The 72089-nt window shown below is 45.3% G+C and overlaps 1 protein-coding gene and 1 pseudogene across 1 annotated transcript; both read right to left on the bottom strand.

Annotated features, from left to right (window-relative positions):
* Window positions 1–11666: 11666 nt before the first annotated feature.
* LOC133923749 (uncharacterized) lies at window positions 11667–32942 on the bottom strand (annotated as a pseudogene).
* An 18948-nt stretch (window positions 32943–51890) lies between these two features.
* Window positions 51891–57137, bottom strand: LOC133923841 (L-type lectin-domain containing receptor kinase IX.1-like). Its single transcript, XM_062369116.1, has 2 exons — window positions 55550–57137; window positions 51891–52963 (listed from the first exon to the last, which is right to left on the bottom strand). Exons 1-2 carry the CDS (start codon window positions 56962–56964, stop codon window positions 52201–52203), a joined length of 2178 nt encoding a protein of 725 aa, XP_062225100.1. The 5' UTR covers window positions 56965–57137; the 3' UTR covers window positions 51891–52200.
* Window positions 57138–72089: the final 14952 nt, after the last annotated feature.

Genomic DNA, 72089 nt, shown 5'->3' on the forward strand with positions numbered 1-72089 from the left:
ATGTGTATATTAAGGTTCAGCCGATATGATCTTTTGTGTATAGTCGGGAGTCAACATGTCCTACTAGGGACCGCTATTGATTTCGGTTTGGAAAGGGTTTCCGAGTGGTAACCGTTTGTACATGAATCTAACAGGTCATACATTTAATGGGTTGGAACAAAACATACGAATTGGATTCGTATATGTGTTTGATTGGATCGTGATCCATGAGGAGTTAGAGTCCTCAAGGGCTTCCAACGTGGAAGCCCATTAGCGAGCTCTATATAAGGAGAGGCATGGGTAGGGCGTGCAGAGATTGAGCCACTCCGAAACCCTAGCTGTAGGCTTCCACACGATCTCCCAAAACCCTAATCGCGTGCGGTGCTAGCACATCGGCGCTCGGTGTTTCTGCCCAGTACGTGTGGATATCGTAGAGGCATTGCTGTTATTGCGGCCCTGATCTTCTCAGCGAGTTGATCGCGACGCGTTCGGGACTGGTCACCGATCGTGAAGAACTGGTCAACATACCTACTCATCTGGTTGCGGAGCACTACCTACTCGTCTGGTCGCGGAGCACAATGCGATCTCTCGGATCTGGTCAGACAGCACAACACGACCACTCAGAACTGGTTGAGGATGTGACAGACATGATCGGGAGCTGGTTGAGGAACTGGTCAAGGAGCACGACCACCTGCTCGGAGTTGGTCTAGGAGCATGACCACCTGCGCAAGGCTAGTCACGAATCTGATCAAGAAGCTGCTCGAGGAGTTTGACACGCATGATGTTGGATCGGTCTACTCCAACTCTTCTTTCGCTACACTGCGCGTCAAGCGGTAATGATCTATGATCTCCTACTACCATGGTTTCCTTGGTGAATGCGGTAGAAATTTTTTGTTTTAAGCTAGCGTAGCCTGCCCGTTTCCCAACAGCTCGATCACCGACTGACATGTGTAGAAGAACCGAAAAAGTTCTAGGCGCGGTTTGACCCCAATGAAGTTCTCACACATATGAGCATTGCTCAGCATGAGAATTGAATTGGGGTTGAGATGGAGGTGGCAGATGTCATAGAAGGAGATGACGGTGGTGAAGAACTCAGAGAAGGGTGGCATGAGGCCGGCCAAGAAGAAAAGACGAACATCACAATCTCCCCCAGGCAGGGAGTAGGCGCCCTCTCCTCAGAGTGGTACCTAGAGGACATGCGGCGAGTGAGCTGGTTGATGTCGTGCATTTGCTTCAGCCTCGCCGCATCACACCTGGATTTGGGGAAGGCAGGCTCACTGCCGGTGCGCGCCATCAGACGACGGCAAAAGATGCTTCAGTGGCAAGAATGGAGGTGGAGATGAAGGGCTCTGGGCGCGGAGGCTTGAAGGCTAAGGGAGATGACATAAAGCTTCATGAGGGACCTCGACGTTCCAATTTAAACTGTTGTCGCTGTATCTCAACCACCGCAGGGTCCGGTCCTTTCGAATTTTGAGAGGTCGTGCTTGGGGAATCGAAATTCCCTCGGGCCTGGCACTGTTCTCTCTCTCTCTCTTTCTCTCTCTCTCTCTCTCTCTCTCTCTCTCCGAACGTTTAACCTCCCATCAAGATACGGTTTCCTGAGTCGACCACGAAAGGAGCTGTGGGGAACCGTCTAAATAATATTCTAATTAATCATTAAGTCGATCATTTGCCTAATCACGATTGCAATTATTAACCAAAATATCATCCCGGTAGTCCCGTATGTGTTTTGTGCCCAAGATCGGAACACACGCCTTTCCAACGTAAGCCATCACAACAAAGCTTAAGAAAGAGCGAGTAATTAAAATATATTACAAGTTCTTAGAGGATTACAAATTCTAACAATTTACAGCCAAAGAGAGGTATGAGACTACAAGAACCAGTTTCACTCCTAGTTACTAGAGAACTACGTAGCGGAAACAAAAGCTATTAGCAACAAGAGGAGGGCAACGTCATATGCCCTTAGGCACCACCCCAAAAGACATGCCATAGAGTATGCACTATTCTTGCCCGTCGCTAGCGTCGATGGGCGTGAAGTAGCCGAATATTACCTCTTCCTCGACGGTAGCACCTGAAAGAGTAGCGTGAGTACGAAGGTACTCGCAAAACTTAATCCATAATTGGTAAATATAAATAATCCGACTCCAAGGATTATGCATTTAGATGTTAGCAAGAAACGACCACAAGGTTAAGTAGATTTATATGCAAAATACAATTTTGACATCAATGTGTGAGCATCTACACTTAACCAGGCATATCATACTATCCTGACGACAACATCATGAACATATCCATAAAAGAACCATAATCCCTCAACAATAGACATCACCAACTATCCCAACACCACATACCATCATCCCACATCGAAACTTTATGACTGCTGCAAATGGACAAAAGCATGCTCATGACCGAGAGCGTGCCAATTCGAATTATTCTTACACCCTGCAGGGGGTACATCTTTACCTACATGACTCGAGGACCATTCAGCTCACGTGTCCACACATGCCCACGCAAGGGGTACTCGTGTCAACCTTTCCCAATAAGCCCCAACTGTTTGATCATACGCCAATAGGTGCAAGGGTCATCCAGAACTACTTCCGGAGCAAACTGGATATCCCTACAAGCCTATTATGCCAACAACACCATCGACTTGCAAGCCAAAGGGTCACAGCTACAAAGGTATTCGGCTTATCATTCTCATATGCGAAATGTAATAAGTACAAAAACGCTAGAGCCAACTGCAACAACGGTCGGTGCTTAAACGATGCAAGTGGTCTATGGCATTTGGGTTCCTCTCCCGACCTACCCCTAGTACCGCCCACATCTCGCCTCATCCTCACCACTCGTACCTCCCAATATCATCATTATCATTGTGAATAATAAATAAGCCCTACGCTCACGAACAATGGTTGAACCATTGCTCGACTTCTACCGAGGACCTATGTATTGCTAAGCATTTCGGTTAACCTTTTAAGTTAGACATCAACAATATTGAACCCAGGTTACAAGGATACGGATCATCATCAATTCAAGGTAGAGGGAATGCATCAACATAGGTTCTACCCATATAAGCCCGACATCGACTCACTAATCATGCAAAACATACATAAAGCGATAACTTATCAATTAGACTCCACATGATCCAAAGTAATAGGTAGAGTATGCTTAGATGCTTGCATTGCTGCTCCGGTGCTTGCTTGATGCTACCTGCACAACGCTCGCAGAACTCCGGTATCTTGGTGTTGCTTTTCACTCACATGAATTGTCGGCATTTCACTCTCCAAACAAGTCAAGAGTGCATCGCATAAATGAACAAACAACAAAAAAATGTGCACATGATGCATGCTCGAACAATAGTAAAGCGACGCGTTTCGAAAACATTTGCATAAGATCGGCAAAAGACCCGGGATGGAAAAGGTTTGAACCTCAAATAAGGTAACCTAAGTGCATAGAGCTTTGAGTGACTGGTGGTCATACCGCAGGTCTGGCGGCAGTCAGACCGCGAGTGTGCAGAGAGTCTAGGGCCTTGGCGGTCACACCGAAGGCATGACGGCGATCAGACCATCGACCAATGGTCAGACCGGCCCTAATTGGCGGTCTGACTCCTGACCATGGAGTTTAATTCGGATGTTCCGGCCCTAACTGGCGGTCAGACCGGCCCTATCGGCGATCAGACCACCAGACCTTATCGGCAGCACCTTTGTGGGGTTGCCGGTGAGGACTCCGGTGAAACCTTCGACTATGAAGGGTATCAAAATGCTCTAGGAGACAAATGAAGTACTTCTAGGGTGGTTTGGACAATATTTACCGAGCCAAACTTGGGAAACTCCATGAATGTGATCTAATCTAGGGTTGAGTTTGGGCCCAAACGACATAAAGGTCAAATTGAGCTCGAAAACAACAGGAAAATGGTAGGGGATTCCTCAACTTAGTGTATGGAAGCTTGCTAGCAGATCAATCGACTCCGGAGAAGCTCTAATTTAGAGATCGGGCTCTGGGGTGGCATATGGGCTTGAGGTGGATGCACGTGTCTCCGACGAGGGAGAAGAGGGGAGGAGCTCAGGGAAGTTCTCCGGAAGCTTGGGGAGGTCTCCTCCATCGATCTCTATTTCCCAAACGCGTCGAGTGGAGCTCTCCTTCTCTCTCTAGGGTGGAGTGGAAGAGAGTGAGAGAGAGGAAAAGAGTGAGAGTGAGAGAGAAAGAGAGTGATCGATTGCCATTAAGTCGAACCTCTGTGCTCTGGCAATCAAACCGCTGAGGCTTCCGGCTAGAACGCGGGAAACCATGTGGCAAGCCTACATAGCTGCCACTGGCGGTTAGACCGTGGGTGACCCCAGTCAGATCGCGGGGGCAATGTTTTCCCCTTTTTCTTCCTTCTTTCTTTGTTTCATCTCTCCAAGTACTTAGGGTCTTCCTAAGGAGGTCTAAGCCAATTCCAAGTATTTTGAATACGTTTAAAACTCAAATTCTTAAACGAATACGTATTAACATAATGTCATGATGATTATGAATGCTTAATTACGTAATTAACATTTTGGGACATTACACGGGCTGCGTCGACGACCACTCCCAAGGGCGAACATGCTCTTACCTAGGGCCTAAGTGGCGCAACCGGACGTGATCACGACCACAAGACGCACAACGACCACAAGACGCACAACGACCACATGCCACTATGATGAACCACTCAGTCCACCACATCTGCGATGGAGCATGGGGGCTACTGTTGGTGTAATAAGTAAAGGGGCACCCCACCAAGCGGCCCCACATTGCCAAATATTAGTCAACGGTTGATATCCTCGAGACCATGGCTTCACCCCACGACCAGGGCAGTGCTCAGTTGACCAACCCCCTGGTCGCAGGGCAGATACTCACCTAACCAGTCAAATCATATTAAATGCCGTCCACTCAAGTTTTTTCCTTCCCCAGGCACCTCCTTTCAGTAGGCATGGTCATGGGCAGATGTAAAGTTGGAGTGACTTGTCCCATAGCATTTAATGCTACGGGACGGCCTCACAGGGGAACATGATAACTCTCGGCGGACGTGATAGGGCTTACAGGGTGACCAGAGCAGGATAGGCATGCATGCCCCCCGTAATGATAAGCTAGGAGTAGTTGGCTTCGTCAGGAGTAGATCTATTGCAGGGCTTGGCTCAGTTTGTTTGTTTGTTCTCCTTTTCCCCTGTTATATGGGGGAGGGGGGGGGAGGACCCGACTTGTAAGGGGAGAGAACGAGTTCATCCATTCCATAAGAAAATACACAAGACGTAGAGCTATTATCCCACGGGAGGCCTGAACCTGGATAAAATCCATATATTTTTGAGTCCATTCGATCCAACCACAAGAAACGTAGATCAATGCACCCACCGTTCGGTACACCCCGGATTCATTGTCAGGGATCATCCCCCGATAGGTTCGTTCTCCTCCGTGGGGTGCCATGCTTTGGCTTGCGTGTCAAGGGCAGGGCTGCGCTCACCACTGCTGCCAGGTTGCGCGCCGTGCCGCCGCTACTGTCGTCGCCTTGGTGGATTGGCGGCGCACGCGTTGCTCTGTGTGGGTTCTGATTGGGTTCCATCGCTTAGTGTGTCGCCCCGTTTGGCAGTGTAGTGGTTGGTTGCTTGACCTTTGGTGATCCAGCGTGGCTGCTCTGGTGTGGGCCGTCTGGTGCACGTCGACCGGAGCTCATGTTGTCACCCTGGTGGTTTGTGTGCTCGTGCCTTCATGCACGATCTGCAGGTGGTTTGGCGGTGTGCATGTTGCTCTATGTGGGTTCCGCCCAGCCAGTCGTCATGCTATTCTTAAAGTTTTGCAGCGCGGCGGGCGTGGCGTGGTTGTCCACAGTCCCCTTGTGCCATGGCGGCTCCTTCCCTTGTTGGATTGCTTCATTCTCTCCGATCCAGCCCGCTGGGAGCCTCGTGGTGTGGGGCGGCTTTGGGGTGATGCATGCTCGTGCTAGCTATGGTATTGGGTGGGGGTTGGGTGCCCTGGGTGAAAGCCTTGCCAGGCGTTTGGCTGGGTTGACAATGGCGACACCCTTAGGCACCGCTTCCTCATTGGCGGCATTATCGAAGGTGCTCCCCCTCTTCTTCGCTGTGGGATCATTCGGGTGAAAACCTTATCCGTTCCTGGACGGGCGACGTCGGCGCTTAGGGCATTGTATCCTCCCTGGAGGCATCGCTTTAGAGGATCATACACCGTGTTCTGGTGGCCGACATCTTAGTCGTGGCGGGACCCTTCTTCGGCAATGTTTGTGAACACTCTGGGCCTCTAAAGGAGCAAGTTGTCGGTGAGGCCTATGCTCTTTTGGTGCTACGCCGTTCTGTCCATAGGTGGGCTATGGTGGAGTCAGAGCTGCTGCGTTGGGTCGTCCGACGAGCTTGACAACGATGACACGTGGTGGTCGTGGGCGGGGACATGAGGACATCAAGACAGAAGCTGAGGTCTATTTTTTGGGAAGTCAGAGCTGCTTGGTCGCAGCGTGCCACGAGCTTGGCATCGAAGACCTGTTGGCGGACTCCGCGTGTATTGTTTCCGAAGTGCAGTGTTGTTTGCCTTTTGTTTATCGGGCATTTGTTAAGATGTTTTGGTCTAGTTTTTCTCATAAATAGGACTAGCTCTCTTCTTCTATAATAACATCGGTATCACTGGTATTGTCCTTTCAGAAAAAAAATTCCCTCTTCTGGATCTAGACGGGGGGAACTTTTTTCCGTAGATTAGACGAGGCACCTTGTTTACACCGACCATTCAAGATAACACTTCCTGCATTCATCCAGGATGTATTCATCCACCCACATGTTAACAAAACCGATATAAACTTATAAGACCTGCTGTAGAGCTCCCTGTTGCTTCGTGGACTTAAAGAGTGATGAAGAGAGAGATGCTTAGAGCAGGCATAATTTTGGTTAGTGTCATCCAAACATGCCAAATCCAGTACATCAAAACATGACAATGAGAGATTATACAGTGCATGGGAACCACACTTAGAAACCCAGAGTCTTCTTGTTTTATTACTTTCTCCAGTAGTACTGCGACACACGAAAAACTACCTTAATGTTATCCAGATGTATCAAAAATCGGTTGCTTCCCTAACAATAATAAATCTAAACCAAAACAAGCAAAAGAAAAGCAAGGGTTACATAAAACCCGATGTCACAAGGTATATAAAGGGACATAACACAGGCTGCAAGACACCAAGAACCAGTCAAACCAGCTACAACTAAAAACAGAAGGAAAAACTGACCCAACCCGCATGATGAACCCCCATAACAAACTCCAGTTCTTCAAGTCTATAATTCCAGCAGTAATCGATACCCATTGATTAGCAGGTACCACAAAACTTGCAGCATTCACACAATTGACTGTGTGCCAGGGCAACAAGAGTAAGAGATATGCCACGCTTAATTGCCATTTTGATACACCGCTTTCAGCTGCAGGTTGGGAGGTGTTCGCCGCTTCCCCAGCAAGAGTGCCTTCCTTGCTCAATGCCTGTTTCTTCACCCCATTAATTGCATCCTTGTCCTTCTCATGAGAAACATCACCCCCTGGTCGATGTGAAGAGCAAGAAGGCATCAGAATCTATTACAACAATCGAATCCGAAAGCTCCAGTCTCTTGCAGGTTTAACCACGGAAGAGACTAATGATGACAATTTGGTAGCACTTGCCTGGCCTTGAAGTGGTTGCTGCTTTTCTCTCTTTTCCTGCATCAACTTTTGACGGTTCTCGTAAGAGCCAAAATCATTAAAAATTGAGGTCTTGCTAGCATGTTCTTTGAAGATCTTCAACATTTCAAGACCTTGCTCAAGTTTAACCTGCAGCATTATGGAAAACATGGGGCACTATCGTAAGTAGGTTGCTCAAAAGATCAATTATATTGCCAATAATTAACAATGGTATAAAATTCGTCAACCAAACTCTTCAATCTAATGGTCTAACAGTCAATTTTTGAATGACTAGACAACATTATGGACTCTGATGCAGGAGCCTAGCTTATATAACGGATGTAAGTTCCTCAGGTCATGGCATTGTCGTAAGTGACCGTAAACAAGATTAGGAAATAAATAGTTCATCCCATTACCTAATGTTACCCATGATAAACCGGATCAAAATGTTAATGGAGCAAAACATGGGGAGAAATAGACAACACGTACTTGATGACTCAGCAGAGGGCGCCCATGGCTGACTAGGCACATCAGCTCAGGTACTAGTTTGACTCAAAAGAGAAAGTTGGAGGACTCAAGTGACCAGTTTGATAGTTTAGGGACAAAATCGAACATTGGGGGGAAATTGAAGGACGGAATCGCCTATTCCGCCTAATGAAAATGGTGCCAGCATGAATTTCTGGCATCAATAGTTTCTTAATACATGGTGTGGTATATAGTGTCACTTCAATCCTTTGTGTGTACATGATCAGAAAGTGATCTGTGATGATCCATTGTATGCACATGAACAGAAATTGTACTACTCATCATATGAAATTCAATCCAGAACCCTTCTAGAAGTGAAAACAAATGGATTGTTGCATATATAAATTAAACATGTGGAACCAGCTTCACACAACAAGTTTGAAAAATTGCAATGTTCAACACATAGTCACCAGAAATTCAAGTTGACTGAGCCGTGGAACGGGGTCACAGGACGCGGGTTAACACTTGACAAAAGAGAGGTACAAAGGGGGTATACCTCCTAGGGACGACAAGTTTTCAACATGGTATGCGACCCTAATGAGTCCGGGTCGATAACCCCAGGACGAAGCACGAGACCTAGGTTCAGGACTTAACCTAATGAAAAAACAAAAGAGGAAAATAAGAAAAGAAAAGGGGAACAATGGATTAGATGGGGTGCATTTGCTGGCCCATAGAGCCCATCCCCAAGTTAACATGCCCTAACACTTCCAGAAGCTCACGTACGGAAGCTGCACGCAGTAGGCAGTCGTTGTTTCTTATCCCCTCGCTGCCTCTCTCCTAAAGCCACCGGCACAATGCAATGCAGCCATTGTCATCGTCCCTGGAAGGCGCCGCCACTCTCTGGTCAATCCTCCGCTGTAGCACCTCCCCCATCACCCTTCCAAGCCACCGCCGCCCAGCCCTGTTAGATCTCCTCTGTAGCATCCCTTTCCGCCTCCCGTCGCCCCCTTCACCTCCTGTCACTGGGAGAACCTTGATCCGAGCTCATGACCCTACGGTGATCCTACGGTGATGGAGTGGTGACCTAGCCTATAATGGGACATCGACCCTGTTAGACTCCAACCCTCGAACTAGGACGACGTCCTGGATCGTGGAACGTGCATCGACTCCGTTTCCTATGACTATGATACAGGCACAGAAAATAATGTTTGCTTGATTATAGTTATATATATGAAAGATTCCTCTATGTGTCAGATGGTTTCGACTTTGAGGAAACCACGGAGTAACCTTGACATAAACAATAGAAGTGAAAGAAAAAGCTCAGTGATGTAGATTTGCAATCAATCATCAATTTAGTTCAATATTGAATGCAACAGTGAGTGAATGAATCTAAGATAACGTCGAAGAGCATAGAATAGGAAAATATGGAGGCAAAAGAAAGGGAGAAATAAATTGATCACAATATAAGCGTACCAATGTTGTTGCCTACCAAATTTGGTGGAAGAAAGGGGAGAAAATAATTTGTTCACATAGAGCTCAGAAGACATCAGATGTAGGTGGTATGTACTATCGAATGAAGATAACATATGTGCTCAATTCAGGAATAGGTTACAGTAATAATTCAGGTTAGGAGAAACTATAGAGTATTATAGAGGCAATACTGTAAAATGTGAGCATATTCATGCTATGTGAAGAGTAGTACCTGCAGGTTGCAGCTTGTCCCAAGAACCTAAGCAAAAAGAGCATGTCTACAATACTGGAATTTTTTTTTTTCTTTTTGAAGGAAACATGGTCACATGGGGCTAGAAACTTCATTGCTCAAGATGGCACAATAGCCAAGTTACATGAAGACCTGACAAGATTTAGGAAATGCACAAAGGCCCGTCCAGAAGGCTAGGAGGGCATACAAAATAAATAAGAATTACAAACAGGTCCTCCTGGGAAAACAGACGCCGACGCTGAGGAAGAAGAATCCCGCATATTACATTGTTGAAAATTCAAGTTGGCTGGAATATTACAAATACAATATAGCTGATTCTGTTTTAGTTTGAAATTTCAAGTTGGCTGGATCATATTACATTGTTGAAGTGAAGGTCCATAGTATTTCAGTCTTGTCCACAGGCTATTTGAGACAATGTCTACCTCAGCACGCTAAACATCATTAAGATCTTTTCAATTTGCTTTTACATTCCAATGACAGGCTATGCTGTCAATGAACTGCCAATCATTTATACTAGCCATATACACATTGAGTTTTTGTGTGATAGGTGAGTCCATGGTGGTGTACTGAACTTCAGTTGATTGGAATAGCTTTGATCCAAAAAGATCCAAGTAACAATATATGCATAATTTAGTCTCTTGCTTAAGCATAACTCAACAGAAATTGAGTGCAAGCAGCCACTGCATGTCTAACTCTCCATACTTATAAACAAAACTGCTCTCTAAACAGCACGGCACATGCAATATCACAAGACAGCTAAATAACATCAACATGGCGTCACAGAAACAACTGAGGATCTTGTACGGTGGATGCAAATAAGCTTTGACCAAAAGATTAATTCCAGTACTAGGTTCAGCCAAAAACTACAGTAGCATGACCGTTTCTCTTTACTTCATAGAGATTAGAGAGTGACCCATTCTCCATATTTTACACCAAAACGCCAGGGAACATCTAGCTAAAGACCGTGCAGGTTTTTCATGCCAGGGAACATTAGCAGTAATCGATGGTCCTGAGCAAACTAAAGAGGCTTTTCATGGCTTCTCTTCCTCTGCAGCAGCTCCTACTGGGGCTTCCTCCCCATTCCTCTCCTATGCCCATCTGCATTGTTTCAGAAAATATGATCAGTTCAGTCATGAAATGATCTATCCCTAGAATTCACAAAAGATAAACTGGTAGGATGTATAGCAAAAATGGATGGAGCCAGTCGAGGTTGAAATGGTTTTCAAGGGCAAAACAACTTGTTGGACTCAGGACTCTTCACAACATTGTATGCAAATCAACTTAGACCGTGACTTAGACTATCCACCACCGTGTAGAAATCAATACTTAAGACTGGCAAAAACAGCCCAGCTTAAGAATCAGCAAAAGACTGAGTCTGGCAATTCCAAGTGTGGCACGTCCAAAACTGATAACAGCACATTTAAGGATATTGCTGTCAAATTTTTCAGCAGCCAAGCATGAAAGCAAAGATAAATCTAGTTGCCGTCTTGGTTCATTGTCAGGGTGACATGCAAGCTATTGAGCTATTATGGGTTATTCTTAATGTCACTTGAAACAATCATATAACTATTTATAGACTCAAAATTCATACTATTTCTTCTTAATACAATATGCGCAGTTCTCCTGCGTAATCGCAAAAAAAATTGGAAGAACTGGCAAAACATGCCACTAAAACAAATGCAACTAAAGGGCTAAAAGGAAAGGTCTCTGAGACTGAGACCTTCTAGGCTACTCTGCCATAGGCTCTTCATAAAGCTTCAAGATACAAGTATGCTATTAACAGGATTCCAATAGTTAGATCACCCACATACTAGAATGTCTGTTACTGTATGGTAGCGCTAATCTATGGCCATCTTGAAGCATGAATCCAGGAGCACGCTTCCTCCCCAACTAGTGAATCACTTAGAGATGAGAAGGAGAATGGTGTACCTTTGTTCGCTTCTTTCACCACATTCTCTTCATCATTCTCAACATCATCAGCAGCAGCTCCCATGTCCAGTTTCTGCAAACACAAAACACCATGAGAATCTTCCTCGCTTGCTTGGATCACCAAAGAATGCTTTCATCAGACACTTACCGAGTCGATCTTCAAGAACACAGGTGGGTTGCTCTCCTTCTTCTGCAGCCTCGGCCACCACTTGCTCTCAGCCTTCTTCATAAGGTAGCATATGGTCCTTGGGCCAACAACTGCCTTGCTCTCCTGCAAACAGCAAAACCAATATAATCAACATGTACTATAATAGTGCACCCAGAAGGCAGAACCTGTCAACAATTACACCAACCTCCACATTAATGGCATCAAATAGCTCAAGGTCAAGCTCTTAAGGCATGTCATCAGCGCCCTTAGCAGAGAAGTTGAAATGCCCTCATGCTTCAAGTTCAGCTTGACATCCTTTGCGTAGGGCAGCTCAATCGCCAAGAGCACCTTGTCGGACCTATGTGCCCACTTAGTGCTCGGATGGGGACTGCAATGATAATAGATTCAAAGATTTTACTCAAACATTACTAAAGCACATTTCCCAGCCTGCAACTATAAGCAAGTGCTACATAGTCACAGGTTGTACACAGGCTATTCCAATTATTGAATACAAGAACATGCAGGTTATGGACATAACTATCGCGTAATTCCCTTCGATTGCTCAAGAACTAAGCTAGCACATCAAGCATAATCACTGAAGCTGGCTAAAAAGTTTGCATTGGCAAACAGAGCATCCATTTTGAAGAAACCTATGATTGCAGCAAGTATTAAGAGCTCGTGTATTTGTATACCGTGTCCTGCACTCCTGCTTCCTCTCTTTATTTGCACCGAAGGGCCGTCTTTTGGGCTAGTTTCTACAGAAGAAGCAAAAATCAGAAAACGTAATATCATTTGGATCAGAAAACAGCACTAAATATACATCACTTACTATCATGAAATGAGACATAGCTGACCAGGCTCAGCTCTGGAATCTCGGATGCTATATCTACCTCACTTGGTGTTCTTTGAAACACCGTTAACGAATCTTTGTTTTGGAACACTTTTTCTGGAATGGATGCATCAAAACTGATCCATAAATCTTTTATGGAAGTTTTATATTTAACATTCAAGGAAACCAAGCAACAATTTCCCTTGGTCTCTATAATCTTACAGTCACAGTCATCATACTATTGGCAATAATAATTCATTTCCTTGTTTAGAGATATTTTCAGAAGGTCTGTAGAAGCAGCTCGACAGTAGAAGCATCTAGAGTCATATCTAAGCTTATGTATGTTAAAAAAATCAGTGAAGGTCGGTTAGTGACCTATCATTCAGTTGTACGCATGTATGAAAAATAAGAAAGAAAAGTTGAGCTAAAACTCTGTTTTTAGAGAGTGCTGAAAAACTCTAACAGCAACTCTGGTTCTCCTCTATTCTTCACTACTTCTTTGTTCTCCCATGTTCTAGCTCATTTTAAACGTGAGTTTTGTGATTATAAACTCCATCAATGGGTATCAGAGCCTGGTTCAATTGAATTGGGTGTTTTTTTGCAGCAGTTTAGTGCATCAGCTTAGCACATCAACACCAAGAACATGGCTGCAGGTTCTGCTGCTGGTGTTGCATAAACTAGTGTGCCGATTTTTGCAGGTGAGAAGTATGATGTTTGGAGTATCAAAATACGCACTCTACTACTATCTCAAGGTTTGTGGAGTGTTGTGGAGGAGGGTTACATGACATATGAAGAAGGAGAGGTCCTTACCAATGAGCAAAAGAAGGCTCTATCTAAGGATCAGCAAACTGATGCCAAAGCTTTATTCTTAATCCAATAAGGTGCTGCGGATAGTCTATTTTCACGAATTATTGGCGCCAAGACATCGAAGGAGGCATGGGACAAGTTGAAGGAGGAGTTTCAATGATCTACAAAATTTCTTGCCGTGAAGTTGCAAACTCTGAGATGGTAGTTTCATAATTTGCAGATGAAAGATTCAAAAAAGGTTACTGATGTGGTGAATCAGATTACTTCTCAAGGGTTATTGATGTGGTGAATCAGATTAGAACTTATGGTGAGGATATATCTGATCAAAAGATAGTTGAGAAAATCCTGATCAGCTTGCCTAAGAAATATGAATACATAGTTGAATCAATTGAGGAGTCAAAGGATTTATCAACTCTCTGAGTTCAGCAACTCATGAGTTCTTTGGAATCTCATGAAGAAAGAAAGTTGCAGCGCCAATAAAACTCAGTTGAGAATGCATTTCAATCAAAATTGAGCTTTAAATCTCAAAGCCCAAGATTTCATGGGAATTTTCAGGAGAAGAGAAATTTAAGCTGGGATATTCAGAAGGTGTCGGCTCAAGACAAAACAAATCAAGGTACATCTAGTTCAAACTTAAATTTGTGGTGTGATATTTGTAAGAAATCAAATCACTCAACATATAGATGTTGGAAGAAGAAAATATGCAACAAATGCAAGAGGAAAGGTCATATTGCAAGGTTTGTAGAACACGAGATGATAATCAAGCTAATATTTCAGAAGAGAAGGAAAATTCAGAAGAGTTAGTTTATTCTTGTCATACTGCACTAGAATATGATGATGATGTTTGGGTTATTGATAGTGGTTGCACTAATCACATAGCTTTTGATCCAAAACTATTTAAGGATGTGTATTTATCAAATCAAGCAAAAATACGTATGGGAAATGATGCCTTAGCTCAATGAGAAGGTAAATGTTATGTTGCTGTCCAAACACAAGATGGTCCAAAGTTTATTAAAGATGTATCGCTAGTACCTAAATTGAAACAAAATTTATTAAGTGTTGGGCAATTGCTTGAACATGGATATGCTGTTTATTTTGAGGATTTCTCTTGCAAAATTTTGGACCACAAAAATTGCAATCATTTGATTGCAAAAGTGAATATGGAGAAGAAGAAATTTTCTATTCAAAATGAATCATCCAACTAAGTTGGCTTTGAGAAGTGAGGCCAACAACAATTCTAAATTATGGCACAAGAGATTTGGCCATCTCAATCATAGAGCTTTGAAGTTGGTTAGAACAAAAGGTATGGTTCATGGCTTACCCTTCATTTATTTGAAATCTAATCCTTGTGAAGGATGTATTTTTGGTAAACAAATCCGAGCATCATTTCCTCAAAGTGGTGCTTGGAGAGATGCACCCTTAGAATTGATGCGTAGTGATATAGTTGGTAAAGTGCCAATAATGTCTGGAGGAAATCACTGGTATTTTATCACTTTTATTGATAATTATACAAGAATGACCTGGGTATATTTTCTAAAAGAGAGATCTGAAGCACTTGATGTCTTTAAGAAATATAAAGCTATGGTGGAAATTCAAAGCAATAAGAAAATCAAGGTGCTTCGTAGTGATCGAGGTGGAGAATATATTTCTCATGAATTTGAAAGGTATTGTGCAAATGTTGGAATTCAAAGGCAATTAATAGCATCCTATAGTGCTCAGCAAAATGGAGTTGCTGAGAGAAAAAATAGAATGATTGATGATATGGCTAATTCTATGCTTCAAGAAAAAGGTATGCCTAAGACCAACTCCAGCAGAGGCCGTATCCACCGCTACAGTGAAGGAACAGGTTGGATGCCGCTTGATGTCACCCCGCAAAGCGCTCCAGCAGAGGTCATATCGATTGCTATAGTGAAGTAGTGAGGAGAGAGACGACCACAACTTTGCGGGCGAAAAGAGGCGGTCGTAATACTATTCATAGAGGATGAATGTAGATCCGTGGGAGAGGAAGAGTAATAGAAGATAGAAAATATGATAGCTATTGGAGATGAAAAAAATAAAGAGTATTGTAATAGTATTAGGGGATGCTATAATAATGTTATAGGGGATGCTATAATAGTGTTATAGGGGACAGATTTTTAGAGTATTTGCTGGAGATAGCCTAAATCCTTTTGGGTTGAAGCTGATAATATTGCTGTTTATATTTTGAATAGAAGTCCAACAAAGGCAGTACCAAAGCGTACTCCTTTTGAAGCTTGGTATGGCCAAAAGCCTGTCATTAGTCATATGAAAGTGTTTGGTTGCATATGTTATGCACAAGTCCCAATTTAGAAGAGAACAAAATTTGATAACAAAAGTGAGAAATGCATATTTGTTGGCTATGCTGATGGTACAAAAGGCTATAGACTTTATAATTTGGAGAAAAAGAAAATGATTATTAGTAGAGGTGTTATTTTTTAGGAAAAAGCTTTCTGAAATTGGAACTCTCCCAAGGAGCAAAAGGATCATCTATTACCAACAAGTACCATCACCTTAGGCTAACTAGATGTTCATGTTAAAAATCAGGAGCAAACTGATATCTCGAGTCAAGGAAGTTCGGATTTAGATTCTAGCCCAAATGCTAGTGATAAATCAACTCCGGTAAGAATGAAATGTTTATCTGAAATTTATGAGTCATGCAATTTTTCAGTAGTTGAACAACAATCATTTGAAGAAGCTGAGAAACATGAAAATTAGATTAAAGCCATAGAAGAAGAAATTCATATGATTGAGAAGAATGATACTTGGGAATTGGTTGATCATCCCAAGGATTGTGAAGTAATTGGAGTTAAATGGGTCTATAAAACCAAACTAAAACCAGATGGTTTAGTTCAAAAATTTAAAGCAAGACATATGGCTAAAGGGTTCAAACAAAAGCCTGAAGTTGATTATTTTGAGGCATATGCTCCTGTGTCAAGGCTTGAAACAATTCGTACTGCTCAAAAGAGTTCTAAGATATGTTAAAGGAACTATGGATTATGGCATTTGGTATAAACCGGTTGGGAATTCAGAATTGATTAGTTATATAGATAGTGATTGGGCCGGGTGCCTTGATGATACGAAGAGCACATTTGGTTATGCTTTTTCGCTTGGATCTGGTATGTGTTCTTGGTCCATAGAGAAGCAAAATATTGTGGCTTTATCTTCAGCAGAAGCTGAATATGTATCAGCTGCAAGGGCTATTTCACAAGCTGTGTGGATGAGAAGAATATTAGAAGATCTTGGCAAAAAAATTGATGAACCAACTGCAATCTATTGTGACAGCAAATTTGCAATTGCTATAAGTGAAAATCCAGTTAGTCATGAGAAAACTAAGCATATTGCAATCAAATATCATTATGTTAGAGAAGCAGTGGAGCGCCATGAAGTTAAACTAGAATTTTGTCGAGCTAATCATCAGCTGGCTAATATCTTCACTAAAGCTTTACCAAGAGACAAGTTCATTCATAATAGGGAGATCATCAGAGTTACAAGAAAATGAATTAAGGGGGAGTTTGTTGGCAATAATAATTAATTTCCTTGTTTAGAGATATTTTCAGAAGGTCTGTAGAAGCAACTAGACAATAGAAGTATCTAGAGTCATATCTAAGCTTATGTATGTTAAAAAAATCAGTGAAGGTTGGTTAGTGACCTATAAATAGAGCTGTAACTCAGTTGTACGCATGTATGAAAAATGAGAAAGAAAAGTTGAGCTAAAACTCTATTTCTAAAGAGTGCTGAAAAACTCTAATAAAAGCTCTGGTTCTCCTTTGTTCTTCTCTACTCCTCCTTTGTTCTCCCGTGTTCTAGCTCATTTACTCCACCAAAATGTGAGTTTTGTGATCATAAACTCCATCGCATACAAGTTCAAGATCTGTTTTCTAGCTTCGAATTGAGACTCTTTCATTACCACAAATACTTTTGATGGTCTCAATGTGATAATAATGTGCCACAAAACATCAATTTTTTTTTCTCCTCCACAACTTGTGGGTGGCATGCTTGATGTAATTCTAGAGGGCTTGGTTCTTTCCAAACTGCAAGAAGAATAATGGTTAGTTAAAAAAAAACAACGCTGCTAAGAAAACGAGGAAATAGATTTTCTCAAGTCTTATTTAGATTATTGATGAAACTTGACTTTTGGGCGAACTTGAATATCGGATTTCCACTGAAATAGTATTTCATTATTGATAAAAGGTGCCGAATGTTCATAGCATCGTCACATGGTTGTATCCTCATTATCCTCATCACCCCCATCCACCCAAAACATTTTTTCTATTGGCTCCCATTTTGGCATCAGGTTTCTATAATACCTCATGTATTTCAACAATTTGAAGAGTTCAGCATTTTCACCTTCTGAATCAATGTGATATGTCCCCATAATATCGAGTACACTAGTTGGCTATCAGTGCACACTTGGAATGGATGTTCATTTTAACCCAATTTAAGCTAGAATTGGAACTCAAAAGTCAGATAGAGTAGGCCAGTGGCTTTTCCTATTAAAGTATGTCCTGCATTTTCTTGTCCATTTGGAGTTTTGGACTTTTGATTTGAATTAAGGATAACTTTTTTTTGTTGTACCCATTAGCAGGATCCTAATTTTGTTTCTACCATTACCTTTTACTATCACTTTTCATTTTTCCCATCGTTCCTACAATTTGTTGTTTGTTTTTACCATTTCCATCCAGTCAAACGCCATTTGACCGACTAAAAAGATCACTACGCCCTCAACATTTTCCTTGCCTCCTCCCTCGACAGCATATCTGAAAGGGCACTCTTTTATGACTTGAGGAGAAGAAGTTTGCTGCTGGTGATAGTGGCGACAAGTGAGGGGTGAGGGTGTGCACAGTGGCCGGAATTGGCTACCGGAATGTGAGAAAGGCAGGGTTTGGTAATGAGGAGGAGAAGCGTATGAAAGCTAAGGGCACAAGTGAAAAGGACGCGTTTTTTTTTAAACCTATCAATGCAAATCTGCAAGGGGTCAGCCAACTCTCAAGTACTTCGGCCTCCCCTATTTGATTCACACATCCACCCTTATGGTGAAATGACTATATAGTCCCTGATGTATATACGAATGTTTTTTTACGAAGTCAACCAACTCTCAAGTACTTTGGCCTCCCTACATCATGTACTGTTGGATCTGCACTAAGATTCATGCAAAGCAGGAGATAGACAAAGGTTGTCTGATCGATTCCTGATCTGTGTGAATCTCGATGCAGATCCAATAGTGTTGAGTGTAGGGGAGTGTCCTCTTAGGAGGAGAAAAACCGTGTCCCCTCTCCGTATTCAATTCACAAATCTACCCTTGTATGGCGAAATGACTGTATGGTCCATAATGTATATAATTTGTTTTACGGAGCCTCCAAAATCCAGCGAAGGTGCAAGTAAAGATGTCCAAGTGGGCCAGGTCAAATGGGCCGGCACGAGGCACGACCATTTTGGCCCGGCCCAAGCACGGCACGACGACTTAGGCCGTGCCTGAGTCGGAACCGCGGCACGACCCGTTTAACTGTTTATATTTTTGTAGTATTTTATATAATTTATTTAGATCTAATACCATATAGGATATGTGGTGCAATGGTAGTGTGTTTGACTCCCAAGTAGAAGTTCAGGTGTTCAATTCCGAGTGAAAGCAAGTTTTTATAATTTTTTTTAATTTTCCGCAGGTTGACAGGCAAAAAAAAAATCATCAGGCCTACCCTGCCGTGAGCCGGCACGGCACGATCCGATCTTAAATAGATTGTGTCTGGACTGAAATCGCGATACATGGGTCAGCACGGCAAGACTTATTTAACTAACAGGACTAAACGGATGGTACCTCAATAAATCCGTACCGTACCGGACTGAATCACCCATTTGATATCTCTGGATGCAAGCTGGCGGTTATTCATATCTCCGGCTAAGACATTATAATTAATCTGGCCATCAACGTTACGTTGCTACATGTTCTCTGTGCTGCTAGTATATACGCAAGAAGCAAAAGAGCTGTCTTTTCGATCGGTAGGCTTGTTTGTTTATTACCATCTGTCAGTGCGGGATCGGGGGAAAAGATACTGTATTACAACGGATGCTTGGGGCTTCCATGAAAAGAGAGAAAGGGATATACGAAGGCGTACATGACGTGACGAGGGGCTGCATGCATATGCATGGGCGTTTGCCCTGCTGACTCACATGCAAGCTACCTGATTGGCCGCCTAAGATGCATGGTGCATGCAAACACATAAGCATATGTTTTCTTCAACTGCTATATACGTGTATGTGTAAAAATACGTCATGCATCTCCCCAATATTAATTAGATTATTTTCCCTCTCTCCCCTATATATTAAAACGACACTATGTAGAGTTGCCCTGCGCGTTAGACATACCAGCAAAATCACGCCACTACCGTGATTAGTTACTCCCTCCGGTCAAGAATGTTTGACGTTAGGACATAAATTATGGCTTGCATGACTAGAGGGAGTACTAGTTAGATCCCATGTCTGATCAGTGAGCATAGGCATATAAGCCCATGTGGCCGTATGTGATTGGATAACATATTAGATAACATATTATTAGCAGGTTTGAACTTTTGAAGATGAAAACGGATGGGAGAACGTGGTCGGAAAAAACCCTCTAAACATTTTCATTTCCACATTTTCTTAATTGGTGGAAACTACAAAGACGAGAAAGCTAGAAACGAAAACGAACTCAGGATCGGTCATTCGAGTACTACGCTGTATGCCTCTATTCGATGTACGATCATTACATCGCTTCTGCATTACGCGCCTAGCCAACGCCACGTCTTCTCATTATCGAGCTGAGGTTAGTTTATATATATGAAGTCTAATATCTCTCATCCTCTCTGGATCTCTGCATTATGACGGCATAGCAAGTTCATGGAGAGACGACGTTCAGCGGTCACGTCGGCCTATTCTCGGCCAGCTACGACATCAAGGCATGCATGGCGCTTTAAATCGCTTGCGCCATGCCCCCTGGAGATGGAGGAAAAGGGACACATGCATATCCTCGATCAGCTAGCGTTTTCCGGGCCGCAGGATCAAGCCGGAGGAGATTTCGTTAGCGCAGATCATCACACGCCAAATTGCCAGTGCTCTCTGTTGTTCTACGCCGCGTGCATGCACGCACGGCCTGCACATGCACAGACGTTCTCATTCTCTAGGACGTGATCATGATGCCGAACAAGTGCTGTAATTCGTTCGCAAAAGAAAAATAAAGAAAAAGAAATGCTGTATATGGAGCCAGGCAAAGAAGGTTGGCGGGAGAAAAAGCAGCGCGAATATAATCCAGATACGTGAACGGTGGCGATCGACCAAACAGGCGCTCGCGGAAGCGGCTTTTGTAGTTTCCGTGAGCGGCTCTCTTGAACCGCTTTCCTAGCCAAGCATGCAACTCAATGTGCGCGCCTTCAGCCTCACACCATTACGTATAACAGTACTAGTGACATGCAGCTACATGCATCACGTCCAGAATGTCACCCGTCGGCCGACGGCTCTACTACAACATGCAACAGTAAAACTAATGAGTTAATTTGCAGTATTGCTAGAGGAATAGTAACAAAAGTATTGCCATCATTTTCACCCTTCTGACCTTGTTCATATGCGTTCTTCTTTCTTGCCCACAGCCTTTTCTTTTTCATCGGAATCTGTTTGGGATTGCACTGGCATGCCACACTTCTCGAGTATAAATATTTTCGCACATAATATATATATTACTATGTAAAAAAAGCTCAAAAGTGACGAGTCATAATTGTATTAATAACAGGTCCATTACCCGTTACCTCGAACGCGTCATTGATTACTAGTCATAAATGACAGGTAAAGATCCGTCACAATAACCATTGGTGATGGGTCAAAACTTAACCCGTCACTATGAAAATCATAAGTGACAGTTATAATTATAACCTGTCAAGCAACAAGTGACGGGTCACAGTTATAACCTGTCACTTATGACTTGATGAACTTTTTTCACGTTTTTAAAAACGAAAAAAGTCTAAAAAAATATTTTTTTACCCAACTCAAGTCCATCACATATGCCCCACAAGCCACGCCCTTTTTCAAAGCATTTTCAATACTTGTGTTCCGCAGGAATCGAACTCGCCACCTCTCTCGTATGTGAACACCCTCACCAACTCAGCTATCACATTGTTGTGATATGAAGTGGATATTTTATCCGTTTAAGCTTCGTTGCTGAAGGTTATTAGGTGACGGGTCTGTTACCCGTTATTCCGAACGCGTTACTGATGACCAGTCATAAGTGACGGGTAAGAATTCGTCACTAATTAGATAATTGGTGACGGGTCAAAATTTAACCCGTCATTATGAATGTCATAAGTGACGGGTCATAACTGTAATCCGTCACTTATAACTTATGACTTGATGAACTTTTTTCACATTTTTAAAAACGAAAAGTCTAAAAAAATATTTTTTTACCCGACTTGAGTCCATCGCATATGCCCCACAAGCCACGCCTTTTTTCAAAGCATTTTCAATACTTGCGTTCTGCGGGAATCGAACTTGCCACCTCTCTCGCGTGTGAACACCCTCACCAACTCAGCTATCACGTTGTTGTAATATGAAGCGGATATTTTATCCTTTTAAGCTTCGTTGCCGAAGGTTATAACCCGTCACCTATGTCTATGTTACCAATTTGAATTATAAATTGCTTTAGAGCTTAACCGCAAAGGGAATAAAAACACTTTTAATGGTTCGATTTAAAGTTTTGGAATCAGAGAGTGGATTAAAGTTCAAATGAGTTGTTTACATCGACCAAAAGTAGTTGTAGAATTGAAATAAGCAATATAACTAATGTTTCAAATAAGTGATTCGGAACGCTCTTAGTAAAACGGGCATAACTTTTGCATACGGACTCCGAATTAGATGTTTTTTTTATTCTACAGACCTCTACAGAAAAAGTTACATCCGTTTCTCCCCCACTTTGTTAGGTTTGACAAATTCTTTGAGACCAAAAATAGCTTAGAAGATTGAGTTCTCGCCCTTTGAAGTTTCTACATTATTTTTGGAACACGTCTTTGTGTCCATAGCTATCACACCTTACATTAAACTTGAGCAGACATGTACAATAGTTTCTATTCTAGTGCTACTGATGTGAGAAAAAATAAGAGAAAAAAAATAATAAAAAAAAATTATAGCATCATGCTATGTACATATTTACTATATAAACAAATTATTAAATGTGCATTATTTCTTTTACTACACATTTTATGGTCTGCAAATAAATACAACTAGTTATTATTTTTAATTAATAACTAGTTATTATTTTTAATTAATAGTAGCTAGGTTTATAATTGATATAAATTATGAAGGATAAATTATTTTTTCTCACAACTACATAAAAAATTGATGAGTTGATGGGCTAATGCATATAATGTTCCATCAAATTGATTGACTAATACATCTAATGACCGAGTAATTAAAATTCCTTCTTCTACTCTGTTGCATCAAACTAATCATTAGTGACGGATCGAAACTTGACCTGTCACTAATGACTCTCTAGGACGACCCGTCACTGATGAGTTATTTATTGGTGACGGGTCATAAATTGACCCGTCACTTATGACTTGCCTAGAATGATCCGTCATTGATAACGAGTTATAAGTGACGGGTTATAACTTGGCCCGTCACTTATATTTGGCCTAGAATGACCCGTCACTGATGACGAGTTATCAGTGATGGGTCATAACTACGACCCATCACTAATTTCGTATTTCCTTTGCCTATTTTTCACGTAATATATATATATATATATATATATATAGCTGCATATTTTCACTATAAAAATATCGTGGCTGCATAGTTTGCTGGAAAGAAATTCTGTGAGACCGGGTCTCACAGAAAGACCCTTATCTTTGTGTGACACGTGTCATGTACTTCTCTCACATATATTCAATCAGACCGTTGGATCCAGAACGAACGGCGTAGATCAGGGTCTCACGAAGGCCTTTCTGCAGAGGATCTCATATAATTTTCTTCCTAATTTGCTTGGCATGTAGTAAGGAACAAGGCCAAGATAACTTGTACTGAAAAGCCATTGCATCTCTTTGTATGCCTCGGTCATGTTGTTCCCTGCGACGAGCAGATCATCCACACATACACAACCTGATCCATTGCGTAGTTTGCAAACCCAAGTGACACAAGTCTTGTCAAGTTCTGCATTCCAACGCCATTCCGAGCTTGCCGCATCCTGTACAGTGCCCTTCTTACTTATCGTCAATTTTTTTAGTCCACCGTCGATCTCTAATGTCTCTTTTCTCTTAAGTTTCTTTTTAATCTCATGTGTATCACCTAGAGTTTAATAATTTTGATGTATCTCTTCCAATCTTATAGTATTTTTCAATGAATTCATACTTTATCACTTATGCATCACATATAGAACAACCTACTAACAATTTTTAATATAATTATCAGTGCATATATATTAATATTAATTATCTGAGCATCACTTAGAGCTCATTCATCTTGATACATCTCTTTTGATCATATAACATTCTTCAATGAATCCATACTCTATTATCCATATATCACCTATGGAATCAATCTACAAATAATTCTCAACATAATTGTTAGTCTATAAGTATTATTATTAATTATTAAAATCACACTTAGAGATTAGATGCACCTTCAAAGTCTTACTCCACTCTCCAATACTTCCTCCTGTTCTCCCATACCCTCTTAAGCCAATAAAGTATTCTATTTGGTGTCTTTAAAATGATAAATATGTCACGATACACCTTTTTAATAAAAAGTTGAGTAGCATAGTAGTGTTTATCACTCCTTCAGCTCCAACCTCAATAACTAAATCCATCAGTTGAGCTATCTCCTCTCTAACATGATCAACCATTGTAGAAGTTGCAGAATTTTTACTGCTTTCAACCTTCTTATGCATCCACCAGCCGCTTTACACATTGATTTCTAAAAGTTTTATTTGGCTTCTTTACCTTGGGAGGATCATTAGGAGCTCTTTTATCCTTGCCATGCTTGTCAACAATGGGTGAGACCATGGGCGCCTCACTCCTGTCCTCATCTCCATTATCATTGTCTCTACAGGGGCTGCTCTATGAGCCTCTGGAACAACTGAACTCTCGGTTGTACAACTAATAGTTTCAAATATGATTCGTAGTTCTTCCTCATGCTCAAGTGGTGCAATTTTAAATTGGATACAGCGTGGCACAGCCTGAAAATAGAGACACCACATACATTAGATCAATAAAAAAATGTTTAGGTTTATAAAGACAATATATTAATTACAACTCATCGCATTTTGCTCTAACCACCGCTCTTCACTAACTGCAATGCATCCAGCCATTGGATCTCTTCCCAAACTGGAGGTTCATATGTTCAAAGTCTTCCAATGTATATATATTTTCTTTAATACATCCCACCTATTCTTAAATTGGTCATAGCTGTATGATCCCTTGGTGCGTTCGTGGAACTGCCTTATCAGATTAGCATAGTCTAAATTATTCAAGCTTTGCTGCGGTCTGTTGTTGGCACCAATCTCTTGCACACAAATGTCTATGAACATCTTTAGCAAATGAACCCTGCTTTGCAATGGTATCTGGTGTTTTTTCCATCTATTAATTGCATCGGAATCCAAGATAAAATTAGCAAAAAAAAAAGGACATGTTTAACAGTACTAGTGCAAGAAAGTGAGCATCCATGACATGTGTGCAACAGCTAATTCACACAAAACTGAGTAAACATGAGCCATTCAATCATACCAATTGGCATCTAATTAACACATATACATGGCAGATAATTACTGAAATTCATCAAACCATCCTATAACAACATCTAATTCGCATTTCCATACAGTAATCATCCATTACCAATTTCACACACACAGATACACAATGAGCATCCGATTTTGCCAAATTCACATACACATACACATACACATACACACAGATCTGGAGGGAGCATCCAATAACACAATGAGCATCCAATTTTTAACACAAGCAAGCCATTGTAGGGAGGAGAAGAGGAATAAAAGGAGCATGCCATTGTAGGGAGGAGAAGAGGAATAAAAGGAGCATACCATGGTATCACTTTGAGAAGCGTGTGGAGGGTTTCACGGTTTAGCCGCAAAACCGTGGGAGGTCCGGAGGGTCACGTGGCATCATCGCGAAGCTTGCGTCGAGACGAAGCAAAGTTGTGGAGAAGCCGTGGCCGTGCGATGGATGGAACTCAAAACGGACGAAAATGCCCCTGTAGTTGGTGGGAGGACATTGTCTGGTGGTAGGTAGGAGGGGTATTTTGGGAACAAGGAAACTTAGCTTCCAAGTTACCTCCTTAGGCTATAAATAGAGGGGTATGGCTGATTAGGAAGGGGGTCTTGAGGATTTTAAGAGCCTTGTGATAGGTTTTAGAGAAGAGGAGAGGGTAGGCTTAGCCTTGTAATAGGTTAGAGCTTTTGGTGTAAGAAAATCTTGTAATCTGTTTAAAATAGGGCTGACCTATGTGTGTAATGAAGAAGATTTTCTTGCATTCGTTTGTGCTCACCTCCTTCTAGTTTCCTTCTATTGGATCCTTTGCTTGTTGTTCGGTGTTTTCCTTGTGATTTTCGTTTTTGTTTTTGGGCTGCAGTTTTTGAAGTCTTGTTGAGTGATTCTTCAAGTTGCTAGGGGCATAAAATGCACGTACAATAGTACAGTTTTGTGTGTTCCCTTCCCTTGCCTCCTATTCATCAACTTGAAGAGTTTCTTGCCTTAGAGTTCCTATTTCTTGTTTTCTTTGGTAGTTTCTTGTCTTGTGACGATGACTAGTGTTTTTGTGCCTAATGGAACATGATGTTTACCCTCACATGCACTAGAGTCACTTTCTCTTTGAGTTCTGTTTGGTTTCTTTCAGTTCTTTGTGTTTGCTTCCGCAAATTTTCCTTAGATGTGTGTTGGGTGAAAGGAGTAGGCCATCTATTTCGAAAGAAATTGTTGAGGTGCCTATTCACCCCCCTCTAGTCGCTGATCTCGGTCCTTCAAAGACTCTGCTCAATATGGCGCAGATCCAATGTGCTCGAGTAAACAACCCTAGCGACTCTAGGCACCCCAGCCGGCAAGGCGCTAGTTCGAGGAGCCACGGACGTGGACACCCCCGAGTCGAAGGGTCACAAATGGGAAGCTCGGGTGGTCAAACTCGAGCATAGCCTTGCAGGTCGAACTGCAATTGCTCCCTCCATAGGCACAAGAACCAGCAAGACCTAAGGAACTACATCCCTCACGATAGGAGCAGCTTATGGGAAGTGATCAACAATCGCCGTGAGGAGCGCCGTGAAGACGATCCTCATTATAATGACAGTAGATCTCCAGGACAGGATGGTCAATATGACTCCCCTGTCCAAAGGAGCAGGCATGATAGTCCTCCCCCATCACCTCCTGAAGAAGTTTCGGTCAATACGATGGCCCGAGAAGTTCAAAGAGGGTCCGATCCAGAAGTATGACGGGAATCTCAACCCCAACAAGTGGTTACAGATTTACACCACTGTTATTTGAGAAGCTGTCGGTGACAACAAGGTAATGGTCAATTACCTTCTAACCGCCCTCGATGGACCTGCAAGGTCCTGGTTGTTGAACCTGCCACCCAACTCGATCCGATCATGGGCTGAGTTGAAGGCTCAGTTCATTGCCAACTTCCAGGGTACGTTCGATCGCCCGGGAACAGAAGACGATCTCCATCAGTTGAACCAAGGCAAGGAAGAATCTCTTCGGGACTTCATCTAGAGGTTCAATGACAGGTGTAATATGATCCTGGATATCTCCGATAGGTCGGTCATCATCGCTTTCAAGAGAGGCGTTAAGAACAGGGATCTGGTGGCAAAGCTGGCTACCCAGAAAGTCCAGATGGTCAAATAACTCTTCGAGCTGGCTGACAAGTTTGCGAAGCGTGCTGAAGCCCAAGCACATGCCAAAAACCCTCAGTCTGGCAAAGATAAGCCCAAGTCTTCAAAGAATGTTGGGGAAGAAGAGCAAGTTTGGTGACAAGCGCAAGGGTCCAGACACGACCGTAGCTGTGGTCGAGACAATAAGGGCCAGAGCCGTGGTGGCAGGAAGTGGTGTCCCATCCATCGGTCCAACCAGCATGAATTTGACGAGTGTCAAGTTATCAACAAGAAGCCTGAAGAGAAGCTCAAGGCGGTTATTGCTGACTACCATAGCAAACAGGCCAAGCCAGGCGCTAACGATGACGAGCCCGAATTTTGCGGGGCCGATCAGAACTTGGCACACATCTTCGGAGGATCCGCTACGTACGAGTCCAAGAGGTAGTACAAGGCAGTTGAAAGGGAGGTTAACCTGGCCCTTACGGGGCCTACCTGATACCTCAAGTGGTCGGAGGTTCCGATTACCTTCGATCAAGCTGACCACCCAGCGGCTGTTCCACACCCAGGTCAGTACCCGGTTGTGGTCCAGCCTACTATCCTCAACATCAAGGTTTATCGAACATTGGTCGACGGGGGTAACTCGCTCAACCTCATCTTTGCTAAGACGCTAGACAAGATGGGAATCCCAAGGTCGGAGCTCAAGGCGGGACCTGAGCCTTTCCATGATATAACTCCCAACTCATCGACCATGCCCCTTGGTTAGATCGAGTTGCCGGTCATGTTCGGCACACCCGACAACTTCCACATAGAGAAGTTGACCTTCAATGTTGCGAAACTTCGAGAAGGTATACAATGTGATCCTAGGCTGCCCAATGCTGGGCAAGTTCATGGATGTAGTGCATTATGCATATCAGGCGCTCAAAATCTCAGGTCCTAAAGGGGTCATAACAGTCAAGGGAGATCAACGTGCAGCAGTCAAGTGCGACAAGTAGAGCCTAGAGATGGTCAAGCACTTCTACCAAACGGTGACTACCTCAAGAGACATAGAATCTAAGTGCTAGAAGCATCAAGCCACCGCCAAGAGCAAGGACTTGAAGCTCATGAGGCTTGCTGATATCCAAGTTTGACGACTCCACCAAGGGTGAGACCAACGATGGCGCCAAGGATAAGAAGACTGATGGTGATATCAGGGCAGTTCCCCTCGACCCGTCTGAACAGGCCAAGACCCTCAAGATAGGGGCTAGCCTTGACCCCAAATAGAAACTCGAACTCATCACTTTCCTCCGGGCGAACCAAGATGTGTTTACGTGGCAACTGTCCGATATGCCCAGAGTCCCTAGGGAGGTGATCGAGCATCGACTAGATGTGAGTCCCAGCACCAAACTTGTGGTGCAGAAGCAGCAAAGATTCACTGAGGACATAAAGAAAGCCATCCAGGAGGAGGTCGGCAAACTCCTAAAGGTAGGCTTCATTCGAGAGGTTCGTTATCCCAAGTGGCTCACGAATCCTGTCCTTGTGAAGAAAGGCAATGGCAAGCGGAGGATGTGTGTCGACTTTACCAACCTCAGTAGAGCTTGTCCTAAGGATCCTTTTCCTATTCCTCATACCGACCAGATTGTTTACTCTATGGTGGGTTGTGCATTGCTGTGTTTTCTAGATGCCTATTAGCGGTATCACCAAATTAGCATGGGAATAGAAGATGAGAAAAAAACCGCTTTTATTACTCCCTTTCGTGTATTTTGCTATGTAAAGATGCCCTTTGGTTTTAAGATTACTGGTGCTACTTATCAATGGTGTATTCAAAATTGTTTACAGCCCCAGATTGGGCGCAATGTTGGAGCTTATGTCGATGATATTGTAGTCAAGTCTAGAACCAAAGATGCATCCATTGACGACCTCAAGGAAACATTCGACAACCTTAGGAAGTATCGTATGATGCTTAACCCCAAGAAGTGCATGTTCGGTGTTTCGTCCGGAAAGCCTATGGGTTTCCTAGTGTCAAGTCGGGGCATTGAGGCCAATCCGGGCAAAATCGAGTCTCTCGACCAGATGCGGTCACCTTGAACACTGAAGGAAGTTCAAAAACTGACAGGATGCATAGCAGCCCTTAGTCGATTCATCTCCAAGATGGGCAAACGGGGGATGCCTTTCTTCAAGCTACTCAAGAAACACGACTGGTTCGAGTGGACGAAAGAAGCGGAGAAGGCTTTTCAAGACTTGAAAAGGTATTTATCGTCTCCGTTAATTCTAATCCCGCCTAACGACAAAGATGAGCTCTTTTTGTACATTGTAGCTACCCCACAAGTTGTAAGAACAATCCTGATGGTCAAATGGGAATGTCCTAAGAAGAAGACCAAAATCCAGAAACTAGTTTACTACGTGAGCGAAGTCCTACACAATGCCAAGCTACGATACCCACAAGTCCTTACACAGTCCTGATGACTTCTTGGAACTTACAACATTATTTCCAAGCACACAAGGTCACCGTCGTGATGATGTATCCACTAAAGGATGTTATATATAATCGGGAGGCTACTGGGCGAATCGCACAATGGGTGATTGAACTCAACGAGTTCGACGTGGGCTATGCACCGCACATAAGTTTTAAGTCAGGAGTACTAGCTGAATTCATCGCCGAGTGGACAAACGTTGAGGAAACAAAGCCAAACGTGGTCGAGGACCACTGGATGCTTTTCTTCGATTGATCGTTCATGCTCCAAGACTCGGGGGCTGGCATTATACTCAAATCTCCAACAGGCGATGAACTCAGGTACGTCATTCAATTAGAATTTAAAGCTTTCAACAATATTGCAGAATACGAAGGATTGGTAAACGGGCTCCGCATAGCTGCATCACTTGGAATCAGGCGACTACTCGTGAAAGGGGACTCACAGCTAGTTGTAAACCAAGTACAAAAGGAGTACCAGTGCTTGGACGACAGCTTGGCGGCTTATCTAAATGAGGTGCGAAAGCTTGATCAAAAGTTCGATGGGCTGGAAGTCACGCACATTCAGAGAAGTGACAACTCCACCACCGGTGAACTCGCCAGGCTCGCTTCGTCTCATTCACCAACACATGTGGGAGTTTTCATTGAGAAACTCTTCAAACCATCTGTCTCGATAACCTTGAGTACAGATGCTGCCTAACTTGACCTACAGTCTGGTCAGGTCAACGAGGCAGAACCCACAAACACAGAAGCTGCACTACTCGAAACACGAGCCGACTTGGATGACACCATTCTGAGCCTATCTCAATGGTCGAGAGATCCCTGATGATGATGCGTCTACAGAGAAAATTGCTCGTAAGTCCAAGCTATACGCTCTGGTAGATGGCAAGCTCTACTGAAAGGGGAGTAACGGAATCTTGATGAAGTGCATCACTCAGGAAGAGGGCAATAAAATATTGCTCGATATCCATGGAGGCATGTATGGTAATCATGCGTCTTACAACACCTTGGTCGGAAAAGTTTTTCACCAAAGATTCTATTGGCCGACTGCCCTCCTGGATGCTTGCAAGCTGGTCAAAAAGTGCGAGAGCTTCCATTTTTTTGGAAGGCAGACCACTCGACCAGCCCAAGCTCTGCATCAATTCCTCATTCTTGGCCTTTCTCCATCTGGGACTTGGATATCCTGGGACTGTTCCTAAGGGCCCAAGGTGGTTATAAATTCCTATTCATGGCTATCGACACGTTTACTAAGTGGATCGAGGCCAAACCCATAGGAAAGATAACCGCAAAAGCGGCTAAGAAGTTCATGAGGAGCATAATTACTCGATATGGCATCCCGCATGGAATAATTACAAACAACGGTAGCCAGTTCAGGAGCGGAACCTTTATTACGTTCTACGAAGAATTTGGCATCAAAACTTGTTTTGCTTCAGTAGCTCACCCTTAGAGTAATGGTCAGATCGAGCGCGCCAATGGTATAGTCTTGTAGGGTATCAAGACTCGGGTCTTTGATAAGTTGAAAGCCTACTCAAAACACTGGGTGAAGGAACTTCCCTCAGTACTATGGGCCATTCGTACCTCGACTAACAGGGCCACCGGTGAAACTCCTTTCTTTTTAGTCTACGGAGCAGAGGCAGTGCTCCCGACTGAACTGCAGTTTGGGTCACCACGAGTGGAAAGTTTCTTGGAAGAAGGGTAGGGGCAGTTGCGAGCAAACGATATCAACTTCCTCGAGGCGTATCATGATCGAGCATTCATACGAGCGGCTAAGTATCGGCAAGCATTGCGTAGATATCTGTAACACCCCAAATTTCAATTTTTGCAATAATTTAAAATTTTGCTAGAAATTAAATAGGTGGTTGCAATTTTGTTCAATAGGAAAATTAATTTCTAAATTTAAATTGTCCTAGGATAATGTTTGATGCACTCATGCCGTTATAGATGCATTAAGGTTTTTATTGTGTGGAAAAGTTTGCAAAAGTTCGCTAGAAATCGCTCTTTTAAAACTCTTTTGAAATTGTGTTCAAAATCTTAAAAGGAAAATGTTTTCAAAATTGGAAAACTCCTCACGGACCCTATCTCCTCGCCAGCCCAACCCCTTCCCTTTTCCCCGGCCCACTCTTCCTCCTCCCCCTCTCTTTCTTCTCCCACCCGAGCGCGCCGCCCCTTCTCTCCCTGTGCTGGGCCACATCCCGAGCCAGCCCTCTTGTGTGCTGAGCCGCCCTCTCCCCCCTCTGTTCTGCTGCCAAGCAGGCCCACCCGAGTCGAGCCACGCTAACCCACCCGAGCCGAGCCGCGCCAATCCGCCAGAGCCGAGCCGCGCCAATCCTCCCGAGCCGAGCCGAGCCGCGCCAACCCGCCCGGCTCTGCTTCTTCAACCTCCGGCGCGCCCGATCCCCTCCGCCAGCTCGCCACCAAATCAGCGCCTCCCCGCGCCCCCTCCCCTTCCAAAACCGACCGGATTCAATGCCATAACTCCCCATCGTGTGATTCCGCCCGTTTCCCCCTCCATTAACTCCCTATATTGCTCAATCAAAGTTAGAAACCGACGCTCTTGGAGGCCATGGCCGCCGACCGCTTCTCTTCAAATTCCGGCCGATGCTCTCCCTATCTCGCATATTTAAGCCATCCATCATCTCCCTTGCGACGTTCCGCGCATTTTGCACCCGTTTCCCCCTTCTTTATCGCTCGGATTCTTCCCCGACGCCAGTCTTCTTCCCCGTCACCGGTAAGAGCTCGCCGCTGCTCAAATTCTCCTCGACCGAACCCTTATTGATCTCAACTCTTGCTTTGTTGGTGTTGCCGGACCCCAAGGAGTGCATCCCAACGGTTCACAGAGCTCTTCTCGCCGCCGAACGCCGTCCCCGTGGCCTCCTTCGCCGTCGCCGGCTGCCTCTGGACCCTCTCCGCCGCCGTCAAGTTCGCGGTGAGATTTCCCTCCCTCCCCTCTCTCTCCTCCGCCGCTCCCCGTTGTCTCCCGTACCCGGCGACGAGGCCCCCGGCCTTCTCCGGTGAGAGCACCACCGCCACCGAGCTCCCGTCGCTTCCTCTCTGTAGCCAGCCAGCCAAACGCCGCCCCCCTAGCTCTCCACCGTCCGATCCAATTTGGAGGGCCATGATTAGAAGCTAGAATACCTCTTCGATTGGGCCAATCATGTGGAGACATGTGTCCACTTATTCCAAGTCACCAAATCAGCCACCTCAGCGCCTCATAAGCAAGCCACCTAATCCAATTTGCCTTCGTGGTAGTGCCACATCAGCAAACCTTTACCTAGTAATATTCCTATTTGTTTTAATTCGGGAATAATGGCAAATTTGCAAAACAAACCCCTGTACTTTCCTAAATTTAACCAAGAGCCCATGTCTTTTTGCAGCTAGTCCCTAACCTTCTCCATATTTACAATTAGGTCCCTCTATTTTGCAAAAAGGCCCCTAACCTCTCTATTTTTATTTAAAATAAGTCCTTTTCTTTTACAAACGTAACCCTAATCTTGTTTATCGCATAACTTTTAGCTCGTAGCTCCGATTTAGATGTTTTTCGCGCCCTAATGTTCATAGCGATGTGTAGAATCTTTTTATAGGGTTTTTGCTTAGATTTTGTATCTTCTGGTGTACTGCTCTTAGAAGTTTGTTTTGTGTGTGCTTTTTCGGTCTATCGTTTAGGAGCTGAGTAGTTCGGCAATCTTGAAGACCAAGCTTTTGAGGACGTTGAGCATCACCCTGTTGAAGGCAAGTGTCCTTGAGCATATTTATCCTGTTTTAGAATTTGCAGGTGTAGTTTTTAACCTTCAAAATGCATGCTTGTCTAAACTTGAATCCTATGTTAGGGTTTACTAGTTTTGAATCAATATCTCCTTGTCGCCGTTGTTCATCATGTTATGAAAATGGGTAGTTTATGCTAGCGCAGTCTTGGTTGGGAAATCTTAATACTGATTAATGAACTATGCAACAATGTTGGGAGATGGTAATTCTTTTTTGTAGCAACATGGTATAGGTTGTCCCCAACAGAATGGATGGTTTGAGGTGGAGCCTATGGCATGTTTGTGTTTGTATCTATGTGGGGTCCTAAGGACCGGTTCTTGGGCATGTAACCAAGTTTTATCCGCACAACCACGAGACCTATATGGGTACGGCCTGGCCAACTAATTAGTCACCTTCTAGCTTAGTGGGCACCATAGGTCGGTATAAGTGGCACAAGAGGGGGCTTCTGCAGCAATGTAATTGCCTGTTAGCGGTGGAATTTCAGTGGGTGCCTGCAGGTTAGAGGGAGCTTTGTAAAGGCCTTGTAGTGAGACCCCGACTCCACACCCCGGAAGTTTGGAGCAGCAAGGGAATCACGACTCGTGGGGAAAGCAGTGTAAACTCTGCAGAGTGTCAATCTGGTCGATCAACCGTGCTCACGGATAAGAGCGAGCTTGGACTTCTTCAGGATTAGTTGGGGTCAGGGTTTGGTATGGTGGATTGGGGTAGCCAGGTAATGGAATTATCTAGTGAGTCTTGGTAGTCAGATGGAGTCCGATGAGTCAAACCTTTGGATACAGTCATGTCTTCTCACTTAGTAAATAGGATGCCTGATGTTGGAGTCATAGGCAGATCATAGTTGCTTAGTGTTGTTAGCCAGTGTCAAAGCCGTTCCTTGACTTAAGCCACATATCATGTTTTCCCTACACTTGCAGAGTACAATCTTTGTACTCACACTTGTTGTCCCCTACCCTGCATTCTACCGCTGTTCAGAAGCTGGCAATGAAGCTGGAGCTTTCGACGACGACTTTGACCCGGAGTTGCTGTTCTAGGTTGTGTTGCCCCCGGTCGACGCCTGTGGAAGATGGAGCCGCTGGCGCTGAAGACCCTTTAGTTTCCCCGCTGTGTTTTCTTTAGACCCTCGGGTCTTTTTGTATTAAGTTAAATACGATGTTGTAATAAAGGCACTGTGATGATATTACTAATGATGTAAGCACATGTATGAAACTTGATCCTGGCATACATGTGTTGTCCCCGGTTTTGTTCGTTTAAAACTGGGTGTTACAATATCACAGTTAGAAGATCCAGCCCAGAAAAATCACTGTTGGAGACCTTGTTCTACGTAAGGTGCAGAAATAGGCTAAGCGCCACAAGTTATCACCTAAGTGGGAAGGGCCCTACATAGTAGTCGAAGTCACTCGACCTGGATCAGTGCGATTATCTACTACAAATGGTGAGGTACTCGAGAACTTGTGGAATATCAACCAACTCTGACAGTTTCATTCATAGATAAGGTAAAATGAAGGCAAGTCAATTACATTTAATTAGACTAACTATTCTATTACATACTTGTTCTTCTCCTACCCTACTTGCCCTTGAACGAGTCAAGAAACCTTTTCTGCTCCTCCTTGGGGCAGTAGCTAATCACCCCGGGGATCGACCATCAGCTAGCGAAAGGGCCTGGGAAAGTGGCCGAGGCGAAGACCCTACCCGTGTTGGAGCTGTTGACCGGTGCCGGCGATGTTGAATGACCCTACGCGGGATGCAGAGACGATCTGGCAGTTGTCAACAGAGACGACGACCGCGCTTTCTTCACCACCGAAGACTCGAGAGCTCCACGCCGAAGACCTCATCGGTGACTTGGTCGATGATCTCATCAAGATCATCACTGTCTTCATCCCCCTCTTGCGCAGCCTGCGTCACTTTCTCTCGTGCTGCTCGTTCTGCGACATCGGTGTCGAGGAAGCGCCGGAGGTGCCAGGTGAAGGGTTGACGACCTCCGACAGACATTCTGCATCCTCTTCTCCTAGGCCTTTCACTCGACTCGTCCTCATCAGATGGGATGATGATGGTTCCCGGCGGAACCATTGCAAGAGGCTTTGGGTTGAAAGGTACTACTCCTTCGATTTCTTGACGTTGGTTGGGAGATGACGGTGGAGTGGAGGCCATGGCTTCAAGATCTACAATCACTACTGAGCAATGTGCAAGGAAGAGCGGAAAAGAGTTTGGGGGTGAACACGGACGGCCTTGGGTCCTTCTATTTATAGTCATGGGAACGGGTCAAACTGTAGACGCGAAACCGTCATGATCCGATAGCGCTGGTTGCAATTTCAAGGTCGCCTCGGTTGCGTGGTGTTCATAGGCTGGTGAATCAGGCAGAAGTTATGACATCACCGGGACATTATGGCGCATCCAATCCTTGCACGGCGGGAGGCTGCGTCATTATGGAACGTCAAATCAAGAGTTGCGGTGAAAACGAGCACGAACGAAAGTGGATTTTTAATGTTCACCTACCCAACTATTTGAATTTACTCGATGACCATGACATAATTACAGACATATGCTCTGGGGTTAACGCCTTCGAGCATGTGGTTGAGAGTAATGAGTCGATGCTTACGCTCTGTTCTCTGTCTTGATTATCATATCAAGCATAGAGTCGGGGGCTACATCATGCATTTTTTACGCTTATGCTCTACTCACTACTCAATCCAATCATCGAGTAGAGAGTCGGGGGCTACATCATATAATTTTTATGCTTATGCTTTACTATCTATTTTGACTATCACATCAACCAGAGAGACATGGATTAAATCGCATAATGTCAGCTCTTATGCTCCACTTTCTACTCGATCCAGTCATTGAGCGAAGAGTTAGAGGCCACGTCGGGTATTTTTTCTGATGCTACAGCTCTACTCTGTCTTGATTATCATATCAAAAAGAGAGTCGGTGGCTACATCGCATACTTTCGATGCTACAACTTTACGCTCCACTCGATCCAGTCATCGAGCAGAGAGTCAGGGGCTACATCATATATTTTCGATGGTACAGGTATGTTCTTTCTTACTCTCCGATCGGGAAATCTCCTCCTTGACCAGAGAGTCAGAGGCTACACAGTAATACCATATTTCATAAATACATATTTTTTTTGCAAAAGTTTATCTGGCTATGCATCGACCACATTGGATAGAACCAACGGAGGCATGTGTTGGGTCGATGATGGACAACTACACCTCGTAAGGCATAACGGTACCAGAGATTGTCATACATCTCATGCCTAACTGCCCACAAGGTTATGAAGTTCTAGTCAGTCTCATATGTGTTCTTTATCGAGTTCATGTTCGCATGCTGGTTAAATACGCAAGTTAGTAAAAGTTTGCAAAAACCATCATGTTATCTCTTTTTCTAGTTTTATACTAGACTTTTCCTATTTTTTGTGGTTACCTCGAGTGATTACTTGAGGGCCATACATCTAATGACGCGTCTAGTTGAGCTTGTAGGTGCCAATAGGATATACAATCAGCCAGTTTCGAGGATGGTTATAACATGTACTAATCAATATTGCATCTACTAATGCTAACTCTATTTCATCAATAAGGAAATAGTAGGCAATAGCATATTAGACAAGCAAAATAGCAGTAATGTTACAAGCCATCCCCAAATCACAAGACAAGTTTAAGATGTTTGGAGTAAAAAACTACAAAAAAATTAGTTAGAAGGACTACTCTCGCTTTTGTTGTCAGGCAACTGAAGCACTAAAGACTTGATGAAGGCAAGGATCAGAGGCTAGATGCTTTGAATAATATCTTATGCCTCCTCTGTAGGGCACTCGAACCCCTCTGTCACCACCGATGTGTTGAGGTTGGGGTTATAGCTCTAGAGGAGACCAAGCATTGTCTCAGCGCTGATGGAAGCTGACTGGTTCATGTAGTTGAAGGTTTGCTCCTTCAACTTTTGAAGTGCTACAACTGCAAAATCCCATCTAGCAGCCATGGCATCCCGATCAGTTTCTACCTTCTTCAAAGTGTCCTTGTGTTCTTCCAGCCCTTCATCTTTCTTCTTGATGACTTTTATTGCTTCATTGATAGCCCTAAGCTTGATCTTCAAGTCGGCTTCAAGAGCTGGGAAAGCAAACAAAACAATTCATCATCGGTTGTTTAATGTTTGAATCATACACTAATGATCTACAGTTAAACTAACCGTTGATCTTCTCTTGGCTAGCGGCAAGCAGGACATCCTTTTCCTCGAGGGACTTTTCATAGCCAAAATGGTCGATCACCATGTACTCTGCTTGCAACTTCATGGCATTTTTAAAGGAAAAGAAGAGTTAACACGGTTGAGAGGCAAAGCATGGGTTGTATAGTGCACAAAGGCTGATTACCTTGACTCGAGCTTCTATTGTTGCCCAAGGATCAACAGTCGGTAGAGTCACAAGGACCTCAACTGCCTTGAGATTCAAGCTTGGTTCAGGTGCATCCATGGGAGGTTGCCTTGTTCGAGAAGATGAAGGTGGAGTGACGGGGGAAGCTGGAATCAGTTGACTGTTGAACCACTTGCCATCTATTCCTCTGACTTCTTCAGATGTGGTGACCTGCGATCGGTAGGGTAAGGAACGAAAGGAAGGCCGCATGTCACGACAAATACTCAAGTCAAACCTTGTGGCGACTGGAATACATGAAAGGACACTCGACTTCTTCCTCTTGGTTGATATCTTCTTCCTCATCATACCGGCAGCTGGGGCTGGCTGTGTTGAAGGGATGACCTGGGGTCAGACAAAGCCGAGGCAGTCATTGCCTGTAAGAAACCCACCCACAATGACTCATCATCATTCTGGACTTATCGAGCCAATCGTCAGAAGAATGACTAACATAAGGAGGGCAACTTGATACAAGTTACCTTTCTTACCGAGTTGTCAGGCACGCCAGTTACTCGAGGAGGCGATTGAGGAGGAGTTCTGGCTGTCTCCTGTAGAAAGGCCACCCACATAGACCGGGCGTCAGTTGGTATGTGCTTGATAATCGGGGTAGCAACTGGATAAGTGATCACCAGACAACTCGATATCGGTACCAGTTGACTTCTTCTCCACGTGCGCTTGAGGGACGGTGGATCAGATGGTGAGGATGATCTCCTAGATCGAGGAGACCTTTATGCCTTTTGATCGATCGGCATTTTCCCCTTGGCCTCAGCTTCCTCTGCAACAGCACTAGTTGCGGGGCAAGAAACTTGTTTGTCACTGGCACCGGAGGAGGAGGTGTCCTCGAGAACAAGGACCCCAGCTGTGGGAATGTTGTCCTCTTGATGGAAGACTGGGACCTGGAATCAAAAAGACGAATCAGGTCGAACAAGTGACAGTCAATACTACCTTCTTAATCAAAAAAATTATCACCGATGGTCGAGGATTCATAAGGGAGTAGGGCTGGATGGAGCATGGCTGTGCCTCTTCATCAAATAGTTTGCTCAATCGAGCAGCAGTGTCCTGCAAAGACAGGACTAAAAAAGAGAAGAAAAAGTCACTCAAAAGTGCTCGACTATGGCAACAGAAGTAGCAAAATACTAGCTAAATCTTACATTTGGTGGTGTCCCAGGAGCTATCATCGTCTCCAATATAGTCCCAGATAAAGTGATTTCGCGCTTTCAAGGGGCTCGACCTCTGACTGATGAAGTCTTTGGCCACATGCCACCTGGTTAAACCACTCTGACTAAGTTCGCCAATCCTCTTGATGTAATAGGCAGTGTGGTCGAACTCGCGATGTTTCTTCGTCCAGGACGGATTTGGGTGGGGATGGAGACCTTTATAGACTAAAGGAGAATTGACTGGGTTGGGGTTGGAGACGTAATATCAATGTTTCTTCCAATCTTTCTGCTAGGAGGAGGTTAGCGTAACTGGGATATAGGAAGTCTTCATCCCATTCTGTAGCTGGAAACCATAGCCTTCGACACATTTGTTCTCAGTATTCCTTTTCAAATGGTAAAAGTACTGGAACAAATTCAAGCTCAGCACGGTACCAAGGAAGGCTTCACACAAATGGACAAACACGCTAAGCATGGTAATCGAGTTGGGATTCAGGTGATGAAGCTCAATATGGTAGCAGTAGAGTATGGTGAGAAGGAACTTAGAAGGGGGAACATTGAATCCACATTGGAAAAATGATTCAAACACCACAATCTCATGATCAAATTGGTAGGAGGGGAATTCCTCACCCGACGCCGGCTTCCAGTTGCCCCGTTCGTGAGGAGGAATGATCCCTTCGGCTTCAAGCTCCTAGAGTTTTGACTCTTTTATTGTCAATATTGACCAGACATCTGTCAGGAGCTTCATCTCGTCCAATTGCTTAAGAGGGGCATCGATGGCCATAGCATCAGGATTCTTCTCAGGAGAGGAAGGAGTGGCGGAGTTCACAGAGGAGTCAAAAGCCATGGAGCTAGGTTTCTATGCGGTGGCGCGTGCTTGGGCGGAGAAAGATGAGAGCTTGTGGGAGAAGATTGATGGCAAGATGGTGAAAGAATGGCTACAGTCCAGGTTCGTACGGATAAATAGCTAGGAACTTACCATCTCTTTGGTTACCACTCCCTTCACCGTAGAGCCTCGTTTGGCGTGAAAGGCGGAATGATGGCATTGTGCAAATATTTGAATACCCATCTGTGTGCATTAAATGCGACTATACCCAATGGTTCAAATTTTGGAGTTTTATGCTTTAACTCTACTCAGAGTTGGGTGTCGACAAGTCGAGTTTTATGCCTTTCTTGAGTCTCGAGTACGGGCAACGGTAGGGCACTCGACCCAACTGTGTTTCCACTCGATACTTAGAACAGGACCTTTCATGCTCGATTCTTTCGACTATAAGCTTGATCCACCTTAATCAACCAAGCCTAGACTTGGTAGTACTAGAGTGGGTGCTTGTGGAAACCCTCCCTTCTGAGCAAAGTTAACGGGCTACTGTCGAATATCTAACTATAGGGTATATACACATAAGGAGTACACCGTATCAGACAGGGTATACCGTGTGCACGTTCAACAACTCCGGATATTGCGGACCCGAATTTGCAGGACCCGATACACTCAGAGATCTCGAAGACATATACTATGAAGGTCTCGATCGGGTTATTCGGCTTGTGTACGACTACTATCTAGGTTGGATTCGACTGCCTTGTCTTGGCCGACAAGATTAAGGACTCCCTATCGACTACGGCCAGGACCCCTATATATGGAGAGATCCCTGATCCCTGGAGGACAACTTCTGAACCACGAGACAATCTACACGTACACAACTCGAGGCAAGTAACACCAAGACCCTAGCGACTGGAGACACTCGGTGACTTCAACCCTATATTAGTCTAGATCCAATCCCCTCTATTGTAATAGGTCTAGCCACATTGCTCATACTTGAGATATCAATATATAGCAGCATCCACACAGGACGTAGGGTATTTCTCCAATTGGAGACCCGAACCTGTATACATCGTGTGTCTTATTTACTGCTCGATCCCTGATCTCAAAGGTACCCCTGTTTAATTACGGATATATTGTCAGGCACTAATCTTCAACATTTTGTTCCAACCCATTAAGTGTGTGACCCATTAGGTTTATGTACAAATGGCCATGACTCGGAAACCCTTTTCCAAACTGAAATCAATAGCGGTCCCTAGCAGGACATATTGACTCCCGAATATACACAAAGATCATATCAGTTGAACCTTGATATACTCAGCACTGATCCCTTTGCCTCATGATACCAGTCGAGCTCAAGGCGAGATACGTGCCACCCTTGTGATAGCTCGACCATTCACTCAATCTTGTAGTGGATCATCAAACTCGTGATCAACTCTTTAATCACATTGGCATGGCCATGCACATTCTAATCCAACCACATTGAGGGGCCCAGAGATATCTCTCCGGTTATCTAAGAGGGGTAAATTCCATCTTGATCTCTCACACCCCACGACATATTTTATGGCAAACCCGAAAGCTACATTTATGACTACCCAGTTACGGAGTAGCATTTGGCAGCCCCTAAGTATGCCATTACCCATTCTGGGGATCAATGACGATCTCAGATCTAAGAATCATGTAGATACACCATTTGAGATTACAACTGATGGCACAACATAAATAACAATCTCAACAGTATCTCAATGTGGGTTTATCCAACATCAAGTTCTCTAACATATATGTCCACATTATTGATTTGATATCCCATACTTGTTATCCGTGAAACATTATCAGCAATCAATACATGTGCTGTGAGAAACCAAGTTGAAATGTGCCTTGGTTTACTTGTGATGAGTGATTGACTTTGGTATTTATTTGGTTTGATGATCTTCGGTTTTGCATGAGCCTTGATGTGATTTGAATTGATTTGGGATTTCAATTGAGCATATTGATTATGGACTAACTTGAATTAGAGTTAGAGATATGTGTTTGCTTGTCTCATAGTGTGTAGGTGATGGATGCAACTTGGCGATCGACAGCGGGATGATCGGGGCCAAGCGGAGTGCTTGGTGCCGGACGATCAAGGAGGCCGGGCGGAGTCAAGGGTGATCCTAGTTGAACATGTAGAGGTCAAGCAAAGCATGGAAGGTGGATGGAGAAGGTGTGTTGACAAATTTAAGCGAAGGGGATGTCGGTGCAAGTGACAAGGCGGCTCGAGGGATCGGGAGCGGGAGAGACTTGCCGGTGGTCAGGATCGTAAGATGGAGTACACGCATCGACATCGGAGCGCTTGCTTAAGGTGTAAGCAAGTGGAGAGTAACGCTTTGAGAAGCGTGCTAGGGTTTCGCAGTTTGGCCTCAAAACTGCAGGAGGACTGGATGAGTACGTGGTGCCATCGCGAATCTTGCATCGAGGCGAAGCTAAGTCGTGAAGGCGCTGCGATCATCTGATGAATGGAGAAAAAAATAGATCAAAATACCCTAGGTGGTAGATAGGAGTGTATTACAAGAGAGAGGTATTTTGGAAAAAAGCTAAGAAACTTAGAGGTCAAGTTTCCTAGGCCTATAAATAGAGGGGTAGAGCTATGGGAGGAGAGGAACCAGCCACTTGAACCCCCTTGTGCCACCCATTTGAGAGCCTAGAGCTAGGGTTTTAGAGGAGAGAATGATGAGTGCTTAGCCTATGTAATAGGTGAGAGTTTTGAGAGATAAATCTTTGTAATCTGCCTAAAATAGGGCTGACCTCTATTGCAATGAAGTTTATTTTTCTTCATATTATTGTGCTCAGCTCCTTCTAGTTTCTCTCTATTGGTTCCCTTGCAAGTTTGCAAATTTTTCGGTTTCCGGATTTGATTTTTGTTTTGGTTTTTTGGGCTGAAATTTTAGCACATTGTGAGGTCATTCTTCTTGTTGCTAGAGGCATAAAATTTGCATACACACGCTTATGTGATGGGGTCTTGAATTCTCTTGCCTTTAGACAATCAACTTGGAGAGTTTTGTCGCTTGGTGTTCATCTTTTCTTATTTCTATTGCTAAAACACATGGATTGATCTTGAATGGAACCTATGGTTTATATATCATCTATGGAGTCGTGTTGCCTCGATTTTCTCTTGTTAAAACTTATCTCTATTTTTGCTTCTGCTTGAGTTTTGAGGTGCGTTGTGTGATACAAATAGGAGAAGGCCGTCAATTTTGCATGAAATTTGTTGAGGCGCCTATTCACCCCCCTCTAGTTGCCAATCTCTTTCCTACAATTGGTATTAGAGTCGGTTTGATCACTTGTTGACCTTAACCGGCTTTGTGATCCGTAGGCGACATGGAGAGAAGTGGGAAGATTCCGCTGTTTGATGGCTGTGATTGTTCGTACTGGAAGGTGCGCATGGAGGCTTATCTCTTAAGCCAAGGAATTGCAATTTGGGAGGTAGTTGATTCCAACTACGAGATCCTGCTGCTCGCACGACTCTGGTTCAAATTGAATCGTATGAGGCCAACAACAAGGCTAGAAATATTTTGTTCACAAGCCTGAGTCGGAATGAGTTTGACAGGGTCTAACACCTCTGTACTGTCCGGGAGATCTGGACTACTCTGAGTGTCTTTAATGAAGGCACTAATCAGACTAAGGCCAGACACCAAAGCACATACAACCAAGAATATCAAATGTTTGTGCAAGGCCTCGGAGAGTCTTTGGATGCCATGTTTGCTCGCTTTGATAGAATTGTTGGCAATCTTTGATCAACTGGTGTTTTGCCCTATTTTGACCATGAGAGAGCGATCAAGCTTCTCTATGCTTTGGATCGTAGCATATGGGAAGTGAAGATCTAGAGCATTGAAGAGTCATCAAGTTATGACACGTTAACTTGTGATGAACTCTTCAGCAAGTTCAAGTCCACCGAGATAGCCAAGACGGCTCGGATTGATCTCGAAAACCCCTTGTCTCAGAACATGGTATTGGTTTCCAGACCTAGCGGTGGCAACTAGTCTGGAGTTGGTGTTTCTTGTGCTAACACTTTATCTGGTGGTTTTGCTTTGTCTTCCTTGGTCTCTATCACAGAGGAGCAGGTGGATGTGCTTGATGATGATGATCTTGCACTGATCGTAAAGAAATTGACCCGCTTCTACAACAACTGCTGAGACTAGAGGAAGGGCAGTTCTCGTGCCTACTTTGAGTGTGGTGACACCACCCACTTCAAGACGGACTGCCCCAAGCTCAAGAAGAAGGAAGACTGTGACCATGACTATGACAAGCACAAGAAGAAAAACAAGAAGCCCTTCTTTAAGAAGAACTACGACAAGATGGCCAAGAAGGCGGCCAAGGCGGCTTTTAGGGCGTTCATGACAGCTCTCAGCAACATCGACACCTCTTCAAGAGAGGAGGAGAGCTCAGAGGAGGATGAACCGCAAGTGAAGAGCAAGAAGAAGGCCAAAGACCTCACTGGCCTCTGGTTCATGGCGGACGACAACAACGATAGTGACTCCGAGCTTGATCCCTCCGAGGTATTACCTTCCTACGATCAGCTTTCCATCCAAGTTGATACCTTGAATGATGCTCTCGTTAGCCATGATAGGTTACTTAAGAAACCTGTGCGTGAGTTGAAGGAGCTTAGGCCTAAATATGAGTCTATTTTTTCTGAGCTTGCATTGCTTAGGTATAGGCGTGATGATGAGGAGTGTGAGAGTTATTTGGTGGTTATGACAGAACTTGCCGAGCTTCATGCTTTGCATGCTCAAGTTGCCAGTTGACTTAAGACTACTGAGATGAAGCTCTCTGAGGAGGAGTCTAGATCCACTTTCTTAGGCGCCTGCATGAATTGCCCTTTGCTTGCACATGATGTTGAACTGAAAGCAGTGTGCATCAAGGAGTTAGAATCTAGATTGGAGAGTGCTGGGAGTTCGAAGGATGTGCAGCCGAATTGTCCCACCTGCATCATCTTTCAGGACAAACTCAACTGGGTTAGAGGGCAAGTTGAGAAGCTTTTAGCTGAGAATGAGTATCTCCTTTCTCTAGTGGAGAAATGCTCAAAAGGTAAGGGCAAAATGAATTTGATCTTGGCCAAGACCAAGATGTGTGCTGATAAGGCGGGTTTGGCTCTTGGGTTGGGTTTTGAGAGGGTGCCTTATAGTGGGAAGAGTAAGACTATTTTCACCACACCTACTATCCTAGAAACTAAGAAATTCAAAATCAATACCACACCACAACCCAACAAGAAGAAACCCACACCACAGCCTACCAAGAAGAAGCCCACACCACAACTCAAGAGAGCTTCACAGTCTCAGATGAGAGCCCCTGTGAGAGAGCCTAGAGTGACCGGCAGTCGAGTTTCCGAGAGATGCTACCCCTGCATCTACTACCAGAGAGAGGGGCACTTGGTTGGGTTTTGCTTTCGCCGTAGGAGGGATGAGCGGCGTGAGTTGAAGTGGAGTACCCGGGACATGTATCGCCCCTCTGTTGGTGTACATGAGCCTTTTCCTCATTCCTACCCACGAGTCTCTAGCGCTTTTCAGTCTTTTCCTAGAGGTGGTGCCCGGCGTGGATTTTACCATAACTCATATGGTTTTGATCCACGTGTAAGAGGCTTTGAGTCCCAGCGCTTTGGCGGACCACGTTTTCCTCATTGTGGTTCTCACCCTCAGCGTGCTAGTGTTGATCTGCATTCACTTGCTTTCACTGCTTCAGGGTGGATGACGCAGTGTTGGATTCCCAAGAAGTTTATGACTAACCCAGTACTGAGCCATCCACCTACTACACTTCTCGCATGTAGGTGGCAAGTGAAGGCCTGGGGAACAAGTGGCTCATTGACTCTGGTTGTTCGCGCCATATGACCAGATATGCATCATGGTTCTCCAACCTCACCCCGACGAAGAGGCACGAGTACATCACTTTCGGGGATGATCGGAAAGGAAGGGTGAAAGCCAAAGGTGTGGTAAGGGTGAATGAGAGTTTCACTCTCAAAGATGTGGCTTTGGTGGAGCATATGTGATACAATTTGCTTTCTGTATCTTAGTTGCTGGATGAGGACTTGGAAGTGCGTTTCAAACACGATACTTCTCGAGTTCTTGATTCTTCAAGCGTTTTGATTTGCCGAATTTTCAGAGTTGGGAGAGTTTTTGGAGCTAATTTTTCTGAGTCCCTTGGTTCTTCTCGTTGTTTGATTGCTCAATCTTGTTCTTAGCTTTGGATGTGGCATAGGAGACTAGAGCATATGAGCTTTGATTTGCTTACTTGTTTGAGTGCCTTAGGCTTGATCCGAGGATTACCCAAGCTCAAGTTTGAGAAGAACCTCGTTTGTGCTCCTTGTCGGCATGGCAAGATGGTTGCCTCTTCTCACCCACCAGTCAATTTGGTGATGACTGAACGACCAGGAGAACTACTTCATGTGGATATTGTTGGTCCTTCCTGGGTTCGTTCGGCGGGTGGGAAGTGGTATGTACTTGTCATTGTTGATGATTTCTCTCACTACTCTTGGGTTTTCTTTCTTATGAGCAATGATAAAGTGTTCTCACACTTTCAGAGCTTGGTTTTGAGATTGTTCAAGGAACTCCCTGGTGCATTGAAAGCAATTCGCAGTGATAATGGCACTGAGTTCAAGAACTATCTCTTTGATGCTTTCTGTCTTGAGCATGGCATCGAGCATCAATTTTCTGCCCCACGCGTTCCTCAGCAGAATGGCGTGGTTGAGAGAAAGAATCGAACTTTGGTGGAGATAGCTAGGACGATGCTCGATGAGCATAGGACTCCTAGAAAGTTTTGGGCAGAGGCTATTAGCACAGCTTGTTACATCTCTAATCGGGTTTTCTTGTGCTCGATCTTGAATTTGATTTCTTATGAGTTGCGCTTTGGGAGGAAGCTGAAGGTTTCGCATTTGAGAGTTTTTTTGCTATTGGTGCTTCATCCTAAAGCGTGGCAATCTTGATAAGTTCGAGTCACGTTCTTCTGATGGCATTTTCTTGGGGTATTCTCTTCATGGTCATTCTTACAGGGTCTTTAATCTTGACACTAACACCATCACAGAGTCCTGTGTTGTGACATTTGATGAATCAACCCCTTGTGCTAGTGCTTCCTTTGAGTGTGCAGGTGACCATGAGATTGGTGAAAGCATCTTCTTGGATGGCGACCTTCTAGCTCTTGGGGATGATGAGGATGATCCACTACTTCCTACCACTACACTCTCTCCCGAGCTGGTTCCTGCCTCTTCTACATCGGCAGAGGGTCCTGCAACCTCTACTTTCACTTCAGCTGCTTTCGAGCTTGCACCAGCAGTGTTTGAGGGGGAGGTCATCTCACAGCGTGAGGCCCCTCAACACATTCAGCAGCGACATACCCCACAGCTGATGATCAGCGACCTTGATAAGAGGGTAACGAGGTCCAAATCTGTTTCTCATGCTCATTTCACTGATTCTGCATTTGTTGTTTCTTTTGAGCCCCATGATGTTGGATATGCTTTATTTGATTCGAGTTGGGTCAATGCCATGCATGAAGAGCTTGAAAACTTTGAGAGAAACCAAGTTTGGGTCTTAGTAGAGCCACCCCAAATGTTCACACCATAAGCACCAAATGGGTTTTCAAAAACAAACAGGGGGAGGATGGATCTGTAGTAAGAAACAAGGCTAGACTAGTAGCTCAAGGTTTCACTCAGGTAGAGGGGATAAACTTTGGAGAGACCTTTGCACCAATAACTAGGCTAGAAGCTATTAGGATCCTCCTTGCATTTGCGGCATCCTGAGGTTTCAAGTTGTACCAAATGGATGTCAAGAGTGCTTTTCTTAATGGTTTCATAGAGGAAGAGGCCTATGTCAAGAAACCCCCAGGCTTTGAGCACCCCAGATATCCTCATAGAGTATACAAGCTTCAGAAAGCTTTGTATAGGCTTAAGCAGACACCTAGGGCTTGGTATGATAGGCTTAGGTCTTTCTTGCTAGGGCATGTGTATGTGATGGGGTCAGTTGATAAAACTTTGTTCACTCTCAGGTATGGCAATGATTTCTTACTTGTTCAGATTTACGTAGATGATATCATTTTTTGTGGCTCTTCTCATGCACTTGTGGACAAGTTTGCAGAAACTATGAGCAGGGAGTTCGAGATGTCGATGATGGGCAAGCTCAACTTCTTCCTTGGGCTGCAAATCAAGCAATGAAAGTAAGGTACATTCGTCCATCAAACAAAGTACACCAAGGATCTGCTGAAGAAGTTCGACATGAGTGATGCAAAGCCATTGACGATACTGATAGCTACCTCGACTGTTCTTGATTCGGATGAAGATGGTGAGGAGGTGGACCAACGGGAGTACAGAAGCATGATCGGCTCCCTCCTGTACCTGACGGCGACAAGACTCGACATCCACTTCATCGTATGCTTGTGTGCTCACTTTCAGGCTTCACCTAGGACGTCTCACCGCCAAGCGGTGAAACACATTCTAAGTTATCTCAAGCACACTCTCGAGTATGGCCTTTGGTTTTCTGCATCCTCTTTGCTTTCTCTTCGTGGTTTTTCGGATGTGGATTTTGCTAGTTGTAGAATTGGCAGGAAGAGTACCTCTGGTACTTGTCATTTCTTGGGTACTTCTCTTATGTGTTGGTCTTCTTGCAAGCAGTCTAGCGTTATGCAGTCTACTGTTGAAGCTGAATATGTAGCTACCGCTTGCTGTTGCTCACAGATTTTGTGGATGGTTGCTACTTTGAGGGATTTTGGATTAGATTTCAGGAGTGTACCACTTTTTTGTGACAATACCAGTGCCATAAGCTTAGCCAATAACTCAGTTCAACACTCCAGAACCAAACACATAGATGTGAGATTCTACTTCCTGAGAGACCACAATGAGAAGGGACATATTGAATTGAGCTACATAGATACCCAACACCAGCTAGCCAACATCTTTACTAAGCCTTTAGATGCAACAAGGTTTGCCTTTCTGAGGGGAGAGCTTGGTGTGTGCCACCTCTATGGCATGGTGTGAGGGAGAGTTGCCTTTGTACATATTCTATCTTACTTTTATTGCATTTGCATTGCATAGCATTTTGTAAAATAATCATGTTAGCAAGCTTCATTTATATGTTCTTTGCACTTTCTTGTACTAGTTGTGAATTTGTGCTACGTGTAGTGGATGTATAACAATTTGTGTAAGCTTAGGCTCTTATTGAAACATAGCATAAAATCTGTTAAGCAAGCTTGTCTTTTCTAACAATGAACTTGAAATATGAACATAATCTCTTGTCACCTTTGAGTATTTGCTTTAGCTTGATCAATGCTTAAATTAGGGTTAATTATGTGAAAAGCTTGTGTTATGCCGCTTTGTTCAGTTCAGCGGATTGGGAGTATTTGACCTTTGTCTATGTAAATGTTTAGCCCATGATTAACCCTTGGAAGAGCATGTGCTCTTTTGTGTCGCAAAGGCATAACTTATTTTGACTTTATGAAAAATTACATATCATGAATCCTATGTTGAGTTAATAAAATGAATGATCAAGTTTTGAGATAAAATTGAATCCAATACGGTGGCTTAAGGCTTCATGTGGTTTGCTAAAGAAGTGAACCTATAGTTGCTTAAAACTCACTTGATGATAGTTAAATGATCAAATGAGAAAGTTAACTTGTACTTTTTAATGTGCTAAGAATGTTTTTTTTTATGTTGTCAAACTAAAGCTTGGATTGATATGTGAGTGTTTGCATAGCCCGTCGGGTTGAACTTGGTTGCCTAGTTTGAACTTGATATAGCACTAGTTTCTCTAATCTTTGCACTGATCATAAAACTGTGGATGCTTTTGTGGTGACATCTTTTGGATAATTGAACAATATGATCAAAACTTACTTCACTCCCAGTGCTTGTGATATGAACTCACTTCGAGACTTTGTACGCCTTTGAGTTATATTGTTTACTCCTCATAGTGCTTTGACATCTCTAGTCCTTGCAAGTGCTTTGTGATCTATATGTGATGCTTTGTAGGCTTGCAGTTCATTTGCGCATCTTTTGCATAGTCTTGTATCCTTGATGTTTGCATTGCCAAAGGGGGAGAAAATATGTCCAAACATATTATGAACAAATATTCAATAAAGGGGGAGAAAATTGCATTTATCTAGAAATGAAAGGAAAAAAATGGAAAATGTGCAATCATAAAGGAGGAGCATGTGTTTTTGGGTTTTTGAGTTTTTCTTGCTCTTTTGAGATTTTTGGCTCGTCTTGGCCTCTCTTAGGGCTTTTGCAACATTTCTTATGCCAAGTGACATATTTTGCTTTTTCTTGAGTTTTTGGTCATTTGGATGAGCTTATCTTATTTTAATTTCTTCAAACCAAAATCTTTGTTCTTTGAGGGTTGTCAATGCATTCATCAAGGGGGAGATTGAAAAACCAAGTTGAAATGTGCCTTGATTTACTTGTGATGAGTGATTGATATTGGTATTTGTTTGGTTTGATGATCTTCGATTTTGCATGAGCCTTAATGTGATTTGAATTGATTTGGGATTTCAATTGAGCATATTGATTATAAACTAATTAGAATTGGAGTTGAAGATATGTGTTTGCTTGTCTTATAGTATGCAAATGATGGATGCAACTTGGCGGTCGATGTCAGGATGATCGGGGCTAAGTGGGGTGCTTAGTGCCGGATGATCAAGGAGGTCAGACGGAGTCAAGAGTGATCCTAGCTGAACATATGGAGGTCAAGCAAAGCATGGAAGGCAGATGGAGACGACGTGTTGACAAAGTCAAGCGAAGGGGATGCCGGTGCAAGTGATAAGGCGACTCAAGAGATCGAAAGCGGGAGAGACTTGCCGGTGGTCAGAATCGTAAGACGGAGTACTCGCGTTGATATCAGAGCGCTTGCTTAAGGTGTAAGCAAGTGGAGAGTCACGCTTTGAGAAGCGTACTAGGGTTTCGCGGTTTGGCCTCAAAACCGTGGGAGGACTGGAGGAGTACGTGGCGCCATCACGAAGCTTGCGTCGAGGCAAAGCTAAGTCATGAAGGCGCCGTGGTCGTCCGATGAATGGAGAATAAAATAGACCAAAATACCTTCAGTGGTAGGTAAAAGTGTACTATAAGAGAGGGATATTTTGGAAAAAAGCTATGAAACTTATGGGTCAATTTTTCTAGGCCTATAAATAGAGGGGTAGAGTTATGGAAGGAGAGGAACCAGCCACTTGAGCCCCCTTGTACCACCTATTTGAGAGCCTAAAGTTAGGGTTTTAGAGAAGAGAAGGATGAGTGCTTAGCCTATATAATAAGTGAGAGTTTTGAGAGATAAATCTTTGTAATCTGCTTAAAATAGGGCTGACCTCTGCTGCAATAAAGTTTATTTTTCTTCATGTTATTGTGCTCACCTCCTTCTAGTTTCTGTATTGGTTCCTTGCAAGTTTGCAAGTTTTTCAGTTTCCGGATTTGATTTTTGTTTTGGTTTTAGGCTGAAATTTCAGCACCTTGTGAGGTCATTTTTCTTATTGCTAGAGGCATAAAATTCGCATACTTACGCTTATGTGATGGGGTTTTGAATTCTCTTTTCTCTAGACAATCAACTTGGAGAGTTTTGTTGCTCGGTGTTCATCTTTTCTTGTTTCTTTGCGAGTTATGATCTTTCGAGTGCTAAGGCACATTGATTGATCTTAAATGAACCTATAGTTCATACATCATTTGTGGAGTCGTGTTGCCTCAATTTTATCTTGTTAAAACTTATCTCTATTTTTGCATCCGCTTGAGTTTTGAGGTACGTTGGGTGATTCAAATAGAAAAAGACCATCGATTTCATAAGAAATTTGTTGAGACGCCTATTAACCCCCTTTTAATCGTCAATCTCGTTCCTACATGCTGATATATAAATCATCACAATGACATGAGATTTCAGGAATTATCTAGAATAATATCGCATTACAAATAAAGAACTTCAAATCACATACTTACTAATCAATATAGATGATAGTTATTTATAAAATAACGTATTATTTAAAAGTATATAAATATAAACAAATTCGTATAAGAGTAATACGGGAAACAAAGATGAAAGGCAGGGTAGTAAATTCACGCAAAAAAAAACTCAAAATTAATTCAGAAACCGAAGTGAGGAGGTATCCAAAACACATCTGGACCCCTACTTACACTTGAAATTGTTAAACAAGCAGAGCAGTTGGAGTTCTCAAGCAATGATTTCATCGGTCTCCTGATGAGTTCTTCAAAAGATATAAATATTGAAATGACTTGCGTAGTTACGTGCATATATTTTCATTCAATCAACTACCCACTCTTGGGCTTACGTGTTCAGTGAGCGCCGGCGGCGAGCTGGAATTGGACGAGCCCGTCGCCGTCGCGCGGCTTGTCGTCGATGTGTACGGCATGGCAGCTGAAGACCCGGCAGAGGTGGTGGTGTCGGCGAACTGCATGGTGGATGCACCGAATGGCTCCAGGTACACGGCGACCGGCATCTTGGGCGGCAGCAGCGGCATCCTGAACTTCCTCGACCGCAGCGCCTCGGCGGCCTGCCGGATCCCCGGCCGCATCTTGGGGTCGGGGTGCGCGCACCAGAGCCCGACGGCGACCACGCGCTCCATCTCCCACCGGTCGAACTCTCCGCCGAGCCGCTCGTCGGCGGCATCGAGCACCTCGCCCCGGCCGTGCTTGTCCCACGCCCACTCCACCAGACGGAACACCTGACCGTCCTTCCCCTCACCGGCGCTGGGCGGCGCCATGGGCCGCCTCCCGCAGGCGATCTCCAGCAGCACGACACCGAAACTGTACATGTCGGACTCGGGGGAGGCCTTGCCGGTAATGACGCACTCTGGGTCGAGGTAGCCCGGCGTGCCAGCGACGGCGGTCATCGTCTGCAGGCTCATGCCGTGATCAATGAGCCGCGCGAGGCCGAAGTCGCCTAGCTTGGCGTCGAAGGACTCGTCCAGCATGATGTTGCTCGGCTTGATGTCGCCATGGACGACGCACTGGTCCCATTCTTGGTGGAGGTACAGCACGGCGGAGGACAATCCAAGAACGATCTGGTATCTGAAAATTTAAGGTTAAAGATCAGTACACATGTACAGTTTGATTTGAAAAATGCTGCTATATATATCTCCTGATTCCTGAACGAAAGACAGTACGCCTGCAAATTTCCATAAAAAAAATACTTCTAGAATTGAGGTCAAACTTAGTTTTGTTTGATAGATTTGAGCTGAATTAAACTACATGGCGAAATGATAGTCAAAGGCCAACAAGTCATATATTCTGTTCAAAGTTCACACAACACACTCTTGAAGGACATTGCATACTCTGCTCTGTTAACATTTAAGGTTTGCAGCTTTCTTTGAAACAGAGCAATGTTTGTTAATAAGCTGCCACCACTGCCCACCTCCCCTCTGCGCCCGCCGTTGCTGACACAGGCAACCCATATCCCTCTATAGCCGGCCCTGATAAGCCTGACCCTAAGTCAAAACCCTGAACTGGCGTGAGTGCATGGCTGTCCCAAAGAACAACCAAGTTTGTATTTTGAATTGTATGCAATATTTGAATGACTAGATTAAGTGCTAGATATGCTCTAGATTCAGCTATGTTCCTTTCCGTAAGTTTAGAAATCATGTGTCGTTTCCCATGGATCACTCCTAATTGGGTTGATATGTCAAAGTTACAATTCCATCTGTTGTATTATTCTCGAGAACTTCAAAAATTCCAATGTAGCCAAAGTTCATCATTCTGTGATTGACAATTGGTGACTAAACTATTTGCAGACATATATTACTGAAGTGGTACTTTCAGATTGTCAAATACTAGAATATTGTGGAGGCTCAGATACGATATCCAAACATTTGGTGGCAAGTTGTTATTTGTTAAAGCAGCGGATTTGTTGTTGGATGGAGCCATAGAGGGTAGAGGTTTCCTGTTGCTTGGGAAGAGAACTGAAGAGAATATGTAATAGACTTTCGTGGCCTAATCTTGTGTATATCGCAGCTTGATTTGATGCAGGGCGGAGCCAGGATTGGATGGTACGGAGTCGAGGAGAGATAAATTTGAATTGGTTCTATAAGCGATTGAATCGATTCTTGTAAAAAAGCATAGTTTTCTCTTCATATTGGTTAATCTATTTTTTGTTTTTTAGGATAACAAAATACATGTCATGTTCCATGATCAGCTTAAAACATCATTTTTCTTATTTATACACAAATTTGCCCACATTAATAAATGTATGATCTTTTATATTATGGATGATGATATATATCCATTCAACATTTTGATATTGCCTTTGCTAGTTTGATATGAACCTACTATAGAGGTTGCTAAAAAATCTCTATAACTAAAAATAACTAGAGCCCAGTTCAATAAAGAGTAGAGGAATGGAATATAAATCATGACCATTAAGGACAAATGCTTTAAACTTGATAAAGTTTGTCAAGAAAAAAACGCTTCGTAACATGAAGTCACAGTAACCATATGTAGTAAATTATACTTGACGATATATAATACTGAAATGTGTTAAAAAAGACATATAATACTTGAAATATAGATAATAGATAAAATGAGTTTGTATGACATATAATGTCTTAAGTTCTTTAGCTTTTATATACCAGTGGGGGGGGGGGGCGGCTGCATCAACCATGAGAAGGCCTACATCAAGCATCGGGGCCTGGCCCCTAGCCGCCCCTGTCTCCGCCCCTTATTTGATGTGCTTTCGCATGTCGTTCTATCCCTATGTGCATTTGCCTGAGAGGTTGCCATGATGAAAATTAATCCTGGCAGTTTTCGCTATTTCCCTGATGCTTTTCGGCCACCAGGGATATTCCGTTTTTTGGTACTGCAGGCAGTTAGGGTAGAAGATTTTTGCGGGTATTTTCAAATTTCAAATGCATTTAACGTCAAACTGGGTGTCCAACTTTAAACTATTTGAATCATAATATTCTTCAAAATTAATCAAAAATAAGATCCATGTTAAATATATTTTATGTTTGTCTTTCTTAACTCATTGATTTCAAATATACTAAACCAACCATTCAAATATATTGTCTCAACATATCACTTATTAAATGTTCGACATGTCTTTACAAATTGTTGGATTAAGTTCGCAAATTGTTGCATATGTCTTTTAGAAATGTTTGGTTGGCTAAAAAAGTAGAAGAAGATTTTTCAATCGATGAATTAAGTTTTGCAAATTGTTGCATCAGTTTTTTTTTAAAAAAATTTGAGTTTGCATAAAAACAAAAAGTATAAATATTGACAACACCGAATAATTTATAAGAAATGGAAAATAGGAAAGAAAAAAAAACATTTTGGTGGCTATGCCCATTAGATTTTACTTTTGCACATGGGGACCTATGTTTTGTTTTTCCAGGGTAAGGTAGGTCTGCCACTTTTCTTTCCCGAGTCGAAATCAGCATTTGAATATGGACATGACTACATTATGAGTATTCTCCATTTAGTCTTAGAGCGAAAAAAATATAGGACCCTGACAAACTAACAATAAGACCGGCGGATAGCTACGTGCACGCCCACCGCGCATCGGCCGTGTTAGAGTCAATCAGGGAATCCGGAGTGAAAAATTTAGGGCCATGACAAACTAAGAATATGACCATCAGATAGCTACGTGCTGACGTGCAAGCATACCTCATCGGCCAAGTTAGCGTCACCTCCTTGCTGTAGAGGTGGCCATCAAGGCTGCCATTTCTCACGAGCTCGTAGACCAGCAGCAGCCGTCTCCGGCCATGGCACCAGCCGATGAGCTGCACGAGGTTCCGGTGCCGTAGCCGGCTGATAACAGTGACCTCGGACCGGTACTCCTTCCTCCCCTCCATGGACGCTCCCCTGAAGAACACCTTGATGGCGACGTCGCGGCCTTGCTCCTTCAGGTGGCCCCGGTACACCGACCCAGACCCGCCCTGCCCCAGCTTCCCCTCCTCCGCGAAGTCGCTTGTCGCCGCCGCGAGTTGGGCGTACGGGATGGGTCGGGGCCCCGTGCCGGACTCGAAGTCCTCGTCGTCGACGGCGTCGAGGGAGTCATCGCCGTCCGTGGTCAGCTTCTCTTCGTCGTATGGTTGCTTGCTCCTTCTGCTTGAGCGCCGAACTAGTAACACCGCGACAGCGGCGACAAGCAGGAGAACCAGCACAGCAGCGGCGGCCACCCCGGCGCTTAGCTGTAGGGTGATATTCTTGGTGGACGAGGTCGCAGGGAGGGATGTGCTGTTCTTGGTCGGCAACGTCGAGTGGAAGGAGAACGAGAGCACGGTGTGGTTGCCGGGGTACTCGTCTCCTGTCGCTGCCGAGAAGCCGATAACTACCTGCTCCGGCAGAAAGCTTCGCAAGTCCACGGTGGCTGCGGTGCTGTAAGTGGCGCTCCCGACGACCAGGGCGACGTCCAGCCTTCTCGTGCCGTTGTCGTAGACGACCGTTGCGGACATCTCGCCAGCGTCCACGAGGCTGCCGTCAGGCAAGATCGTGTAGTCGCCGTGCGAGTCGACGCTGTTCACGTCGACGCCGATGTGCCGGCTGCTCGGGTCCCAGACATCCATGTGGATGTCGAACTCCACCGCGACGAACCTCGCGCCGCCGGACGCGTTGACCGTCCTGTAGTTTGGCGCCTGGCTCTCATCGAAGAGGCCAAGGCAGCCATCGTAAGACTCCTGCGGCAGGTCCGGCATGTACGGCGCGAGGAAGAACGTCATGCCGTGACCGGCGTCGGCAGTGCTCTTGCCAGGCACTGACTGAATGCTGAAGTTGAAGCTCGCGGTGAAGCTGGCAGCCTCGCCAGTGGTGCCGTCCCAGAGCTGTGCCGGCTGCTTGTGCCACGCGCGGCCCCTGGCACGCCCTGCAAACTCGTCGCCGAGCAGCTCGATCCTGCCGGCGGTGACCCTCGCGTCGTCCTCCGGCCTGAAGTCATCGGGGTTGAAGGCGTCGTAGCTGAAGGAGAGAGACGTGGCACGAGGGACGTGCGGTGAGAGGACCAAGAAGTAGAAGATGACTACTAGCAGCAAAGGCAGCTGATGAGCAGCCGTGATACTTGAGCACAAGTTTAGCGTAGCCATGGAAGCTACTTGGGTGTGTTCATCTAGCTCGATGATTGCACCTCCACAACAACGATGTACTCACTCAAAGTTTTGTGTGAGGTAAAAGCCAACGTGTCGAAATACAGTACTCAGATTTCACAAGCAGCCTAATCTGACCTCCTGTGACTTGGATCTCATTCTCAAGTAGTGGGACCAGTGGGTCTCACTTGATGAGATCACATAAGTACCCGGATAAAAATTTGTAGTTTTTAACGGCACAGGAAGACTACCCAACCGCGACCCACACCACACATTAGAGCTGGGACTTAGGTCGTGTAGTGCTCAGTAGGCACAATCGGCCCATCTTGCCATGTCGTACCGGCATGAGTTAACTTTAGGAAGGTCTAAGTACGGTTCTCGGCACACTGTGCCGTCGTCGTGTCGTGCCGTACCGACCTAATCACGGTACTGCTCCATGTCACCTGATAATGCTTATATATTTATCTCTTATTATCTCACACTTATGTTTCTCATACTCACACATGCTCCATATCACTTGACAATGTTTACATATTTATCTTTTATCATCTCACACTTGTATCTCTCATACTCACACATCACTCTCTTAATATCTTACGCTTTGTATAAGAGAGATTAGAGGATAAATATGGAAAAATAGTCATACATATTATGTCATACCCTTTTTTCCTGTGCCGGCATGCGCACGGCCCAAGCTATCGTGCCGTGCCGGCACACCCATCGTACCAAAGTCCTAGGCATGATACGGCCCTCATGTTCGTGTCGTGTTGGCCTGACCCAAAATATTTCCTGCCGTGCCGTGCTTTAGACCATGCTAAAACTCGTACCGTAGGCAGCCTAAAAATAGCACGGTCCAAACCCCAGCTCTACCACACACACTCCCACAGAACCACTACTTGCATATACACGCGTGCACAACCATACATATGCTAGAATTGGCATCGGAGGGGCACATACACAAGTGTTATTTGTGGGTGGCCAACGAGTATTTTTCTCCTTTAGGAATTTCTCGTGTGGCCGAGCTAGGGTATTTTTAGTGTAGTTTGGACATTTTTGGACTTAAAAAACAAATCACCATCAATTACTAGTTAATATTTACGGTAAAAAGTTAAAATTTAAATTTTAAGTTTCACCCGCTGCATTTAGATTCTCATATGAAAATGATTTTAAAAATTTTGTCTGGAAAAATACTTATGTAATATCATAATTTTATTTGGTTTCTCGATGTTTCAATGTAATTTGACATTCCACGCGCATTTTGGGACCTAGGAGGGTATTTTAAGCTGTAAAGATTGTTTTTCAATTCTCTCCTCTTTCAATAGCCTGTGAGAATGCTAGTGCCCAACTGTTTTGTCCCCATCGTAAGCTTAAGTAAGAATGACAATAATACCATAAATCGCCATCACCAGTCATTAAGTAAGGGTCGATAAAATTGGGTGGCTCTCGTTGAAGATCTCAGTTATTTCGCACATATATATGGAGTCAATCCATCCAGAGCATCACAAGCTTCCTGAACCTTTTCCTTCACACATTGATGAGGTAGTCAAATTCCTATACGTCGATAACTTGCGTAAAAGCTCTTGTAGAGGTAAGAGTCCTCTGAGATCTTTGGTTAGCCCAAACCACTAAGTGAAAAAGCCTCAAAGGTAACGAGTCATAAAGCTCAAAAGTAACGTGTGAAACCTGTCACTCCAAACACGTCACTGATAACTATACATCGATGACGGGTGCGCACCCGTCACTTATGAGCACATCAGTGACGGGTCTAGATCTAAATCCGTCACTTATGAGTATACATAAGTAACGGGTGTAAATTCAGACCCGTCGCCTATGAGCAATTAAAAATATATATATATAAAAGAGCAATTAAAAAACAGCCGAACAGCAGGATTTAGACAGAACAACTTAACATGTGACGAGCACAGAACAAGAAGAAAGATCAGCAACAAGAAAGACACGTCGATTCTAGGCCGTCGATGAGGTCCCGAACCACGTCGTCTTTCGCTCGGGCCCGAACTTCTAGCTTCAAGCGTGTCGATGAGGTTCCCTTTTGTACTTGCTCCACTGATTTCTGACTACTGCACTGTTCTCCAATGGAAGAGTATTTGTGGGCAACGTTGCCACCATGTTTCGACTGGGCGGTTCGTTCTGTCTTCGTTTCCACTGCTTCTTCATCCTGTGCAAAACAAATTGAAGACGAACTAAGCGTAAGATCTCTGAATGGTCTAAACTTTGAGCTCAAATTCCGCCAAAAGAAGCCTGCAGAGTGCAGACTCATGGAGGAAATGAACAAGACAAATAGTAAAGCCATCGTGAAAAAGGACTTGTGATGCAAACAAATAAATTCGCACCAGTGGTACATTTCCAGATTCGACGTCTTTGCTTACACCACTGAAATATCTTGCTAGTGGAGTTACATGCTCACTGACTTTGTGTCCTTGTTCCATCAAGATTCTCTCTGCAGAAGAATACAAAATAAAATTAGGCAATATCTAATAGAACAAGTGAATGCCGGAGCAAAACAGTTTCTCTCAAGTCGATAAAAAATGTTGAGAAATATTGATGCAAAGCTCGAAACACTTGAAAATTCAGACAAATTATTCTATTAAAGTAGCTCCCAGTTCACTGACATTTATTTGCAGCGGGAAACAAAAATGAAATCCCCATAAGATTTATTTGCAGTGTTAGATCATCAAGAGAAACAATGCCATCTAAGATTTGCACAGAGGAACAGAGAAAAAATCTCCTAGCAGTTCATCAGCCAGCACAGCTGCTCCCTCTTCGAGTCCGTCAGCCACGAATGCGCCTGCACGCCAAAGACACAGACGCAAATATATGCTTACATGGCTCGATCCGTTCAAGACTCAGGTGCAGCACAAGAACAGTGACGTGTAGTTGCTTTACCTTGAGGTAGATATCAATGGCGCGGTAGAGGCCGTCGTCGAGGGCCCGGGCGTAGTGCATGTGTCCTCACCTCCAGTGTTCCAGAGGAAGTGTGCGTACTGCGTAGGCGGCGGCGTTGTGCGAGTTGCCGGGGTTGGCTGCGATGGCCTCCTAGTAGGTGTCCTCCGCGGCCGCGAGGTTGTTCCGTGCCTTCCACAGGAAGGTCGCGTATCGGTTTAGCGCCTCCACGTCCGCCGGCTCCGCACACACCGCTCTCTCGAAGTAATGCTCCGCCCTGTAACAAAACGAGAGTTACTATCGGTAACGGCTGTTGTCAAACCGTCGAACAGGTGGTGGATGTCGCCTAGGGGACCTACCAGTCGTGGTTGTTGTTCTGCACGAGGTAGAGGAACTGCGCGAAGTTGGCAAGGATGAGCGAGTTGTTCGGCTCATTGGAGACGGTTGCTCGTACCTCTGTTGCATCCTCGCGTGCTCAGCAACGCCCACCACCTGTTCGACGATGGCGTAGTGCATCAGCGAGCCGGCGATGTTCTCGGGGCTCATGCTTCTCGACCGCATCGCCGTGATGAGCCTCTTGTACACGAGCAGCCTCTTCTGAGCGAGGGAGGGTGCCTAGTGGCAGCTGTTTGCTGATGGCCACGGCGTATATGCGTGGGTTGCCAGAGGCGGTGGCGGATTTGGCCGATTGATGCTGGTGGAGGGAGGAGATGGGGCGGCGGGGAAAGGAGCTCGCTGTGGAGGTTGCTGGTGATGGCGCTCAGGGTTTTGGATGGCGGAGGTGCTGGTGGTGGTGGTGGTGAGGAGCGGACCAGAACGATCGAGATTTGGGGGAAGAAGTCACGGGAGATTTGGGGGCCGGGGGTTGGGATCCTTTCCGCGTGAGATAAGAACGCGCTGTAGCGACATAAAACTGAAATCAACTAAAAGTTCGGGTCCGATCGGCACATGGGTGACGGATGGAAATATGACCCGTCAGTTATGACTGGTGCAGGGTGACCCGTCACCTATGACCAAGTCATAAGTGACGGGTTTAGTTATTACCCGTCACTTATGTTATTGGTGACGGGTCATAATGTTACCCGTCATCTATTATCTGCTTTCAGTGACGGGTCTCTAATCGGTCGCGACCTTAGATGATATAAGTGACGGGTCACGTAATGACCCATCACTTATGTGTCTCCTATGTCCGTTTTTCACATAGTGAACGAACACTCTTCCTCTGAGATAGAATCAAATAAGTGACAAATGAATGGTAACACATGGTACGTATCCGTGGTCGGGAAATGCTTTGTGCCCTGTGCCCTTGCTTTGCTCTACCCAAGGATGACACAAGGTTTTTCTAACAAAAGTGTTCGGCTTTTGTTTATGTCCAATTGGAAAAGTTGATCTTCTTAATTCATATGTTTAGCCTAAAGTACATAACTTGTGTTTCTCCATAGTTCTTGCAAAGCCACCTAATCAAACCTAACGTCATTTTTAGTTAGAACATGTTCAGCTGAAAGCAAACTCAAAAACAAATTGGTTTACTATTAGTAACACATATACTTTTTTTCTTTATTGTTCATTAGCAGTTCAAATGCTTTGATTGCTTATCAGATAAGAGGTAAAAATATTCTTCATTCGTTTATATTTTTAATCAAAAATTTCATTCAAATCCATTCTTTCTCGTAACTTGAGAATGTGTACAACGTAGAGGTAGATTTGATGAGTTGTAGGGATCGACCCACTTCCACATATTTCTTTCGGGAATGTTCTATAAGAGAAGAAGAATCAGAGGTGTGACCTAGTCCTATATCCATAAATAACCTTTTTTCCCCGGAAGGCAGTAGGTGACACTAAAGTCACAGCATTATTGCAGCTTGCAAGTGATGTCTAAAGCCATCCCTCGGGCTTGGAAGGGGTGTTTAGGAAAGGAAAATTGTTTTTTCTTGCCACGATGGATGAGGTGCTTGATGAGGCATCTATGTTTAGAAGGTACATGCACATGTAACTTCCACTAATTAATACATAATGCAACCATCTAAGGATGTCTCTAACAATGCACCTCGGCTAACTATAAGATTGTCTACATCAGGTTTTGTTTATGTGGAGGGGAGAATAATGAGGAGAGATAAAAGTTAGGATATTGATTAGAGTATCTCCAAAATTTTAGATAGCTGCTATCTATAGGAGTTATATATGTCACCAATAGATAATACAATAGACAACCTCCCCAATAACATAAATATAGGTCCACATGCATTAGTACAAGATCAATGGATTAAATGTGTAGACTATCTACTAGTTAGTAGTCTAACTTTTATCTCTCTTCATTACTCTTCCTTCCACATGGACAAATATCTGATGTGGATATCCTTATAGCTAGTTGACATGTATTGTTGGAGATAGCTTTAGTAGATAATCTACTCATTCAATACAATGATATTGCAGTCTATTGCACGTGGGTCTACATTAATTTTGTAAACAATGCTATAATTAAACAATTGGAGAGGTTGTCTATCATGTTATTTGAAAGTGAAGCTAATCACACATAATGGGATTGTTTTATATTCGAGTTGCAAGAATTATATTATATAGGCACTAGTGAAGAAGCCGGACAAGCACAGGGCAGCCGGACAGCCACAGGAGCCGGACGGCGAAGCGCTGAAGGCAAAGGGCCAGACAGCTTGCATGCATGCGCAGAAGGCAAGGGGCCGGATGCTCTGTCTAACACGCTCCCGCGGTCAGAGCGTCGCTGGAGCAGACGTTCAGACTAGACCTGAACTCGATGAATACCGACGTCGGAAGCCCCTTGGTGAAGATGTCGGCGTACTGGGATGAAGTCGGGACGTGAAGAACATGAATGTCACCGAAGGCGACACACTCCCGAACAAAGTGTAGATCAATCTCTACGTGTTTGGTGCGCTGATGCTGCACTGGGTTTGTGGAGAGGTAGACTGCATTGATGTTATCACAATAGACAAGGGTCACGCGACGAAGTGGATTGTGAAGCTCCTGAAGTAACTGCCGCAACCAGTAGGCCTCGGTAACGACATTGGCCACAGCTCGATACTCCGCCTCCGCACTGGAGCGTGACACTATGTTCTGACACTTGGAGGATCAGGAAATAACATTCTCACCCAGGAATACTTCATAGCCAGACGTGGAGTTGCAAGTATCCGAGCAACTTGCCCAATCAGTATCAGAGTAAACAACCAACTTCGTTGAATGTGACTGGTGGAGAAACAAGCCATGATTTAGAGTGCCATGGATGTACTAGAGGATGCGCTTCAGTGTAGTATAGTGAGGCTCCAGGGGATCATGCATGTGAAGACAGACCTGCTGAACTACGTAAGCAATATCTGGCTGAGTGAATGTGAGGTACTGAAGAGCACCAGCCAGACTACGGTAGTGGGTAGGATCGCTCACAGGAGGACCAGCATATGAGAGCTTCGAGTGAGTGTCCACAGGTGTACTGTAGGGCTTGCAATCTGTCATACCCGCACGGTCCAGAATGTCCAACATATATTGGCACTGAGAGAGAAACACGCCACCATTGCGTCGTTCCACTAAGATGCCAAGAAAATGATACAGAAGGCCTAGATCCTTCATAGAAAACACTTGCTAAAGCGCAGAAATAATTCGGTGAAGAAGAACATCCGAGGAGGCAGACAACACAATGTCGTCCACATAAAGCAGCAAATAGGCCATGTCGGCACCATGATGTTTAATAAATAGGGAAGCGTCTGACTTTGCATCAACAAACCCTAGAGATGAAATGTGAGAGGCAAAACAGCTGTACCATGCACGAGGCGCCTATTTGAGGCCGTAGAGGGACTTGTTTAGATGACAGACATAGTTTGGATGCAAGGAATCCATGAAGCTAGTGGGTTGAGAGCAGTATACTGTCTCAGTCAAGGTACCATGCAAGAACATATTCTTGACATCCAATTGATGAATAGGCCAATCCCGAGACAAGGCCAAAGACAAAATAATGCGGACAGTGGCAGGCTTGATGACAGAGCTGAAGGTCTCATCAAAATCAACACCAGGCCGCTATGTAAAGCCATGAAGAACTCATCGTGCTTTGTATCAGTCAAGAGAGCCATCAGACTTGAACTTGTGATGAAAAATCCACTTGCCGGTAACGATGTTGCCATGAGATGGTCTTGGCACAAGAACCCAAGTATTGTTAGCCAGCAAAGCTGCGTACTCTTCCTCCATGGTGTGGCGCCACTGCGGATCAGCTAAGGCAGATCGATATGTCTTGGGAATTGATGACATGGCGCTCACTTTCAAGTTGAGGCACTGAACCGACTGGCTGAAACCGTGTCTGTCTCACGTCACCATTGAGTGCTCGTTGATGACAGGCGCAACCGGCACAGCACCAGCCGGAAGCTGCGAGGTAGAGGCTGCAGTAGGCGTGACTGCAGCAGGCACCACAGCTGAAGCTGCGGTAGCCACGGGCGAAGAGGGCGCCTCAACCAGAGGCACAGAGGGCGGCATCCCTGGCTGCGAGACTGAGGCCACGGGCGATGCACCCGGAGGCACGCTGAACCCAGGTGGAGGGCCGCAGGCGCTCACCAAGCCGGGGGTGCGCACAGGGGGGGTCGAGCAGAGGGGCCGCATTGACTGAGCCGTGCATGGGGCTAGGAGTCAGTGCGCGGCCAGGGGTGGGCGGACCACCAGGGAGACCTGCAGTGAGAGAGGACCGTGATGGACCAACGGGCGGTGGCATGGTAGTATCAGGAGACAAAAAATCAAATACACCATGAAGTAGCTGGCTATTTAACTCGGTGAAAGGGAATGAGTTCTCATCGAATGTCACATGTCAGGATATGATAACCTGATTGGATGAGAGATTGAGACACCGGTAACCTTTATGATCAAAGGAATAGCCAAGATACACACACATGGTGGAACATGGAGACAACTTGTTGGGAGCAGTGGCAGACAAGTTGGGATAGCACTTTGAGCCAAAGACACAGAGATGGGAGTATGTGGGTGGCACATTGTAAAGCATGAAGTGCAGAGTGGAAAAGGAGAGGGTTTTTGTGGGGAGGTGATTGAGAAGATATGTGGTGGCATGAAGGGCCTCAACGCAGTAGGAAGGCAGAAGGCTTGCATGGAAAAGGAGAGAACACACTATGTTGTTGGTGGGACGAATAATGCATTCGGCTTTGCCATTCTGTTGTGAAGTATAGGGGCAAGACATGCAAAGAGCAACACCATTGGTGAGAAAGAAGGTGCGGGCAGTGGAGTTGTCAAACTCGCGGCCACTGTCGCACTGGACACTCTTAATCTTGCGGCCAAACTGCGTAGCCACATAGGAGAAAAATTGGAAAGAGCGAAGAAAGTGTCGGATTTAAGACGCAAAGGAAACATCCAAAGAAAATGAGAGCAATCATCAAGAATGACTAAGTAGTACTTGTAACCGGAGACACTGGCAACGGGAGAGGTCCAAAGGTTACAATGAACTAAGTCGAAATTATTGAGAGCTCTAGAGTTTGATGTGGCAAACGTAAGGCGTACGTGATGGCCAAGCTGACAAGCATGACATAGAGTATCGCTAGCACCCTTATTACATGAAATAGCAGAAAAACTAACAAGCCTAGAAAGAGCATCACCACCAGGGTGACCAAGTTGATGGTGCCAAAGCGAAGCGGGGGCACCGGCAAGGAGGGCATAAGATGAAGTGGTGGGTGTTGACACAAGAAGAGGGTAGAGGGGACCGAAGCTATTGCACCTGGTGATCATAGTCCTCGAATGAATATCCTTTACAGAAAGGCCGACAGGGTCAAACTCAACAGAACAGTTATTGTTCATGGTGAATTGACGAATAGAAACAAGATTCTTAATAATGTTAGGAGTGACAAGAACATTATTAAGATGAAAAGGACCTGAAAGGACTGTGGAACCAATGGAGGTGACGGGCAGCAGGGACCCATCACCGACAATGATGGAGGACGGAGTAATGGAGTGAGGATGGGACAAGGAAATGTTATCGACGTCGGAAGTCATGTGGGAGGAAGCCCCGGAGTCCATGTACCAGTCTATGGTTGGTGGTGGCATCAGCCTCATAGTGTTGAACGTGTTTGCCAGAGATGTTTGGTCCCAGGTCCAGGCTCGGACATGGGAGTCCAGGCGGCAGGAGCGGGCACCGACGGAGGAACTTGCAGCGGCAGTGAGTAGTGGGTGGGCACCGTCATTGGCAGTGGCGGGTATGCCACCATGTCGTGGGGCATGGGTGCACCACCATGCAACTGCGGCGCGCTGGCTCCCGGGGGGCGGGTACTGGCGCTTTGCTATGTGCTGGGCCACATTTGGATGGTTCCCGTCCACAGGTTGTAGAAGGAAGGCCACCCGGATGGTGCACCAGTGGTGCCAGATTTGCTACCCTCGTTGTCGTTTCTGCCTCCGTTGTTGCGGCATCATCAACGGTTGGCGTGACTTGACCTGCTGGAGAAGCCAATGACACCATACGTTATGATAGGAGGCTCCGTGGAGCAACTACCCGAGGTAGTAGCTTGGCCGCTAGCGGGCTGGGTGCCCCCCTTTGCGCTATATGGGGCGGTGGTGAGGAGGGTTGTCATCAATTGCTGGGAAGGGTATGATGCTATCTCGAGTTCCTCGAGAAGGAGGTCGGAACGAACCTCGAGGAACATCGGGAACAGTCGCTACCGCTTGAGGAGAGCTAATATGTACGCGAACTTATCATTCAATCCCCGCAAGACGGCGAGGACAAGAGTGCGATCAAGGATAGGCTCGCCAAGGGTGCCTAGAGCATTGGCTATGCTCTTCAGGTGGTGGTAGTAGTCTGAGATGGTGAGGTCACCCTGGACGAAGGTGCGGAACTCGGCGTCAAGGTGCAGTGCACGTGTCTCCCGGTTGCCGAAGAATTGCCCCTCGAGCGCTTGCCAGACAGCATGCGCGGTGACGTCGTTCTCCATGACAATCTCGTAGAGATCAGGGGTGATTGTGCCATATAGCCACTCGAGGACAATGCAATCCATGCGACACTAGTCGGCGGAGTCACGGCGGACGACATCGGATAGGATGTGGGAAGTCAGCGAGTACTTGCCCAACGTGATGAGGAACCGACCGCGCCATTTGTTGTAGTTTGGCAAGTCAAGGTCAAGGAAGACGGGCACCAGCGCGCGGATATTCCGGACGGTGACCGCCTGGGTGTGAAGATTGGCGATGGCGGTGGCTTTGTGGAGGACCAGTGCTTGGGTGACATCATCATCATGGGCGGCAGCTTCCTCGGGGGCACGGGCGTCAGCCTCATCACGGTCGCGGGCTGCGGCGGCGTCGTGTTCGCGGGCTGTGGTGGTCTCGTGTTCACGGGTGGCGGCGGCGACGCGGGTGGTGTCATCGTCGGCCATGGAACGGCGGAGGTGAGGTGGTGGCTAGGAATGAAGTGGAAGGGCGTGGTCGCATGATGCAAACACGGATCGTGATACCATGAAAGCGAAGCTAATCATGCATAATGGGATTGTTTTAGATTCGAGTTGCAAAGCCGGACAGGCACAGGTCAGCCGGACGGCCACGGGAGCCGGACGGCTAGGCGCTGAAGGCAAAGGGCCGGACGGCTTGCATGCATGTGTAGAAGGCAAGGGGCCGAATGCTCTGTCTAACATTATGTATTGATGACATGTACAACTCTTATAGATAGTATCTGTCGGTGACATTGGAACCAGAGGTCCCCGAGTCCCGAGGCCAGGACAGCAGAATGCCACATGGCGCCTTCCCTCGGGGACCATCTCCCCGAGGCTCGAGAAGACCTAGTTCCGGGAGGGGTGCTCGGGGCCATAAACAGTGGTCCCCGAGTACCCGTAGTTCCCTGAGGACCCGAGAAGACACAGTTCCGGGAGAGGACGCTCGGGGCCATGAACAGTGGCCCCTGAGTACCCGAGTTCCCCGAGGACCTGAGAAGAGCTAGTTCCGGGAGAGGACGCTCGAGGCCATGAACAGTGGTCCCCGAGGACCCAAGAAGCCCTTTGCCGGTGGACCCCACAAGGGCTCAGCGGTGAGGTGTCAATTGGTGAGAGGCCCGATGCTGTATTTAAGAGGGAGCAATGGGCAAGCTGAGAGTGCAAATGCTGAGATACTGAAGGGGCTCAAAACCCGGACCTACGACGTGCTGGCAAAGTATGGGAAAGGGTGGATCGATGAGCTTCCTGCTGTGTTATGGGCCAACCGGACCACGCCAAGCCGGGCCACTGGGGAGACACCTTTCTTCCTCGTCTATGGCGCTGAGATGGTCCTCCCCTCCGAGCTCACGTTAGTCTCCCCCCGGGTGAATGCTTACTTAGAAGGCGAACAGGAACAGCGAAGGTGCGATGACGTCGATCACTTGGAGGAGCGTCGGCGATGAGCCGCTGTCCGAGCCACCAGATATTAGCAGAGCCTGCGGCGTTACCATCAGTGCCACATCCGGGCCCGGTCACTCGAGGTTGGGGATCTAGTTCTTCGACGCGCCCAGACGCGTGAAGGAAAGAATAAACTCTCCCCCATGTGGGAAGGCCCCTTCATCGTGACCGGTGCCCCGCAACAAGGCTCGTTCCGGCTTGCCACAGAGGATGGGCAGCCTCTCCCAAACGCATGGAACATCGAGCATCTGCACAAGTTTTATCCCTAGATGAGTTTGTTTGTGCTCGGGTCAACCAGGACAAGGGCCTTACCCCTGCCCAAGTTGGCCGGGGGCTGCCACCAACCATGTAAGTTAGCACTTCTGTACAAATTATCAATATATGCTCATATTACTCATATTCTGAGTTTTTCTCTCTGGAATCCATATGTTTAATCTATTTGGTGAGATGCTCGATTTGTGCGAGAAAAACACATATCTCATTTTCCCCGCTGATAAAAACGGATCCCGGTCGGTATGCGCATAGGCAGTGACTGCTGATTTAAGTCTGTTTTGGTAGGCTGTGGTGCCCGGCTGCATGGCAGTACCCCGAGCACTACCGAGCCTCTAGGGTTCTCGGGTAATCCTACTGCTCGAACATGAGTGGTCAGGACTGCCTAGACCCCAGGGGTGGGCTGTCGGTGCTCAGCCTGGTCAGTCCTACCCTGGGCACCACCGAACCATTCGACCTCTTGGTCATGCCTCTGCCTATACACTTCGCCGGTCTGGGTATTCGAGAGGTCTCGGGTAAAAAACGAGAGCAGTCTATAATGAGTACTGCACTAACAGAGCGCATCAAGCAAAGAACCTTTGCTTATTTTCCAAGCTTACAGATTAATGTTCGAGAACCAAGCAGCCCGACCGTAAGGGCCTCAGTGCCCAGGGCGCTGCTCGAGCTTCCGGGGTCCTCGGGTAATCCTACCGCTTGAACATGAGTGGTCGGGACCGCCTAGGCCCTGGTTCCACTACTGGGTTTCCAGTCCTCGGGTGCTAAAAAGACGTCTTGGGGGCTTAGGCACTCTGCACGAGGGAACCCATGTTCCCGGGCACCCCGAGCTCAAGGCATCTACCCTTTCCTGGACCGGTCGGTCGGAAGGCTGACAGCTACCCGGTAAATTACCAATGTTATATGAATTTCCTTTCATATATACGCAATAAACTATTGTTCCTGAGTTATCCTCAGGACCCTCGCATGCTAATCTGTTCAGCGAGATAGTCTCCTCGCGCGTAAAACCCCGCCGACGTGCTCGCTTTTCCGGAACGACAAAAACAGATAGTAGTTGGTGTACCGTACAGGCGACAATGGCTGACCTAGGTCTTTAATGGTGGCCGTGGTGCCCGGCCGGCTTGGCAGTACCCCGAGCACTACCGAGCCTCCGGGGTTCTCGGGTAATCCTACCGCTCGAACTTAGAGTGGTCGGGACCGCCTAGACCCCAGGGGCAGGCTATCGGTGCTCGGCCTGGTCAGTCCTACCCCGGACACCACCAAATCGTGGGGACTCTTGGTCGCATTTCCGCCCACACGCGTCTCCGGCCTATTTGTTTGAGAGGTCGCAGGGTGAAAAGCGTTCACCGGTCATGGCGTGTACCATGCCAGGTGGATCTGTCTCCCGAGCAAAGAAGTTCGTCTCTGTGTCTCTTTGACTCAGCAGCTGCGCACTCGCGAGGGCTCGGGGGCTGGACGCTCGGGCGGTCCCACTACTCGAACGATGAGTGGTCGGGGCAACCTAACCTCCCGGGGGAAGATTGCCAGGCTCGACCCGGCCAGTGCTTCTCGGGACATCAAGCAAAAAGCAAACAACAGAAAGAATAAGTATAGAGCGGAGTTTCGATCCCAAGAATGGCTTCTATTATATTAAAGGAACCATTCAAAAGGGGATCACTCCCATATTTACAACATTCCAAAAAACAAAAACCCTAACTATTTACAGGCTCAGGAGGAGAGCACGCATCGCTGCTATTGTTGTTGCTCGGGCCCAGCTCCCGCACAAAGCATTCTGGCACCTCGGTGGCGACGTCACGGACGGCTTCCCAGGCGGCGGCTTCCTCTGCCTCAACCACACCCTGCTGGGCTGGCTCCAGCTGGAAGGCGGGGTCTCAGTTGCGGTAGTAGGCGAGAACGTGCTCGGCCACTCCTTGGGCCAGTGCACGCCCCTCCCGTGTCGCCAGCTCCTGGACAGCGGCAGGAAGGGCCTCGAGGCGCCGGGCGATCTCTGCGAACCCGAGGGTGATGTGGCCTATCAACTCCTTGTCCAGCGACTGGTCGCCCACGAACATGCGCCCAAGCCCGGCTGCCTCCACGGTGTCCCATGCCTGCTGAAGGATGTACTGCATCATCAGCTTCACGTTTGTTCGCTCGGAGAGGATGATCTCGAGCTCGTCCTCGGCATTCTTCAGCCGGGCCTCGAGGCTGGTGCTGTCGGCAGCGCTGATAGGGACGCCCCTCATGGTCGGGATCTCCCGGTGTTGGGCGGCCGCCTCGGTCTGGGCTCGCTCCAGCTGCTCGGCCCGGGCCTTGGCGGCTTGCTCTCGGGCAGCCAGGTCGGCCTCTCGGTTGGCAACCAGTGCCTCCCGCCGGTGAGTGCTGATGATGCCGAGTCGGCATCCGCCTCACACCGCGCAATCTGCTCCTCCCAGGCGTCAAGCGCCAACGACGTTATTTCGGGGTCTGTCTCGCGCAGCGCGACCTACTCCTCCCGGCGGAGGACGTCGGCGCGGCCGCGCTCGAGCTCGTCGTTCTGGTGGCACAGGTCCGCCTGGGTAGACCGCATGGCCTCCTCCCTCTGGATGGCTGCCTCCTCCCAAGAAGCAACCTACCGCTCGCGGGCAAGCAGCTCTGCGGCGCGCTTCCTCGACGCCTGGTGCAAAAGCCCTTCCACAACAAGAACAAAGAGAAAGATAATAAGCTAAACAAAACCACCACCTTCAAGAAGAAGAAGATGAACACAACAAAACTACCTTGCTATGTGTGCAGTGAGATTGGAAACTTTGCCAAGGATTGTCCAGACCGCAAGGGAAGAAAGGTTCCACAAAAGTAGAACTCAAAGACTGCCAATGTGGTGACCATTGGCGAAACTGGAAACAGAGCTGTAGGGTATGATAATTTACCTTTAGTGTTTTTTGTGTTTCAGTCTACTAATTGGTGGATTAATACAGGGTCTAATGTTCATGTGTGTGCTGATATCTCAATGTTCTCTTCTTATCGGGTCGCCCGGGATTGTTCTGTCCTAATGGGGAATGAGTCACATACTTCTGTTCGTGGTGTTGGCATGGTAGATCTGAAGTTTACTTCGAGAAAGATCGTGCAGCTGAAGAATGTGATGCATGTCCCTACAATAAATAAGAATCTAGTTAGCGGCTTCCTTCTCTGTAGAGACGGGTTTAAGGTGGTGTTCGAGTTCAATAAAGTAGTAGTGTCCATGCATGGACAATTTATTGGTAAAGGCTATGAGTGCGGTGGCTTGTTCCGTTTTTCCCTTCCTAATTTCAGCAATAAGTTTGTGAACCATATTTGTGACAGTGTTAATAATGATGCTAGTGTTTGGTATTCGCGGTTATGTCATTTAAATTTGGTTCTATGTCTCGACTTTCCAGCATGAGTTTAATTCCGAATTTTTTCATAGTCAAAGGTTCTAAGTGCCATAGTTGTGTGCAATTAAAACAACCTCGTAAGCCTCACAAGGCAGCCGAGGAGAGAAATTTGGCACTTTTAGAACTCATATATTTAGATCTGTGTGAAATGAATGGTGTGTTGATAAAGGGTGGAAAGAAGTACTTCATGATGTTAATTGATGATGCGACTAGATTTTGCTATGTATACTTGTTGAAAATG

The sequence above is a fragment of the Phragmites australis genome, chromosome 7 (assembly GCF_958298935.1).
Source record: "Phragmites australis chromosome 7, lpPhrAust1.1, whole genome shotgun sequence".
NCBI lineage: Eukaryota > Viridiplantae > Streptophyta > Magnoliopsida > Poales > Poaceae > Phragmites > Phragmites australis.

What these genes read in the sequence shown, in the direction of transcription:
- LOC133923841 (XM_062369116.1), bottom strand. Translation starts at nt 56,964, where the DNA reads ATGGCTACGCTAAACTTGTGCTCAAGTATCACGGCTGCTCATCAGCTG. An exon ending in ACGCTAACTTGGCCGATGAG is followed by an intron (nt 52,964 to 55,549) that starts GTATGCTTGCAC and finishes TTAAATTTTCAG; the next exon opens with ATACCAGATCGTTCTTGGAT.